Source organism: Podarcis cretensis (genome assembly GCF_951804945.1).
Source record: "Podarcis cretensis genome assembly, chromosome: 3".
NCBI lineage: Eukaryota > Metazoa > Chordata > Lepidosauria > Squamata > Lacertidae > Podarcis > Podarcis cretensis.
In genome coordinates this window covers 32,727,868-32,799,696 of record NC_137172.1, presented here as the reverse complement: position 1 = coordinate 32,799,696, position 71,829 = coordinate 32,727,868, and the positions used below count along the sequence as shown (strand labels likewise).

At 41.1% G+C, this 71,829-nt stretch overlaps 2 protein-coding genes across 5 annotated transcripts; one reads left to right on the top strand and one right to left on the bottom strand.

Annotated features, from left to right (window-relative positions):
- Positions 1-12,550: 12,550 nt before the first annotated feature.
- Positions 12,551-21,521, bottom strand: LOC307213339 (left-right determination factor 2-like). Its single transcript, XM_079971173.1, has 5 exons — positions 21,465-21,521; positions 19,567-19,788; positions 17,630-17,873; positions 16,500-16,739; positions 12,551-14,969 (listed from the first exon to the last, which is right to left on the bottom strand). Exons 1-5 carry the CDS (start codon positions 21,517-21,519, stop codon positions 14,630-14,632), a joined length of 1,101 nt encoding a protein of 366 aa, XP_079827299.1. The 5' UTR covers positions 21,520-21,521; the 3' UTR covers positions 12,551-14,629.
- A 5,187-nt stretch (positions 21,522-26,708) lies between these two features.
- On the top strand, positions 26,709-69,524 carry TMEM63A (transmembrane protein 63A). Of its 4 annotated transcripts, XM_079969221.1 has the most exons (24): positions 32,999-33,123; positions 34,096-34,164; positions 35,646-35,831; positions 36,996-37,075; positions 39,299-39,353; positions 39,777-39,814; positions 41,357-41,499; positions 43,331-43,382; positions 43,986-44,094; positions 44,460-44,530; positions 46,364-46,444; positions 48,424-48,547; positions 48,739-48,872; positions 49,481-49,618; positions 49,941-50,094; positions 50,608-50,714; positions 58,712-58,798; positions 60,140-60,199; positions 61,881-62,043; positions 62,589-62,694; positions 64,695-64,862; positions 65,710-65,825; positions 67,914-67,976; positions 68,487-69,524. In XM_079969221.1, exons 3-24 carry the CDS (start codon positions 35,655-35,657, stop codon positions 68,646-68,648), a joined length of 2,388 nt encoding a protein of 795 aa, XP_079825347.1. In that variant the 5' UTR covers positions 32,999-33,123; positions 34,096-34,164; positions 35,646-35,654; the 3' UTR covers positions 68,649-69,524. The 4 variants fall into 4 exon arrangements, with proteins under 4 accessions (XP_079825350.1, XP_079825347.1, XP_079825349.1 ...); XM_079969224.1 differs by lacking the exons at positions 32,999-33,123; positions 34,096-34,164 and adding an exon at positions 26,709-26,840; XM_079969223.1 differs by lacking the exon at positions 34,096-34,164 and having other exon boundaries at positions 33,006-33,123.
- Positions 69,525-71,829: the final 2,305 nt, after the last annotated feature.

Sequence of the window (71,829 nt, the reverse complement as noted above, 5' to 3'; positions counted from 1 at the left end):
GGGCACGATAATCTAAATTTCATATATATGGTCACAGGGTCTGAACTGGTGGTGACTGACCAGGGACGAGACTTGGGGGCATAGGAGCCAACTCCTAGAGGCAGGGGTAACTTAACCCCGACAATAAAATATTTGAGGGGGTTAGCCCCCCCCAAAAAGTTGATGGGCATTGCCACTCAGATGCTATGTGTGTATCGTGTCATGTGATAGATTGGCCCCTTGGCCTGATCCAACAGGGCTGTTTAAGTTTTTCTCCTTATCATCCTGTGACTTCAGCCCATTAGGTCTAATCCTGCTCTCTGAAAGTGCCCTCTTCTACATGATAACCTTCTGGTATTTAAAGAGAGCTACAATGTCCAATCCTTCAGTCTTTTCCAATGGCGAAGAGGAGGGGAGGAGGTTGTATGCTGAAAACTTACATAGTGGGAAAATGTAGAAATAATATTTCACTGTCAAACAACCGGATGATCTGAGCTCATGTATCAGCAGTTCATTGTCGTGAAGAATGATACCAAACAGACTGATCAACCATGCTTGATTTTGTTTTTAATCTCTGCCAATATCCATAATTCTTCATTGACTTTCAAATATGATGGCAACATTCCGCCACCAGGTGTCGCTGGCCACCAACTAAATCGATGAAAAACTCTTTACACTGCACAACTGTTGAGCTAGATTGCTAGAAGATCCTTTACAATGGTTTGATCATATGTTTTATATGTTTTTTGTCTTGTATGAATAGATTATTTGTTAGTTATTCAAAAGTGCTTCCTCTTAAAAATGGCATCAACATTCTATTCGCTCAGCATCTCCCTACCAGAATCCTTACCCGATTCACTTTAATGCATGCTCTAGAGTGCATAGGGGCAATTCCTATTGTCAGAGCCACCCTGGGTCCCAGCTCACAAGAGACCAAAGTCCAGTCCAAGTTATATATAAAAGGTTTTATTGAAGATCATTGTCGTCATTACATCCAAACTCCGTGGCTCCACATCTGTTACCCTTAGATGTTAGAAGTCCCCTCTGAGTCCGTCCCTCCCCTGCACCAATTTAAGAGGCTTGTGCTGCTCCACCTTTTCCTCTCCTTCCTTTTCCGCAGGGTCTTCCTGCCCCCCTGTGTTCCCTCTTTCCGGGACTCCCCAGAGGCTGAGTCTTCTCCTGCCTGCTGCCCCCTCCTTCGTGCTTTAGCACCAGGCTCCTCCCCAGAGCTCTCCCCACTTCCGCGCGCCTCCACATTTGAACTTGGCGCGCGTACGTTGCTCCTGACCTTCCTTTCAACAGCCACACTGCTCCCGGTACTGCTTTCCGCCCCTTCCGGCAGGACGTCTTGCCCCGATCTCCTTCCCCCCTCTGCTCCTTGTTCTGTTCCTCCCGACACACTGGTAACTCCACCCTCTTCACTCCGTTCCGGTGGAGAAGCAGGTCTCGATCTCCAACTCCCACTGGCGGTTCCCCCTACGTTTCCCTGCTCCTGACTGCTTCCCCCTTGGGCTCCCCTTGGCTTGACCAGGGGGGCTCCCTCTTGGGAATCCTCCGATTCACTGGACGGACTCATGGACCATCTCGGGTCATTGTCGTCCTCTTCCTCGTCAGGCTGGAATCCTTCTCCCTCACTCTCGGTCTCCTCCCTCCTCTGCGCCTCTCTCCCTGAACCCCTGACATCCATCCCCCCCTCGAAGCCCCCCCTTCCCCCCTCCCCCCCATCGGGTGCGGGTTGTGGGAACTGCAGCTCCTCGGAGGTAGATGCAGGATACAGTTCGGCTACGTCCATGACCTCTGCTGGCAGCTCGGTGTACGTGTGTTCGAATTCGGGTTCTTCACCCAAAATGTTCGCAGTTCCCTCTTCCATTGCTACTTCGTCTGGTGCTGCCGGCCAAGGCCCCTTCAGCCATTTCTTGCGCCAGGCTTCCTCTGGTTGCTCATCCCACCAATAAGAGGGCTCTGTGTCCACCCCCGAACACGATCCCCTGGGCGAGTTTGAGTTCGGCGTTCTTTCCTCGGCTGAAGAAAAGCCGTGGAAAGTGCTGCCTGAACATGTGGGGGTAAAGAGCCAGTCATCGAAGTACTCGGCTGGCATGGGTTTATGTGGGAAAAGGGCATGGAACTCGTCCTTTAAAAGAGGTTCGTCTAAAGCGTAGTCCGGCACCCACCCACTGGCGGTTCCCCCTACGTTTCCCTGCTCCTGACTGCTTCCCCCTTGGGCTCCCCTTGGCTTGACCAGGGGGGCTCCCTCTTGGGAATCCTCCGATTCACTGGACGGACTCATGGACCATCTCGGGTCATTGTCGTCCTCTTCCTCGTCAGGCTGGAATCCTTCTCCCTCACTCTCGGTCTCCTCCCTCCTCTGCGCCTCTCTCCCTGAACCCCTGACACCTATGGTCTTCAGTTTTATATTTAAGACTAGAGCATAACATATCTTACATAGATTGCAAATGAATTTAAGTCTCGACACTCCTGTCTAACTGGTTTAGGGATTAAGATGGCTGTCTGTTTTGCTGGAAGAACTGTGCATTTAACAGCTGCAGGAAGGTTCAGCTTATTGTCCCTCATCCAGACAGATGACAATGAGAAATAGAGCTGGGTCGGTGTCATCCACATGTTGATGGCTCCTTTCTCCAAATTCCAGCAGCTTCATATAGCTGTTGAACAGCATGGGAGATAAGATGGAATCTTGCAGGACTCCACGGCACAGATTCTATGGGACTGAGCAACAGTCCCCCAATGCTGCCTTCTGGAGCTGGTCTCGCAGGTAGGATCAGAACTACCAAATTGCCTCTCACACCCAGTCTACAAAACTAATCTAACAGACAGGGCCCACTCACCCATAAGGCAAGGTGAGCCGACTGCCTCAGGTGGCAGAATTCACCGGGGCAGCAGATCCCGATGTCAATCTTTATTCCTCCTTATTTCATGATGTAGATTTTCCCTCAGCCTTTCTTTCATGGCAAAGACGGGGGTGCGATTTGGGGGTCCGTCTCAGGTTCCACAATATCTTGGGCCAGCTGCCCACAGATACTATGGCCAATGGTCTTTAATACCTCTGAGAGATTAAGGAGAAATGATAGGATCATCCTTCCCCTGTCCCGTTCCCCATAAAGGACATCATGCATGGTGACCAAGGCCACTTCAGTCCCAAACCCAGGTCTGAATCCAGAGTGGAGAAAGCCCAGCTATTACTGGACTACAGCATCTGAGCAACCACCATCCTCTTTAAGAATCTTCTCTAAGAAGGGGCTATTTACAGCTAAGCAGTAGTGCTTCCAAACAGTCAGGTCCAAGGAGGACTTCTTAAGCAGTGGTTGCACCACCAACTCTTTTGAGTGCAGCAGAAATCACTTCCTCAGGCAAAGACACTTTTGTCACACACCCCTAGCTGCCCCTTTCTGGCTACTCCTGGTCAGGCAAGAAGAGCAAAGGTCGAGGGAACACAGGGAAGGTCAAACCTCTTGGTCATATTCTTAAGCTGTAAAAGCTGGGAAGGATCCTATAGTACCTGACCAGGTTAAATGTAGTTAATAAATAAATTTAATCCCTGTACCTAGTAAAATTATTTTTGAAAACTGTTTATGCACGTCTCCAAAGCATTTTCCATTATATACGGAGTTGTTACAGCAATCCCCAGCACCAAAGTATAGATTCATAAACAGATTTTTGTGTTACCTAGTCCTATTAGGCTTCCATGGTAAACTTTCAGAAAGGCTGGGAAGTCTGCTGCTACAAAAACAACAAAGCGTCTTGACTGTGACACAACTGCTTGTGGAATAAAGTCCATTGCATCAGATCACAGGCAGTTCACCTGCAGGGGGCAGCAGAGACCATTGCTTGTTGACAGCTCCATTTCCCAAATAAAAAAGGTTGAGCGTTCATCCTGATTTCCCCACAGGGAGGTTATATGATGTCAGCTCTTTACTGAGCACTTGTTTTGATTTGTTTGTGAGGAGCTAGCTATCCCACACTTTTTAGGCCAAATATTCTGTTATTAGGGGTTTTTTTGTTTTTGTTTTTGTTTTTAAAGTGGATTTGTTGCACCAGAGCTGCTTTAATTGCACAAACCTAAATTTATAGAAAGCTAGCATTTCTCAAGCAGTGGATGGCAACTGGGCAGTGTGTGGGCCTTGGACCACTTTCAGACTGGTTTCAGCAGCCTTCCAATTACCCAGCAGCTTGCTAGAGATCTTCAGAGAGACAGGGCAGATGTTTGTGTGGAATACCCTGAACTCTGGATTTCCTGTATTGAGCAGGGGTTGGACTAGATCGATTGCCTGTAAAGCCCCTCCCACACTTCACAAAACTCTCAGCACCCTTAACAAACTATAGTTCCCAGGATTCTCTGTGGGAAGCCATGGCTGTTAAAATGGCACAAGAGTGTTTCAAGTGTATGTTGATGCGGATGAGACATGAGGTGAAATAAAAGTAATAATAACTTGCTAGTCCGAATCCATACCACCAAAAGAGAGAAAATACATTGCTCCCAAAAAGAGAAGGCAAAAAGGCAATGGCCCATCCCAGTACAGTGGTACCTCAGGTTAAGAACTTAATTCGTTCCAGAGGTCCATTCTTAACCTGAAACTGTTCTTAACCTGAGGTACCACTTTAGCTAATGGGGTCTCCTGTTGCTGCCGTGCCGCCAAGGCATGATTTCTGTTCTCATCCTGAGGTAAAGTTCTTAACCCGAGGTACTATTTCTGGGTTAGCGGAATCTGTAACCTGAAGCGTATGTAACCTGAGGTACCACTGTATCCTGTTCTCACAGGGATCACCCAGATGCCTGGGGGAAACATGACAGCAGGATCTGAGCACAAGAGCTTTCTTCACTCTTGGGGTTTTCAGCAACTGATATTCAGAAGCATTGCTGCCTCCAACCACACAGGCACAGAGCACAGCCATTGTGGCTAATAGTCATCAACAGCCTTCTCTTTCCATGAATTTGTCCAGTCCTTTTTAAAAAGCCATCCAAGTTGGTGGCCATCAATGCCTCCTGTGAGAGAGCAAGTTATATGGTTTTGTAGCACCCTGCTTGTGGTTAACGCTTAGCTGGAATGAAATATTCAACGCAGCAATAGAGAAATTAAAATAGTAATTTATTTGTCAGACAAATAAATATGAGGCACAGTGGTATATGGTTACCAAGCTCTGGCCTGGCCTCTTGCCATTCTGGCCAGCACTTATATTTCCTTAATCCAGCCCCCTTGCTCCTCCTGTGGCTGCCTCTGTCCAATCAGCCTGGTTGAAATTCCTATTGGCTGTTTGCTAGAACCAATCACAAAAGATACACCCATTTCCTCTTGCCCTTTTATGGAAATCAAAAAGCTATATATTCTTCTATCTATAAATGACAAATAAGTAGTAATATATCTTACATGTGTCTCAACAAGGAATCTTAATTACCAGCTCACCTCTTGCCCTCCTTGCCCTACTGCCTTCCAAAACAGATGATTAATCTTGAATTTTTATCTTAAACATATGTCAAGGATTTTGAGTTCACATCAACATTGAGAGATCTCCTTCATTTGAAGGTTTCTAAACAAAAGGCCTGACAACCATATATCAGGAGTGCTCGATGGCGTCTCCTGTCTGGCAAGGGGGGGCTGGTGGCTGATGGCCCCTGTGATCTCTTCCAACTATATGAAATAAGAATCTAGCATTTCTTAAATCCTTTGCATAATTATATTTAAGCTAATATATTTAATACATAAATAACCTTTTAAAAGGAAAAGAAATCTTAAAAGGATCTTAGTTTAAGAAAGAAACAGCTTTAGAAAAGACTTCCCAAAAATGTTCTGTTTCTGCCAGCCAGACCAGTTGCTTTTTCACTGCTCTTGACCTTTTTAACCTTAGGAAGAAGATATGGCTCATTTTACTATTTATCCACCCTTAATTTGTAGGGTCAGTGTAACCTTGGCTCTCAGCCTGTAATTCCCTTTTTACGACTTTGAGAATTGTTTTCTGCTATAAATCAGGGGGGCCCCTTGTCTAGGAGAAAAACATCTTGCCAAGGTTTTTAGGCAGCTGGTCTTCTGCCTGGCATGAAAGATCTTTAAGCTCATTCTTAAAATACAAGCCCTGATTAAACATATAAGCTTTAATAAAAATGCAAGCTTATGATTAGATGCCTCAGTTTAACTATGTGCTGCATGAAGAAGTACTTTCTTTTATGTGTCCTGAATCTTTGAACACTCAGCTTCATCAAATGCCCACAAGTTACAGTGTTATTATAGGGAGAGAAAAAGTTTTCTTGACCCACTTCCTCTATGCCATGCATAGTGTTACAAAAACCTATCACGCTGGATTTTACTCACTTTTCCTCTCAACCAAAAAGTCCCAAATGCTGCAACTTTTCCTCAGGGAGGGGGGCGTTTTGCTCCATCCCCCTGATCATTTTCGTCGCCCTTTTCTGAACCTTTTCCAACTCTACAATATCCTTTTTGAGGTGAGGTGACCAGAAATGGTCCACAATATCACAAATGCAGTCACAACGTAGATTTGTATAATGGCGTTATGATATCAGAAGTTTAATTTTCAATTCCTTCCCACCTCCCAACGTAATCAGTGGGGCAAGTCACTCCCCAGGAATCTCTGAATGAGATGGCTTTTCCATTAGTCAACTCTTGTATTATTTTGCACTTCCAGAGCCGGAATGATCCTTCATCCATCTCTCGCTTCTAACCAAGTGAGTCTGTGAAAGGAGAAAGTGAGGGAATGTTAATCCAGAATCCTAATGGGCCAACCTTTCATCTGGGAAGCTCAATGTCCTTTTGCAAACATTCCCAGCAGCAGAGTGGGAAAGAGACATGCAGCAATTTCCACCAACCCTAATTATCCTTCACCAATTGCTCTTTTTGTCTGCTCACTGTGGCATTATGCATTGTTGGAACAATGACAGTTTCTAAGTGAAGGTTCCAGTGTCATAAAATTGTAGGCCTTTTCTTTTTTAAAAAAACAACCCACGCGTGCACACACAATTATGTATCTTTTTAAAAAATGTATTTATACCTACACATGTAGCCTAAATTAAAGGCATGTGGTGCTATGACCATAACATTACCATCCATTATCACACAAGGGAATGCTTTTATAGCACAGGAAGTAAGGAGAACAAAGTAATTGTTGGTGATTTAAGAGTTTTTATTTATGAAGGATAGGAGAGCACAAGCCGTTTATTACTGGGGGTATAATGAAAGCAAAACATTCAGGGCGGGCACGAGGCAACTTTCTCACAAGGCTGCATAATGTCCCTGGCAAATGCTTCAGTCCTATTTATGTGCTGTAAAAACTCCATGTTGGCAGTTGTAACATATGCAGAGGTGGTACCTGTCTGAAAACAAAGTAAATGGGTGGCTCAGTATCATTTAATTTTTTGTTTTCATTCAAGCGCTTTTTTGTGATTTGATCTCAAACTACCAGGATGTAGTGGATGGGTATTTTTTTTATATTATTTATCTGTTAAGATCATGATGTTCCCCTGTGTTATTTCTGTTAGAATTTTATATATATCAATAGTTATATAACATCAAGCATTCTGCTTAATACAGTGAAATATACACACAATCTTTAAAAAACAGTAGGAATTTTGTTATGGGGGGGCTTCCATAACTTTTTAAAATGACATCATAATTAGACTCTCCTGCTGTATGTGGGAGAATCAAATTAGTTTCAAGAAAAATCCACTTGGTTAGCACATTCTGCTGTGCAATGGGCCCTGAAATTGTACACACACACAAACACACACACCATCCTTTTTTTAAAATGTATTTTTATCAAAGATTTTCTTGATTTACAAAGGTATGTGCAATGTCTCTCTTTTGTACCCCCCCCCATGTAACATTTTTTACAAATCAGTTTCATTTGTTGAGACATTAGGAAGAAAAGGGGGAAAGAGGTGGAGGGGGGGAGATGAGTGCGGGTGGGGTGGGGTGGCGATGTTTCTATTTTACTTAATATATGTGTGGGGTTTTGTGTCAGCGTTGCTTGTGCAGGTTCTCTGCTGTTCACTTGTGTTCCTGTGGTGAGCTTTCTCTTCTCCCAGAGCTCCAGCTGGTTTGGGCAGCAGCTATGCAGAGCCACACTAATTTCCACCTTCCCTGGGATGTGGATTGGGCATTTGTCTTTCTGCTTAAACTACCAATTAGGGGCAGCCTTAGAAAGCAGAGGTGCCAGACATCACTTGCAGGGCCTTGTCAAAAGAAGAGGAGGAGGCAGAGATGGGAGGAGAGGGGTGTCAAGTCCTGGTTGCAGGAAGGTTATGGCTTTGTCACAGGGATGGGAAAACCAAGAAAGGAAAATAGCAACCAGTCAAAAACAGCAGCAGCAGCAACAACAACAACAACTGGGGAATCTAATCAATCAGAACAATATATTCCATTCCTTAATTACATAAGAGAAGATTGTGATTTTTTTAAAAAGACAGATGGTGCAAAGGCTAAAGTCAAGTAACCGTATCAGTGCTAGTAGAATGATGTTGCATGTAGTTAGAAAAATATTGCCATGGTGTTGTTAGAATCATAAGTCAGCTGTAGAATGGGAAGGGACCACAAGTGTCATCTAGTCCAATGAGCTATGTTGAGGTGCATGCCAATAATAATAATAATAATAATAATAATAATAATAATAATAATACTGTAATAATAATGTCACCCACCTGACTGGGTTGCCCCCAGCCACTCTGGGTGGCTTGCAAGAAATTAAACACATGAAACACAGTAAAAAAACCAAACATTACAAACTTCCCCATACAGGGCTGCCTTCATATGTCTTCTAAAAGTCAGATGGTTCTTTATTTCCTTGGCATCTGTTGAGAGGGCATTCCACAGGGCAGGCGCCACTACCAAGAAGGCCCTCTGCCTACCAAGAAGTACCAGTTCCTTAGAAGTTCTCCCTCACCCATCCCTTGGTAATGACATGTTAATAGTCATTAGATATAAAGTTCCATCAATTTGAAAAAAAATGTGAGGTCTGGACTAGACAAGAATGGGCCTTTTCTGTGGTGGTTCACCATTTGTGACATGCTTTCCCCAGGGAGGAAACCTGGCACCTTCATTAGGCATCCGGAAAAAAACATTTCTCTAGGAGCGGGCCTTTGGCTGATTAACATTCTGTGGCCCTTTAAATGTGTTCTTGGTTGGTTTTTGTTTTAATTTGTATTCTTATTTTGTATTTTTCTGTTGTGAACGGCCATGCAATCTCCAAATGAAGGGTAAAAGGTAAAGGTAAAGGGACCCCTGACCATTAGGTCCAGTCATGACCGACTCTGGGGTTGTGGCACTCATCTCGCTTTATTGGCCGAGGGAGCTGGTGTACAGCTTCCGGGTCATCGCCAGCATGACTAAGCCGCTTCTGGCGAACCAGAGCAGCGCACAGAAATGCCGTTTACCTTCCCGCCGGAGAGGTACCTATTTATCTACTTGCACTTTGACGTGCTTTCGAACTGCTAGGTTGGCAGGAGTCAAATGAAGGGTGGTGGTATACATATTTAAAACATCTATCTTATTCCGCAGTAACAATCTTAAATAAATGTTTGCTGTTAATTTTTTCTTTTCTTTAGTCATATCCTTGGGACAATTTTAAAGAAAACAATTACAACAGAGAGAAGTATGGTCCAAAAGTATGGTCCAGCCAAGTTTAAACACTTTTCAGCCATGTTGATTTCAGGAGGAGAGATTTATGTATGCACTTAACTCTCCCAATGAAATAAAGGAGGTTGAATGATATAAATGATACCTCAGCAAGATTTTTTTAAAAAATTCTTTCTATTCATGCTATGTTTAGAGTGGGGAAATTTTAATCCTTTGGGATTCTATTTTTAGTAGGGCCTAACTAGGGAGTCTAATGTAACCTGACAGTGCGTAGTGACAATGTTTTGTCTTCTCCTGGAAGAGTTCCTCATCACTCAAATAAAAAATGTCTAAGCGGCAAGACTGTTCACCTATAATTTAGGTAGATACTAAAAGACAGCAAGATGTCACAGGCAAAGACACAGAAAGAAATTAATTTTCTTTAAAGGGAGTGGAGGAGAAAGTGAGGTTGGGATAATTGCTGGAAGTAAAATGCATCCCCCAGGCTACATTTTTCAAGTGGCATTTACCATGCACTTGTGCAAATATTTATTTGAATACCACCCCCTATATAATCTTCTAGTCTTTCCTTCCTGTTCAACAGAAGGAAGGGTGAGCCTCTACATGAATGGTAAGGTCCCTTGCAGAATCCAACCTGATTTAAAGGTAAAGGGACCCCTGACCATTAGGTCCAGTTGTGACCGACTCTGGGGTTGTGGCACTCATCTCACTTTATTGGCCGAGGGAGCCAGCGTACAGCTTCCGGGTCATGTGGCCAGCATGACTAATCCGCTTCTGGCGAACCAGAGCAGCGCACAGAAACGCCGTTTACCTTCCCACCGGAGCGGTACCTATTTATCTACTTGCACTTTGACGTGCTTTTGAACTGTTAGGTTGGCAGGAGCAGGGACTGAGCAATGGGAGCTCACTCTGTCACGGGGATTCGAACCGCCGACCTTCTGATTGGCAAGTCCTAGGCTCTGTGGTTTAACCCACAGCGCCACCCGCGTCCCTGTTCCAACCTGATTTATGCTCTCTTTAAAGAAAATGCTTGACCAAGGTTCAAAATGCAGCATGTCAGCTGAATGGAATAAAGGTTCCTGAACAAAAAACAAAAAAACCAAAAAAATCAAAGTGTGAATGCAGTGAATAATCTAATCTCTACATTTTAAACCTAGATACTGTATAGAGTGTCCAGCTTTAAGGGTATGTGAAAACCAAACAGAACAGACCTCCCACCTTTGTGTTGCCTTTGTGATGTATGACTTGAGGATTATAACTGGCTACCTTGTCCTGGGTTGGTGTCCATTGTTAAGCTTTCTTTTTGTTACCCACAGCTTTCAGACCACTCCTGGAACTGAAGTTTCTAATGCTAATAAAGGCAGAATCCTACTCATTAATGACATATACTTTGGTCATAGGTCTGTAGGACAGCATCTGCTTTGGGATGCAAATCGCCCTAGTCAAATTCTCATGATCTCCAGGTAAGGCTGGGAAAATCCCCTACCTGCTAGTCAATACTGGATTTATTATCAGACAGCTTCCTGTGTTCTTCTGTTCATCCCACCCCCACCCCCCACTCATTGTTATCCAAAATACCAAATTGAATATATAGTGGGTCCTGGATCTGCTTAATATGACACATATCTAGTGTCAACAATTTCAGATCTTGGTACTTTGCATTCAAAGGATGCGGCACAGGCCTATTTTCACATGATTTGTTCTACTGAAGACTTGTGAAGTTGGCACCTGATACTGTTCTCTTTTAAAAAAAATATACATTTTTATTAGTTTTTACATATATTTTCCAAACAGAACATATCATCTCATCTCATCTTATACAACATTTTGGCTATTTTAACCTGAGACTTCCATCAGCCATGTCTAATGATTTTCAAACCTCATCTCTTAATCTTACATTTGTTATCCGACCTAACTATTACCTTTAATAATCCATAACTTAAAATCCATTCTCATAAATCTTTTCTGCAATATTTCATATACCTCTCCTTACAAAACTTCTTGCAGTCCTACAAGCGTAGACAATTGATTACAATTGTCTTTCAAATAACTTGCATATTTAGTCCAATCTTTCAAGAATTTCTGGTCCCGCTGGTTTGGAATTCTCCCTGTCATCTTATCCAATTCTGCGTAGTCCATTAGTTTCATCTGCCATTCCTCCTTCGTCAGTAGTTCTGCCTGGTTCCATTTCTGTGCCAGTAATACCCTTGCTGCAGTTGTCACATATAAAAACAGCCTGATATTGTTCTCTTGCCCAATTCGTTGCCAACTTCCAATTTATTTGCACGACACCAAATAGCATCATAGAAAACTTTGCTACAGTCACAATTAGGTTATAAGGAAATGTTTTGCGACTCCTTTGATCCCAGATTACAACAGGATGTGGAGATGGTGCAATGCATTCTGTAACTGCCTAAATGTAAGTGTGCTACTTGTGACAACAATATAGGGGCATGTCAAATTACTTTATGTTCTGGAGAGACAGTGTGGTGCAGTGCTTAAATGGCTAGGACCAGAGAGAACAAGGTTCAGATCTCCACTCAACCATCAAGCTCACTGGGTGACCTTGGGCCAGTAACTTTCTCAGCCTAACCTGCCTCACAGGGAGAGCCACCTTGAGCTTAATGGAGCAAAGACAAAATAAATAAATTTACTGCAGCCTCTCCACCACCACTTTTCTTACACTGCCATCTTAGGCATGTCTACTAAGAAGTAAGTTCCTCTGGGTTCAATAGAACTTACTCTCAGGTAAGTGAATTACAGCCAGTTCCACAGACTTATTCTGTTTGCACATATCCATCTGTTTTGCAGTCCCTTACAAAGATCAGATTTTATCTCCTTTCTTGTTTTTATTTTTTTGTTTTAAATAGGATATTTTAAAGCTTTGGAAGCCCCATTCAAAACAGACATTACCCAAATTATAAAACAGTAATTGTTTGTGTGCATATTTTTAAAGATTCAAATAAAATAATCCACTGTATTCATTGTATATTTTATTGTTTTTCCTAGTATGTCAATATGTATAAAATTCAGGGGAAGCTCATCAATCACATTGTTTTTATGTTACAAATGAAAAAGGACGAGATCTTGCAATCATATGCAGCAAGCATCTTTACACACAAGTCCCACTTATTACAAGGTTTCTGGCTCACTTTTTAACCCATAAGGTACATAGATCAGCCTTCTGATGGAGATAGCAAATAAGGACGGAGAATATATATGGATTCTATATTATTAATAGGTAAGTGCTTTTTATGATTCCTAAGATAGTTTGTGGTATAATAATATGGTCTGATTGTAATGGACAGAATGTTGGTCATGGTCTAGGAGCAAGTTCAACTGAATAGTCAAATCTGCCAACCTTAGTTCACTATCTATAGATGGCCACAATCCAGTCAAAGCTGACCACTTTTAAAGACCCATTGATTTCAGCTGGAGATATTTAACTACACACTGTACTCTCCCACTAAAATCAGTGCAGCTGGGAAATGAAAAACTTTCCATGGGTGTGATCCAGGAAAGGTGACACACTTCTAAAACTCTCTTGGTTTCAGTGGGCAAGTGGGCTAGCACAGCTGTTTATTGCAGCAGCCCCGGCTACAAGCTTCCCAGGGAAATGGTGCCTCTGGGGCTGGCCAGGGGGTGCTGGTTGCCAGGAGCGGAGGCGGCTCAGAGGCTGGGGTGGTTGCGGCAGCTGCCTGGAGGACTCCCAAGGAGAGGCGAGAGGAGAGGAGGCTGAGGGAACACTGCAAAAGGGTGAGAGGCTTTCAGCTTGGCTGGAAAGGGGTGACATAACTGGGCTCCTGAGTCCCACAGGGGTGCTGCAGAAAGAATGGTATTGGTCAAGGGAGCCGTGCACTCAAAAAGCTTGAAAACCTCTACCCTCATTACACCCCTTTACTTTTTCTCCACAAGAGTGAATTACAGCCATTCACTGCTATGGGAGAAAGTTACACTGCACTCTGGGACATTGTTGCAAGTGAAGGTAAACCTGTCCTCCATCCCTGATACCAAGGGCTTAGTCGTTACCCACAGGGATCCTGCAAGAGGTGCTGTAGGACTCTGCTTGGAGGCACATGCAATTCATCTCAAAGTGAACCTTGTAGGATGCTGTCCTCTCATCATACAGATGCCTATCCCTTGTTTTGATGGGTGTTTTGTTAGTAAGAACAGAAGAAGAAGAGGAATTTGGATTTGATAGCCCGCTTTATCACTACCCTAAGGAGTCTCAAAGCAGCTAACATTCTCCTTTCCCTTCCTCCCCCACAACAAACACTCTGTGAGGTGAGTGGGGCTGAGAGACTTCAAAGAAGCGTGACTAGCCCAAGGTCACCCAGCAGCTGCATGTGGAGGAGCGGGGACGCGAACCCAGTTCCCCAGATTACGAGACTACCGCTCTTAACCACTACACCACATGACAGAAGAACTGTCATGAAGGACCAGTGATAAATCCATCTATTCCAGCAATCTTTCTCTGGTGCTGACAGATTTCAACTATCATTAACAAACTGCTATCGCTCACTGAATTTGGGACTATATCCTACTTTGCTGCTCTGCCATAGAAAATGATAGCCCAGCAACAAACAAACAAATTCTCAGTAAATAGAATATAAGAACCCAGTAAGACTAAAGGCCAATTTAGTCCCACATCCTGTTCTCACAGTGGTCAACCAGACACCTAAGAGAAGCCCACAAACAGGACCTAAGTGCAACAGCACTCTTCCTACTTGAGATTCCCAGCAACCTCTTGTACAAAGGCATCCTATCTGCAACAGTGGAGGTAGAGCACAGCCATCATGGCCATGAAAGGCAGACATACAAGTTATACACTGCCAAATTCCATCCAGATCGGAACAACCTGCATTTGAGACTGCAAAATTGTATACCTATGACAGGAGAGGAACCAAACTATTGTTCAAATGTATGAAGAAGACCAGCAACTGAATTCAGTGTGCCACGGGTGATATGTGGTTAGAATTAGGAGGACTAAACGAGGAAAAGAGCACCCTGCAACAGGCTACCTCTTGCCTTTCTGCCATTCTGTGTTTGGTGTGTGGCTAGACTGCTGCTATATGGTCCATGATGCAGCCACATTTTTCTACAATCATATTAGGGAACTCTGCCACCTCAATTTCAGTGTAGTTTCCCTTCTTGACAAGATACATCATGGGGAGCGGAGAGCTCTCCACCACAGCACAGGTTCTTTCTCCGTAGCCAAAATGGTGCAGCAAGTTCTTGGGTTGCCGGCAGGCACCCACACAGTGGTAAGCCTGGTAGCCGGCCGGCTCGATAATCCAATACTGTGTCCAGGTCAGCTCTCGGAAATTGATGTAATGTTCCTGGCGGCAGCAGGCAGTCTTCTCAGTCAGGGTTCCGCCTTCACAATCTCCAGGTCCCCTGCCAAAGAAAAGCAGATAGTTTTATGTCTGAGATGTGGAAAGACCTGAGCTAGAGACAATCTGGAGCTTACAAATGTTAGAACTGGCGCAAACATGCTTATTCTTCTAGTGTTTAAGTGTTGGTATGTATTTGATTGTCTACTACCCTTTTGAGGCACACATGATAGCTTCCCACATGGCTTCATACATATGTATCTTCACAACAACTATGTGAAGTGGGTTAGAAGGGCAGAGAAATCCAATCACCTCTCCTTATACCAAACTTGAGGAAGAAGGGTTGGGTTAGGTGGAGGTAACTTTTCTTCCAACTAAACCGACCTCCCACCGACCAGTGCTGATGTTGTCAACTTTCCCCTTCTGTCCTCCAAATGTGTGGGTGGGCAGTAGGCCTAACCAGAGTGAGCCAATGGAAAGCCATGAAATGGAGTGTTCTGAAGGCAGAGAGGAGGCAGGGCTGAGCTGTGAACTGGACTCACTGCTGTCACATAACAACATTAGACCCCACCATCCTGACCCTCACCTGCACGCCTTGGTTGCCCTGAGCAGCAGGGATGTGAATGTCCTGCTACTCCACAAAGCCCTGATGCTGACGGTTTGGTTTGTACCCTAAGATGGGGGTGGGGAACCTGTGGCCTTCTAGATGTAGCCGGACTGCAACTCCCATCTTCCTTAACCATACTAGCTGGGTCTGATGGGAGTTGGAGTCCAACAACAACTTGAGGGCGCCAGGTACCTCAACCCTGGACTAAAAGATGGTAACTGATCCAGACTCAACCAGTGGTCTCCAGGTGAGCAGGGATTTGAACCCTGGACTCCCTGGTCCACTCTATCCACTGCATCACACAGTTTAGCAATGATAAAATCTGTATTTCTCCCTAATAAAACATTGGGCACTGTTTTAATGAAACAAACATAATTTGTTTCACCTATTCTTTGTGTGTGTGTGTGTGTGTGTGTGTGAGAGAGAGAGAGAGAGAGAGAGAGAGAGATTCACCTGCAACACAATCCTAACCATGTCTACTCCAATGTAAGTCCTATTGAATTCAACATAGCTTACTCCCAAATGGGTTAGGATTGCAGCCTAACCTTTTCCCTCGCTCTCTCATAATGGTTTGTGTGATTGTTTGTCTCCAGTATACTGCAAGTATGTAGCAATAATCAGCAGCTTTTGGAAGAAATTAGTTGATTGCTGGGATTTCTGTGTACCACGGTATAGATAGCTGTATATCCAGTGCAACCATTGCATCTTTTAAAAGCAATGCGAGGTGGATGAGTATCTCAAGATCAGTTCCAAAAGTACACATTGTAAAACTCAATTCTCCCAGGAAACACAGCAAGGAAAGGAAAGATGCCTATTGTCATGCAGTAGGATTGCAATACTGAGCAAAATCAACTGAGCTTACTTTTGAGAAAACATGGTTTGGATTGGGTTTAAGGGCTATCTAAACTGTGCCTGAGTTTGTCTTCAGTATTAAAGGGCAGAAATAAAACTCCCCGGTAACCAATATGATTAAAGTTTGAAACTTACCCATAGTCTTCCAGGTTAAGGGTATAAAGCACCAACTCAGGCTTGCCCAGTGCTTTGTCCGAAAGATCCTGAGAAGTAAAGCGCACACTTTTGGCCATTTCAGAGGCATAGCTGCCTAATCTTTCTCCTTCAATCCAGATCTCCAGGAGCATCGGCCCCTGCCTCTTGGTCTTTAGCCAAAAATGCACTGCCTGGGTGACATCGAAATTCCTCCAGCCAGACTCCATAAGTGGAACTAACCTAAATGGACAAAAAAATGGGTTAATAGTGGAGAGAGAACCTAGAATAAAAATACATACAGGGGGAGATATCTACTAGCTTCTTTATACCAGAATAACAGACTGGAATTGAAAGAAAAACATTGGAATGAGTGAGAATACAATATTTGTTTTCAAAAAGGAACTGAACTAATAGGACTTTTACCTGATCTCCAAGCCTATTCACATATTGCATTTTGAACTTGGGTGGAAAAGGCACCTCAATTTAAAAGGCAAAATAAAATTCACTTAGATTAGAAATGCTGTAAAAGCCTAGACTGATCTCAACTTCTGCATAAAGGCTTCCCTTATAAGTAACAATTCTTTATACAGTGGTACCTCGGGTTACATACGCTTCAGGTTACATATGCTTCGGCTTACAGACTCCGCTAACCCAGAAATAGTACCTCGGGTTAAGAACTTTGCTTCAGGATGAGAACAGAAATCGTGCTCCAGCAGCGCAGCAGCAGCAGGAGGCCCTATTAGCTAAAGTGGTGCTTCAGGTTAAGAACAGTTTCAGATTAAGAACAGACCTCCGGAACAAATTAAGTACTTAACCCGAGGTACCACTATACAACCCCCAGGGTACATTAAGATGTATGCCTGACAATGAGGTAAACAGGTAAACCCTGCTTTTGTAATTGCAGAGCAATAGTTTAGGCAGACAAGCTCTTCAAGAAAATAACAATTATGATGATCATCTTAATAAATGATCTGATCTGGGAAACACTGTAAGGAAATGAAGACATTTTGAAAACCATGCACATATCTGAGAGAAGGCTTGCCCCCTCTGCCCTTGAAACAGGACTGCTGAGTGTGGTTCTATTCAATTGCACCTCTCCTGAGCCATTAGATCAGACCCCTCCTTCATACCTGGAATCAATCAAAGATGTCCGGTTGGTGTCATTCTCTTGGGGCTGCACCCAGTACACGCTCACCCTGGCATTCATGACTGGCCGATGAGATGGCTTGATGGGCAGGTGTTTCCTCTCCAGGGGCTTTTTGAAAAGCTTCAGCTCAGCCATGGTGACTTCGCTGTTTGCTGGTATCCTGCCTTCCATGTCGAAGATAAGTTTTTGACGGGTGGTGTCCGAATAGAGAATGTCTCCAGGAATATCTGTTATGCATTTCGAAACAACCAAAATACTTATATTCATCATTGTTTTCATCTGTCACTTAAAAAAAAGACTTTCCTTTTATGTTACATCAGAATAGGGAGAGGAATCATCTGACCCGCTGGATATTATTGGACACCAACTCCTTTCAGCCCCAGCCAGCTGGTCCGGTGGTCAGTCCAACAACATCTGGCTGGTCACAAGTTCCTCATTCCTCTTCATGTGCAACCCAGTGAATAAAGACAGTTTAATAGGTTGTTTTTTCCAGTTTGGGACATTTTGTATTTTGGTTCTGTATAAATGCAGGCTGTTATTTTAAAATAACAGAAAAAAGGGTTTTAAGTTATGCATCGGGAAAATCTTTTTAAGGAAAGCTTAGCACTGGAAGGAGTTGTCTACAAAAGATATGAAGTCACGTTGCAGTTACATTATTTATTGGACACCAGTTCTGAAGATATGGCAGATTGGTACTCAGTGCGAATCCACTCTCTACTGTTCCTCTGCAGCTTCATCCCACACTGTTCACCCTCCTGGTGATGGAAATATGTGCTAGTATGGACTGTGTCAACGACACAGCAGGAATCAGTGGGAAAGGCAACTGTTTACCCCCCCTTTTTTTTTTACTCCGATTGCAATACTTTCTGTATTGCAAGCTTAGTACATAAAACACAAACAGAGATCATATAAAGGTCCCTCTGGTGAATTCTTCATTACAAAAGAGAGATAATTGTGCTAGATAATACACTAAGTAACCATGTGCTACATAGTCACTAGCACAGTGAGTTGAATTGTGTCACACACTCCTCACACACTCCCTTGGTTGTTGAGAAATAGTACAACTCACCGTGTGGATGGAACCCATAAATAAGAGGTTCCCTATGTGCTTAGAGCCACCGTGCGTTAATGGTTAAACCAGCTACCACACAGTATATAGTCATTTTTTCCACCTAATGCCTATTTTAAACCTTCACACACACACCCGCCCCCAGAATGTACATTGCTGAAGCAAGCATGTCTGGTCTGGTCAATGCCTGGATGGGTGTCATGTAGCTTGAAAGCTACATGTACAGTGCCTTCGGTTCCATCATGGAAGAAAGATGGAATATACATGTAAGAAAATAGATAAAGGATACAGTAAGCAGGCTAAGGAGTGGCCAATCCTGCACCCACTTCCCTTGCAAGCCTCATTTGAACTTGAGCTTATTTCTTCGTAGGTATGGATAGGATTGCATTGTTACTTGAGAATATGCCCTTTTGACATATGGAGTAAGCACACTTAAGACTGTGCTGCCCTTCAGGAAAGGGATGGAAATTAATCCAGTGAATTTCTAATAGCAGATTACCTGTATGAATACCACTTGCAATATAATACATAATAACATGAAGCATGAGAAACTTATTCAAGAGGTATACATTCCCTGAAATCAATCCTGCCCCGCTTTAATTGTTAAACAAGTCTATTGCACCACCTTATCATCACATTTAGGACAAATGTATTGTATATACAGAGAGACTTAAGCTGAAAAATTAATCTTTGGGTATAAATTTAGGTCTGCATTTCTCAGAGATACTGTTACAGTGATTTGCATAATAGTTATTACACAGCCTAAATCTATAAAATTCTAGACCAGATGCAGATTTCAGTTTAGGACTGACTTGCTTTTAGTTACTTGTGACGATAACAGCAAAGTTTACCTGCATTGCCGGGAATTCCTCTCAGGATACCAGCTAGACTGGGCATTGCTCTCCGCTTCTCTCGGCGGCGCTTCAGCATAGACATGTATTTATTCCTTGTATTTTCCGGAATGACCAGATTTTCCATGTCTGTCCTCTGAAGAGCAGGGACCTCAGGAAGCCCTAATTTATCCAGCAATATCTGTTTGAGTCCTTTCTGGGTAAATCCATTCGCGGTGGCAGCTATGATGAGAGCACAGGTTACCAAGCATCTGAGATTCACAGCCATCCTTTGCCTAGCTATCAGTGGGGAGAAGAGCCCCTAAATCTCTCTCTCTCTTTCTCTCTCCTCAGCACAAGCTGTTCTTGGCGAAGAAGAGACAGCTCTGCAAGGTTTCAAGCTGCCTGAATGGGAAAGGGATCTAATGTGGTGGGTTTATATAGCAAGTCTGATCCCACTGGCATTACAAATTCCACAAGCAGAAGTGAGGCAGGGGGCTTGGAAGTGTTACATCCCCTTTGATACATCCAAGCTATAGTAACACCTTCCAGTGCATTTGAACTTAAAACAGAAATATTTAGAAGACTCTCTACACGTTCCCAAAGCTCTCTGTGGCCCGAAACAACTCAGGTTTCCTCCAGTCATTCTGTTGTTGTCTGCCGAATCTCCATGAAGGAAAAGACATGGCAACGTTATGAAGTGCGCTGTGACACCTTTTTTGTGCAGTAAATACATAAACTGGGCAGGGTGGGAGGTTTGAGAATAATTCTTGGACCAGTTAGCATTTGTAAATCACATCAATTGCTGTTATTCATAAGATTAATATCAGGTCCTGCTTCATAATCCAGAAAACCTCATGCAAAGTCTTGTGGATATCAGTGGAGATATATACCAGTGTAGAGAGCAACTAAACTGCCTTTCTACCGGGTGCAGATATATGGTGTTCACATAGATAGCCAACGTGCTCAATGCTACATGGATCACACAGAATTCCTTAAATTTGATCATAAAGATGGAACACACTATAACTTGTAACATATTAATTCTCCTAACAATAGCTACATTTAAAAAAATTGTCCAGAATAATCTCTCTAGTTCAAGTACTTTCTTTTGCCAAGTTAATGAATTACTACAGTTACACTGTTGTTGCTGCTGCTGCTGTTGTTTAATAGTCATTAATCATAACACTTCAGTAGTTTATATCCTTAAACCAGGCAAGGTTGAATGTTAGATTTCTGAAACATACAGGTTGGGCATTGAAGGCAGTATTCAACTACCACATCGTTTTTCAGGAGAAAAACCTGGTAAAATCCCATTACTGTAGTAACACCACTTATTACAGAAGACAACCATCTTTGAGAGGGAACAAAGCAACAATGAACTCCTTTCCTCGGGCGTTATTATGCTTTTACTATGGGGAACGTTTGCCTTGTTAATCTCTGTGACATTTCCATTCACAGCAAAAAAAGCATAGTTACTGAAAAATTAAGAACATATGGAGAGCCCTGCTTGATCATACTGCATATACACTATCATGCATGGGTGTTGCCAAGGGGGGGGGGCAGGGAGGGGCAGCTGCCCCCCAATCAATAAAAATAAATAAAAATACACAGCAAACTGAGGTTCAGCCCCCACAACAAAATGCCTGCCCCCCTCCCCAGAAAAATCCGGGCTATGCCCATGCTATCATGTCCAACATCCTGTTCCCCACAATATTCAGCCAGTTGCTTATAGGAAGCCCACAAACAGAGCATAAGAGCAACTGTTCTTCCTTCCTTAATAGTAATACTTTTATTATTTATATGCTGCCCATCTGACTGGGTTGCCCCAGCCACTCTGCGCTCCACAGCAACTGGTATTCAGGGCCATGGTCCTCTCATCCTGCAGATAGCAATACAGGATCACAGCATAGCTTTACCTTCCATTAATTTGTCTAATCCCTTTTTGGAATCACTTGGTGGCCATACCGACATCTTGGAAAGCAAATTCCAAAACTATGCTCTGTACAGTGGTACCTCAGGTTAAGAACTTAATTCATTCTGGAGGTCATTCTTAACCTGAAAATGTTCTTAACCTGAGGTACCACTTTAGCTAATGGGGCCTCCCGCTGCTGCAGTGCCGCTGCTGCACGATTTCTGTTCTCATCCTGAAGCAAAGTTCTTAACCCGAGGTACTATTTCTGGGTTAGCGGAGTCTGTAACCTGAAGCATCTGTAACCTGAAGCATCTATAACCCAAGGTACCACTGTATGTAGAAGTGCTTCAGTTTGTCCTGAATCTTCCACTGCTCCGATTCATTGGAAGATCCTAGTATTACGAAAGAGGAAGACAAACCTATGTACTTTTCCCACACCAACCATGGTTTTGAAAAACCTCTATCATGTTTCCTCCTTATTTCACTTGTTGCTAAACTGAAAACCTTTCCTCATAGTTGCTTCAGCTTCCTGCTTGTTATTATTATTATATTGTTCTCTCTTTCCTTATTATATCCTTACATTATATAAGGTTACCACATTTTTTTCAATGAATCAGGGTACACTTTTCAACTTCAATGGGAAACGGGGACATCTAGTAACCTTACCTTACAACCCTGTGAACTAGGTTAGGCTGGACCACAACAGTGTATATGTGGTTAGGTTCACTCCCTTCCCCAATGTGCATTACTTTACACTTGTTTACACTGAACTGAATTTGCCGTTTTGATGCCCTTTCATCTAGTTTGGAAAGATCCTTTCAGAGCTCTTTTCAATATCTTTTATCACTCTAAATAATATGGTGTTTTCTATAGTTTTGGCTACTTCACTCTTCTCCCCAAACTCCAGGTCATTTATGAACAAGTTAGAAAGTTTCAGTCCAAATAAGGATCCTTGGAGGGACTTCACTTCTTACATCCTTTCAATATGAGAACTGTCAATTTATTACTACTCTCTGCTTCCTGCTCGTTAGTCAGTTACTGACCCAAAAGAATCTGTACTCTTATCCCATTATGTTTACTCAGGAGCATTTGAGCATCCAAGTGTACACTGTCAACCTGATCACCCCTATCCACACATGCTTGTTGACACGCTAAAAAGCTTTAGAGAGGCAGGACTTGCTTTTGCAGGCCATGCTGATTTTCCTTCACCAACACTTGTTCTTCCACACTCTCATTTACTCTGCATCAAGTGTGCTCCCAACACTGGTTTGAGAAGCTGTGTACACACACTAGCCACAATCCTGTTGTTTCTTATGCAATACTCTGTCTTGATACATTTATCCCAAAACCAGTTTCAAACCAAAATGAGAAAAGGACAATATACCTGAGTTTTAATTTGTAGTGTATTGTAATGTGTAATGTGTTCACAGCTTTGTAATGTGTAATGTGTTTGATGCTTTTATATTCAGCAATTCTTTCTATGAAAAATAAATTTGTGTTAATTGGAATGGTAGGTTTTTGATGAGGTTTTAATAAAAAGGAATGTACAATTCCAAACAAATGTAGTATTTTTTTTAAAAAAAATACACCATAATTGTAAAACATCATTGGTCATGACCTACTGTAGTCCTAGAGAGATCCTTTACATGGCAATTGTGTACTCACAAGAATCCCCACCACCACCTGACCATAATTATCACCTGTTTGCAGGAACTTTGCTAGAGTCTTAAAGAACACAGACTCACAAAATACATTTGCATAAATGTAGAGCGTGCCTCTGGGCAAAATAAGATGGCAGGTGGCATCAGTCACACCAGCACTGCACTTTGTAGCATGCCCAGCTGCCCTGTAAGCAAATAATTTAAGTTTTAAAAAGGGAGGGAAGGTGTCTTCCATGAGAGAATTTTGTACTGTGTGAAAGTAGCAGGACTTATTTGGATAGCCCAAACAGCATGATTGAAATGCAAACTTGCAATCTTGAACTGCACCTGTATTAGATGTCTCAAACCCTGTGAAATAAACCCCCTGAATATTATTTTCTTTTAACCAATCTAATGCAGGATGAAATACCCAATCCTTAAGCATGGATACAAAAAGACCTTCATAGCCCATTTTCCAGGGAAGAGATCATAAAGCATTTTTGTGTATTCTGAAGGAATAGAAACAGTTATCTAATACAGCTAACTACTTTTAGAATCAGGAATTACAAAGCAAGCATGAACTTTGACTATTGCTGTCACCACAGAAGTACTCTACCCAAAAGTGTGAATGTAGTTCTGAATCACCTGCTCACTATTTTCATGGATTTAAGCGGTATGTGTTAAGGTCTGTTAAGCATTAATGATAAATACAATCTTCTGGTGGTGCACTGCAGTGAGGGCCCCTAGATTAGAAAGTGCTTTCTTTCATGTCTGATGTCCAGTCTAATAGAAAGAAAACCCTTTAATGCTAAATGTGTATTGGAAGCAGATTTATGAGCTCAACAGGTAACGTAAAATTATTAGGCAAACAGTTGAAGCTCAGTTAGAAAGAAAAAAATGTGGATTGAACTCTTTTTCACACAGTGGTGATTATCTCCTCCAATTGCTGGATTTACTATTCCCTTTTTGTCATGCAAACAAGAAAAGGCAGGCATTTTGTAGGAGCTCCTTCTGTGTGATGTGTATTGGAATCTACATGGTGGATTTAAAATGTCAGACAAGGGATTTAAAGTGTCTGCAAAGAATGAAATATAAGAGACCAGCCAAAGACTACATGTAAAGTTTATAGTGGTCATTTCAGCAAATGTAAAACTAGTTTTTGCTATCTAACCATACCATAAGGATCACCTGCTTTCTTGCAGGTGTGTATTTGCATAATGACCACATTCTCTTTCATCAATAAATCCTATGTGTTAAGTGGGAAGTGTGATAGGCTCAAACCTAATTGTAAAGATAAGCATTTCAAATACATCTGCAATAGAAAGTATGACAGCATATTTGCTAGAGGTGGCTAGTGCCTCAGTTTATTTAATCTGATGTTTAATCTTATGCTTTTCATAGTTGTCAATAGGCCATGTACAGGCTATACCAAAGTTTACTGCATTTGCAGGAATGAGATGCAACCAAGCCAGACTTACAGCAAAATGAATAATCCTTCAATACTGGAAAGCCCAGACCACACCAAGCGAATAAAACTGGATACAGGAACTCCTGCAACTACTGTACAAGATTATATTCTTAAAAATACATAAAATCAAGCTTCTGGGAGATTGGAAGTGCATTTTTGGACCTCTTCACTGAATAATACCCACAACTAGAAACAGTGGGAGGCACAGGGCAGTGAGGGAAACCTGCCCGACTTAATGGATGTTAATCTAGGACTAAGACAGAGCACTGATGACATTCATTCATCCTAACCTTTATCTAGGCATGAAAACCTGAATACTGTATAGCAGGCATAGGCAAACTCGGCCCTCCAGATGTTTTGGGACTACAACTCCCATTATCCCTAGCTAACAGGACCAGTGGTCAGGGATGGTGGGAATTGTAGTCCCAAAACATCTGGAGGGCCGAGCTTGCCTATGCCTGCTATATTGCATGCTAGATAACTGAATGTCAGAGATTAAAATGCTGTATCATTATCGTCATCATTAAATTTATTGTTTGCTTTTTTGCTCCAGGCAATGCAAAGTGACATAGAAAAGAAAATGAAAGGCGGAAGCAAGAACGAGGTCACGTGGAGGGAGATTAAGGGACTGTACTGTTACATTACAGTGGTACCTCGGGTTAAGAACTTAATTCGTTCTGGAGGTCCGTTCTTAACCAGAAACTGTTCTTAACATGAGGTACCACTTTAGATAATGGGACCTCCTGCTGCCACTGCCACACGATTTCTGTTCTCATCCTGAAGCAAAGTTCTTAATCCAAGGTACTATTTCTGGGTTAGCGGAGTCTGTAACCTGAAGCATCTGTAACCTGAAGTGTCTGTAACGCAAGGTACCACTGTATATGAATGTGAAAAATTTAATAAACCATGGACTAAAAACAAACACTAACTATAATATTTAAACTTTCAAGCTTCAAAAACCACTGTTTGAAGTTGGTTTATTTTAAATGAGCCACAGGTTGTCACGCATGACAAAGCAAACCGCAGTAAGTATGTAAAAACGGAAGAGAAAGTTTTTGAACTCTTCCTCACACCATGTAGGAGGAAGAGTGAGGAGGAAGGAGCACAAGGCTCATTGTGGCTCAGTCCTGCTTGTGCATATCACATAGCAAATTTGCCTGGCCTGAGTCTCAATGTGGTCTATGAGGCTGTTTTCCCCAAACCATGTCCACCTGTGCAGCACCTGACATCATTAGGGTAGGTAGAGATGTGGCTGGATCAGTGGCCTGACTGAGCTCCCTGCAGGGAACTTGATCATGCCGACTTCCCAAACACCCAATACTCAACTCTGAATACTGGAAAGGGCTGCTTTCCCCCATAGAAATTACTCTGATTGTCAAGATTTGCTTCTGAAACCCTTCTCAGAGTGTTCTTGCTTGCAGAGGTTAGATGATGATTGGGGAGGTGGCTTTTTCACAGGAGGCATCATGTGTTTAGAATATCCTCCCTAGGCAGATCTGCAAGATAACATTATCATCTTATGGACAACAGGTTAAGATACTTTTTCTCTCTAATGGACGATCAGCAGTGGTTCTGCTCTTTTCATCCGATTTTTATTTTTATATTTTAAAATTGCTCTGCTCACCCTGGCAGCAACTTCTTTGATGGTCTTAGGTGTATGTAGGTTTGATTCAACTGTATAATTTTTATTGTAAGCCACTTTGTTTTTATTTAAAATATTTATATGCTGCTTTTCTATTTTAAAAATCCAAACATTTTCATAGAAAATCAAGGGAGAGTATTATTTGCTACAACCCTCCTCCTGTGTAAATTTAAGAAGAATTTGCATTATTTGTCCTCAAGGATTATATTTCTCCAACATGGAAACCATGTGTTCAATACATAAAATGTGGCACATTTCAAGTCACTGTTACTGCAGTCCGAGTTTTTTCTTCAAGTAGGTTATATGAAATAGTGTATGTTATTGTACCAGTTAGTGGACATTACCTATACCCCATCCGACTGCACTCTGCAGCAGAAAATCGTGGGTCAGATGTTTCAAATTATTTGCATTTAATTATGCAATTAATTAAATTAATTGAATTATATTGCAGTGTGCCAGGGTTTTCTGCAGAAAAGACCTTTCTACGGCACTTTTTAGAATAGGGAACAAGAAGCACAACAGCTTAATTACTTTCCTTCAGCTAGCTATTGCTCAATTCCTCTTTCCTCAGGAGTTGCATTTTGTTTTGCTGGTTGGAGACAAGACGCAAGTTCAGCATACCAAGACCTGGTAAGCATTGCCTGCCTGACTTATGTATATAAACATATTTTACCAGAGCAACGAGAAACAGCCAGATTATTGCATGTATATTGTTGGGCTGCTTTTTATTATTGCTATTTTATTATTGTTTATTATTGATTGTTAAATTACATCTTGTTCTATCAGTGATATATGCTTCCAAAGGTTGCATTCCTTTAACAGGGATCTATGTTATATGTCATTTTAAAACAGCATATAACATAGCTGAAGATCTATACAATTAGAAAATGATGTAGAATGGTGCAATGAGAGAGGCTTGCTATGGATTTCAGCAGGTGGTGGATTACACCTATAATTCATTGGCATGCAAGTAGGTTTTCTGAATGCGACTAATTTGACTAAGCTCTTGGTTTCCTCTTACATCTTGTGGCTTCAATTTGCACAGGTTAATTATGCATTGCATAAGAAAAGTTCTTCCTATAATTAGAATTCTGTTGACTTTTAATTTCTCCATGTGTCACTTGTTCCAATAAAGGAAAAAGTAAATGCTGCTCTATTCATTCCCACCCCCTTTAAAGGTCCTTCTGCAAATAACAGCAACTTCTACTAGGTGTTATTTGGATACATTAATAAAGACCTTCAAAGGCAGAGCCTGTCACAAACCTCATGCAAATAAAATACAAGGTGATTTGCATTTCTAAATTTCCTAGAAGGTGCTGGCTCCATCACCTCAGCCAAAATACATATTAAAGACCAATCTAAATAAGAATTGTGGAGAAAGTCTCCTGCTAAAGACCTGCAAGATGGTTAGTGCAAAGAGCTTTAATTCTCCAGCTGTAAATTAGGAAAGAGGTGGCACTTTGCTAGATCTTGGCCAAAAAATTGCAGAGACTGCTGTAACATTTCCAACAAATATATGGTATGAATAGTACATACGCTGACCGTTACACATTATTAACAATAATATCATTTGAGATTCTGGAACAGTTGCTTGAGTTAAGTGACAAAACCTTCCATACTCAAGAGGATTTTAAAAAACATTTACTCAAAGTATGTAGTACTTTGGTGTTCACAGAAAGTATAACTTCTCTTTCTCTCTCTTAGCATTTGTGTGGCAGGGCCTAAATATATACACAACTATCTTTCCTTTTACACTGGCTCAGTTCCTACATGAACTCTAGAACTCAAGATCCAGCAATAGTATGAAACTTCTGTGTATGACATAATGAAAAAGTCTTGAAGGCTTTAAAAATGTCCAGGGGTCACAAAAAAGCTCTTTGAGAAATTAACATATATTAACTTCCCATTTATTAAAGCTGGGGCTCACTTAGTGGGAATTGCTTTACTCAGGATTGCCCTGTAAATGTTTGTTGGGTTTATGACACAGCTAGGTTTACCTTCCATTATTCTTTAAAAAATGTATTTCCTATATTTAAAAAAAGTCACATTTAATACATAGAATTAAATCAGCTGTGATAAAATTATAATAATTAAAAAGAAGGCAAAACTAAGTACAGGTGTGTGTATGCAAGTGGTAGCTTGAGGGTCATTATTTCTAGGAACCATCTCTTCAAGCCATTTAGGGCCAAACTATGTGAGATTACGGAGCTCTCACATGTTCAAAGGGATTTAACCTCTTTTACCTCGTTACTAAGATCTTACAATATGGAGATTACACATGCTCAAAGGGACTTTAGCCCTCAGGCTCATATATACTCTTTTTAACCTGGGATGGGGAAGCTGTGCTTGACTACAACTCCCATAATATCTGAGCATTAGCCTAGCTGGCTGGGACTGATGGGACATGGAATCCAAAGACATCTGAAGGGCCACAGCCAGTTCCCCATCTGTCTTAAACAGACAATCTGAATTAAACACATTTTGAGCAATGACAATTTCCATTACCAGTTCCCAATAAAAAAATGACCTTGCAACACACTGTAAATGCATCCAAGAAAGCCATGCAGACCTATCCTGTTGTTGCTTGTGCTTTCCCCGTGCCGCGTTAATTTACAAAATACTAGTCATATGCTTAGTTGCAAGACAGAAGATTGATGAGACGTGACTGCTGTTTGATACCCATGTGCTAGGAGAATGCACACACTCTGTATGTGATAAAGGCGGTGGCAAGGCCTGGGAGCATTGCAGAGAAAGAAAGAACTTCTAAGAATGCAGGACTGCTTGGTGGAAGCAGCAGCAGTAGCAGCAGCAGCAGCAGCAGCAGCAACCACCCTATAGAAATGAAGTATAAAGCAAGTTCAGGGAGGCGAAGTAACCAACACGAACATGCAACAATGAAATAAACTAAAATTGTGCAGAGTCGGGTAAGAATACGGGGTGGGGAAAGAGGGGATTCATGGGTGAGAATTTTTGTGCCAGCTCTTTCATTTTGTGCTTTCAATTACTACAAATCTGGAATGATTTTATCATACTATTCTGAACTATAGCCAGCGCCATTAGGAACATGCCTGAATGAAGAGAATCCAAGAGACATTTTCTGCAAAGTATATAGGATTACAGTGGAATTCTTCTGTGGTCTGGTTTGGTTCTGTTTTACTAATGTAGGGGTGTGGGGACTTGTGGGCCCCCAGATGTCGCTGAATTACATCTACCATCACATTTCCCAATCAGCCATTCTAGATGAAGCCGACGGGAGTTGGAAGTTAAACCCCATCTGGTGGGCCAGATTCCCCACTCCTGTGCTAAAGTCATTCCTTTTGGGGGGAGATGGGAGCAGGCACCTCCCCATCTTATTAAAATAATGTAATCATACATTTCACTTTCACATCCCTTTGCTGCCTCTAGCTACACTGCATATGTCACACCAACAAGAGCTCCCTGCCTACCTCAAAGAGCAGCACTATCCTGTGTTCACCGCATTGGGTATGTTCTGTGATTATCAGTAGGAACTCATGCTGCCTTCCTAAAGTGCAAAGGAGGTGTGAATTAAATTACTGTCACTGCAGAGCTGTTAACAACACGAGCATCTGTACTATTAAAATTAGAACTGTACAAATGGAAGCTCACAACAAAATGCTCCCATTCAAAGTTCTAAGCAGCTTGAAGAAGAAAAGAGTATTGTAGTGTTGTGTGCGAATCAGGTAGCTGGGGTCGGATAGCAGCGGAGGTTTCAGAATAGAGAGCAAGGAAAACAGACAGATTTTTTTCCCTGTCGTGCACGAATGAAACCTTTTAATATTGCCATGTGATTAAAGAATTTGCATACAGGGTTGGCTTCCAGGCCTGAGCTGTTGTTGTTGGCGTCCGTCTGTCTTAGGAGACAATGAAGTGCACCTTGGGAGTAGAGTGAAACCCTTTGAGAGTTACAGCACCTGCTGTGGTTGTAGAGACTGATAAGGGAGAAGCTGCTGGGGCAGATGAAGGCATCCAATTGTGCTGATGCAGGTGTACCATGGCGTTTCTTCTTTCTGCGCTCCTCCCAGCAGCGGTCATTCCTCCTCTGGTCATTGCTGTGGATGCATGACGAAACTGTCTCAGGCACTGCAAGGGATTCCTACACAGTGGGGTTAATGTCGCCAGTCACGTTTGCAGATGTCTTTATAAGAGAGTTGGTCTGCCAACAGGCCTTGTGCCTGAAGCCAGCTCCCCATAGAGCACGTCCTGGGGGATCCTGCCATCTTCTGCTCTGTAAATATGAGCAAGCCAGTGCAGGCGTCGCTGAGACAGGAGTGCAAATATGCTGGGAATGTGGGCTTGATCATATTCACATATTTGTTTGAGACTCTGTCCTGCCCTGCAATGCCCAAAATTTTCCTGATGTAGCGCATGTGGAAGGCATTGAGATGTTGCTCCTGGTGAGTGTAATTTGCCCATGACTTACTACCATAAAGCAGTGTGCTCAACATGCAAGCCTGGTAGACCTTTGTCTTGGTATTGGTAGATCTGGGCTAAAACATTTTGTACAACATGTTTTGAATGTCAGGTTAATTCAAATTCTAAATAATAATAGCAAAATCCAATAGATAATTATACAGGTGCCTTCTGAGCTGGCTCAGACTGGTCTGGGCTTCAGCCTAATGTTCATGTAACAGGAAAGACTGGCTTGCATTTGCTCAGTATTACAGATGAGTGCAAAAATCTGATTTGTATGGTACTTGTGTAATATTATCAATTTATGTTATGAAGGTACATGTAAAGCATCAATGGTTTACATCTAAGAAGCATATTGTGTGACGAAAACTTCAAAAGGATCTGGAAGTAAAGTGTCAAGAAAATGAATTGGATCTATTAATTAGGGTTTCAACAAGAAAGCATTTAACAGCTAATCTGGCCAGAGTTCAACATTCACCACTCAGAAAAAACAAAATGCCTGTGTAGTGGAAATGTTGTGACCACGGGGAGCAGTTATGTAAGTGGTAACTCCTCGTACCACCTGGTGCCCAAAATGTTGAGGATATGTACACCCTACAGGGGCACTGACCCACAGAGGAAAATCCTGCTGGGAAGGATAAATGGAAAGGTGAGGTTTATCTGAAATTTGTATGTCCTGGTGTCCAGTAATCTAAGCCACATATGAAGAAAGTCACACAAATGCACTTGCACATTTAGTTTCCTGGGGTGTTAAAGAGCTGTTCGGGGGGTATGTGGTATCTTCAAAATAAAATGGTTAGAAGGATTTAAGAGAGTCTTGACCCATGTCACAGACACTATGTTTTCATTTATTCCCAGAAATGAAAAGTGCTTGCTAACTAGTGAGCAAATGCTGCTTTTGCCACCAGAAAAACAATGCCAAACAAAAGCAATTCTGTTCACAAACTGAGGAACAGATGGGCTTACAGTGATTAGTTGTAACCTTGTGTTTGTGCTGTGGGGTGCAGCAGGGCGCTATTATGTCTCCAATGCTATTTAACATCTATGTGATGCTGTTGGGAGCTGTCATTAGGGGATTTGGAGTGAGGTGTCATCACTATGCTGATGACATTCAGCTCTATTTCTCTATAACATCTGAATCAGGAGAGGATGTGCAAGACCTGGATCAGTGCATAGGTGGGCTGGATGCAGACCCATAAACTAAGCTTGAAACTTGGCAAGACTCAGACAGAGAACATTTCCCAGGTCTCAGAGACCAACCAGTTATTTGCTCTGAATCAACTTGTACTCCCTCTAAAGGAGCAAGTTTGTATTCAGGAGGTGCTCCTAGATCCTATCACTGGAGGCTAGAAGCACCTTTTACTAGCATTAGCTGGTAAGAAAGACAGCTGATGAGACAATTTTTTAGTTTGTCTTGAACCTTCCAGCATTCAGCTTCCTTGAATGGTCCTGAGTTTTAGGATCATGGGAGAGGAAGGAAACTTCCCCTTATACAATTATGCATGTTGTGGAGAAAATGGATATCTCTCTCCCCATCTTAATCAAAATACACCACAATCCTAACCATGTTTACTCAGAAGGAAGCCATACTGAATTAAGTGGGGATTATGTCCAGATAAATGAAATTAGGAGTACTTTTGAGCATGTGTAGGTTGTTTTCCCCACACCACTAGGTAGAACCACCAAATCCAGTTCCAATGAATTTGAAGGGATGTGACCTTAAATAAGGTCACAGAGCTTCTCCTTTCAGGTAGGTAGCCGTTTTGGTCTGACGCAGTCGAAATATATATACATACATACATACATACATATATATATATATTTATATATATTAGTCCAGGAGCACCTTGGAAACCAGCTAAGTTTGTTCTTGGTATAAGGTTTTGTGCACATGCACATTTAGGTATCTGAAGAAGTGTGCAAGCACACGAAAGCTTATACCAAGAACAAACTTAGTTGGTCTCGAAGGTGCTACTGGACAATTCATTTTATTTTTTTTATATATTTCGAGAGCTTCTCCTGTTAGAATACAAAACCTGTGAAGGAGCCACGAAACACTCGCATCTTCGCACAGCCTGCAAACGGCAGCAGGTAGACCTATACTTGAAAACGAGCCTTGCGTGTGTGTTATCAGTCACCAGCGAAGCAGCAGCTGCCTTGTTTCCTCCCGCCTCACAAACGCAACGACCACGGCCTCGTTGTCACCTTACAGAAAGCGGGCGGAAGCACGTCGGCGCGCGGCCTGCCTGTGGTGCCCAAGGGCGTGTCCGCCAGGGAAGGCCGTTCTCCTGAGGCCGCAACAAGGCTCGTCGCAGGTGGAGGGAGAAGACTCACACCGAGGAGCGGTGGGCAGGGCAGGGCCTGGTCCACATAACGGGGGCGCATGCGCGGCTCGGGCAAGTCATCTGTTGCATTCGCGACGGGGGCGGGGCGGGGTCACCTGCGCCCTCGTCGTTCCCACTTAGCAGAGCTGGTGGCTCAGGTAACGGAGGACGGGGCCATTTCTGGCCAAGGGGTTGTGCGCGGCGGTCACCGGGCGGGCTTTCCTCCTCGAAAGAGGAATTAAAGCAGAGGCGCCACCCGTGGCCAGGAGGTGGGAAGGTGGGGGTGGGGTCCTTTGCCCCTGCCCAGCAGGGAGAGCAGCAGCTCCACTTCGGCTGCTTCCCAGCCGCTTCCTGCTCTCTTAAAGTGTTTGTGAGTTGTGGCCAAGGCGTGTGTTTTGTGTGTGTGTCTCCCCGGCACCCACCTAAGCCTCCCTCCCGGCTCCTCTTCCCGGCCCCTCCGTCCTCTCTTCACCTGGCTTCCATTTTCTCTTTATTATCAAGTGGAGGCGACTTCCCTGGTGAATTGTGCGACTCTGAAACAACTTACTTGCACTCTTTCGCCACCTGTAGTTGTAATCTCGAATGGGCCCGTTATTTTATGGCCACGTTTTGTTTTACAGCTGTTTTTTTAATGGCTTCAGAGGCACCGAGTCTATAACAGCTGTACGAGTTGGCAGAAATCCAGCCGCTTTCCTGGTGCGGGTGGGGGGGGGGGAGAAGCTGCCCAGTTAAATTTCAGCAGGTTCTGTGTGTGCTAAAGCACAGGCCCCCTGCCAGGGGGAAGGGGAGGGTGGCAACCCTAAACTTCTGGGGGCGAGGGAGGAGCAATTTTAGACCCTTCATCCCTACCTATCGTACGGTAGACGCCCACATTTTCTTAATATATCAGAAGTTAAGTTGGGCTGTGATCTAATTTCTGAGCCTCTCCCAAGCACCTGCACTGGGCAGGCTATTGCTGGTTAACATTTGTTAGTAAATAAAATACCTTATTCTTCTGTTGAGGGAAGTTTGGGCAGGCTTGATAATTGCGGAGATGATGTGTAATTTTTAACCGCCTAGTGATAGATCTGGGATGGCTCTCTTCTGCCCTCTGCAGGTTGTAGATTACCCTGAAATTATTTTTGTTGCAGGCTAATCAGAATTTCAGAAACAAGGGCAATCATTGTCCTGTGTTACCTCTCTTGTGGAGCTGTGATTTGGTGGGTAAAATAAGCACTGCTTTCTGGTTCATTCCCTTGAAATTAAATTAGTGTGTGGGATGACAGGACACAAACAAGCTTCATCTCTAAACCAGTGTTTCCCAAACTTGGAGTTTCCAGCTGGTTTTGGACTACAACTCCCATCATCCCTAGCTGCCAGGACAATGGTCAGGGATGATGGGTACTGTAGCCCAAAAACAGCTGGAGACCCAAGTTTGGGAGACATTGATCTAAATAGATAATCCACCCACGAACTGCATCTGTTTTGGAATGAGGCCTAACGTCATAGAACTTTGTAAAGAACATATTGGATGTCTTCATTTGGATGGTTTCTTGCGTACACTGTAAAATTACAGCTGTGAAAACTTAAAAGTTCCTTCATAAGAATGTAAAATCTGATTTTACATCAGATTTTGCTTTGCCACTTGCTGTGAGCTCTTAAATAATTTTCTCTTTGCATTCATCTTTAGATGATTTGCCTGTACATGCACAACTTCATGATGGCTGGTTGTCACCTACAATTTAAAAGACTATTCAGTTGTTTATAGCAGCTGGATGGGGCTGAACCAGTTTCCTTCATGCTTAAAGCGTGAAATTATGAATATGTCTAAAACAGTTTAAGGTAATGGATAGCTTTGATACTTGGCTTTGCCCTGCAAAACCTCTGGAACAGGTCTTCCCTTTTGGGGCTGATTGGCAGTTTTGAGAGTGTGCCATGGGCACCACCCCACCTGCTTGTCACAGTCCTCTAGGTCACTGCTTCACCCCAGCAATTGAAGCATAAACACTGGGATGCTTTGCTTTCCCATGTGGTTTGGATCAAGGTTGGATCCGGTTGAATTAAAACTTACTCTCTTGAAATTACAAGATCATGCGGTCCTCCAGAACTACTATAAAATTAATACTTGTGTTGATCGACTACATTCCACAGTAAAAATCACAAATCTGGTGCTTGCTAGTGCCAACCACAAAAGCATTCTTGAGGACCTTTATTATTTTTATATCGTATGTGGACACAGAGGTGGCCTATTATTTGGCAGTGGTGAATTTCAGTCTCTGTTTCTCTCCACCCCTCTGTGATATATATGAATGAGAGAGAATGATAGGGGAGATTCTATGGGGGCATTTTTTGTGTCATAGCTGAGCTAGAAAATGACATATCTGTGGTGTTTACAGTTCCATCCTGCTGCAGGCTTTTCCCAATTCAGGCCTTTCATACTAATACCTTCATGACTTGGGCCTTGATGGTATAGAACATAGAGGTGGGACTATAGTGACAAAGTACACACTGGCAATAAAAGCTTATGTTTTGATTGTTCCATTGAACTGTTCCAAAGCTATTTAAGTAATGGGGAATAGTTGTTGTTATTAATATAGATTTTGCTTCAGCCATTCTTTTCTGACTTTGTGCTCTATATATTATCTATATACATAGTGCTTTCTTGCCTGTTGTAACTTGCCCTATGATTTTGTTTTCTAAGTGAAACAACATGATTCCATTCTTTGGAGATTTGTGGCTGGCTCACTCATGGAATGGGACTAAAACAGATTACCGTGGTGGCAATGGATCCTACTGCTACAGCAGAGCACGGGGAAGTACTGTGCTTCAAGGTGTAAGCTTTGGTGGAGTCCCTATTGTCCTTCTGCTCGATGTTACTTGCTTTTTGGTAAGTTAATTTTAGGAGTCTCAGTTTTTGCAGATAACTGCCTCTTATAAAATCTCCAAGTTCCCAAAGCAAGGTCTGAGGAAGGGCCTGGTGGGGCAATGGTGAGGCTCAAAAAGTATGGTCATTGTGCCACATCAATTGAGCATGTGTGTTAAGACAAGTCCCAGAATCCTTTGCAAAAAAGAGAAGCTCTATGGCGGATATGTAGAAAGTGTTCCCTGTAAATAAGCTGGACTTATTGTCCAATCCAATAGAGTTTGTGTCCTTTAAGGGTGAATCATCATGTAATTTAAAGGTAAAGGGACCCCTGACCATTAGGTCCAGTTGCGGATGACTCTGGGGTTGCGGCATTCATCTTGCTTTACTGGCCGAGGGAGGTCATGTACAGCTTCCAGGTCATGTGGCCAGCATGACTAAGCTGCTGGCGAACCAGAGCAGCGCACGGAAACGCCGTTTACCTTCCCGCCGGAGTGGTACCTATTTATCTACTTGCACTTTGATGTGCTGCTAGGTTGGCAGGAACAGGGACCGAGCAACGGGAGCTCACCCCTTGCAGGGATTCGAACCACCAACCTTCTGATTGGCAAGCCCTAGGCTCTGTGGTTTAACCCACAGCACCACCCACGTCATGTAATTTACCCTGCTGAAATAGATGCATCCTTTGTCTTGCATAAATGTTTTCCTTCCCTTCAGACAGACTGTGCTGCAAGGTCTGGCTTGTCCTGACCAGAGAAATATATATGAAGGCGATGCAGAATAAGTGTGTGGTCATCTTTGGATAATAGGATTTGCAGCATTTTCCTTTTTTTTTTTTTTTTTTGTCTCTTTAAGATGGGAGCATATGGTAGTTGCCAAACTATATTTCAGAGTACCATGTCAGAATTACCATAACGTGAATTTGTCTGAATTCTTTCTCGTCAAGCTTAAGACAGGTATTTCCCACCCTTCACAGCACATGTTTTATTCTTTTTGCTCTAAAAGAGGCCCTGTCCAATACTAGCCATAAGCTACTTTCTGGTGTTACAACAATAAAAATCCAAAGTTTTTGTCAAGTATGAAAAATTTGGTCCTGGTGCTCTTATGGCACTGTCATATCTGAAGCCAGCTTAACATGAAGTAACGAAACCTTATGCCTTTGAATGAATGTTACTTCTTTTCTTTTAGATTTCATTGTTGGTATTTTCTTTTATAAGAAAAAGATTCTGGGATTATGGTCGTATTGCCCTGGTATCGGAAGCATTGAGGTAAATCTTCATTTATACAATGCATTTGCTTATTGCATTTATATTCTTCTCCAAGGAACTCGAGGTGGTGTACATACCTCTCCTCCCCTCCCCCACTTTATCCTTGCAGCAACCCTGTGAGGTAGGCTAGGCTGAGAGGCGGTGACTGGCCCAAGGTCACCCAGTGAACTTCATGGCCAGGTGGGGATTTGAACCCCAGCCTCTCAGGTCCTAGTCCCAACACTCTAACCGCTACAGCACACTGGCTCTCAAGATGTAGAAAACATGAGTGTCAAAATGTTACAGTGGCCCCCACAGAACATTGGTAGATACAGAGGGCATAGTGCCATGCTGTTGGTGACCAAGAGTGGTATCCAACAAAAATGTAGCTACGTTAGTGCAATGACTTCTGGCTGTGTGATGCAACATATCATTTCCCTTCTCTCGCCATGTGCCCCTGCCCCCCAGAGCAGACTTGTAGGGAGTGTGTGAGCAGACAAACTTACTGCCCCATGTAACACTTTGATATACAGTGGTACCTCGGGTTAAGTACTTAGGTCCGTTCTTAACATGAAACTGTTCTTAACCTGAAGCACCACTTTAGCTAATGGGGCCTGCTGCTGCCGCTGTGCCGCCAGAGCACGATTTCTGTTCTCATCCTGAAGCAAAGTTTGTAATCCAAGGTACTATTTCTGGGTTAGCAGAGTCTGTAACCTGAAGCGTATGTAACCTGAAGCGTATGTAACCCGAGGTACCACTGTAATAGGCATTGTCATAGACCACAAACACCAACAGTTCTATGGATTACAAAGAGGAGGAGCTGTGACACTACGTACACTGTTAGGAATTGCTTCAGTAGTGGGTTTTTTTTTTAATAATAAAAAAGTGCAGCATGTGTGTGTGGCGTGTGTGTGTGTGTGTGCGTGTTTGTGATACCCATGAAAATTACCTGGTCATGCATGCTGTTGTATAAAAAAGAAAAGCCCATTGTCAACGATGAGTTTAGAACATTACACCTAGTTTAGCCCTGGAATACATTTTTTTTTTTAAATTTGTGAAACCGCTGTTTCGTTCAAAACTTCTCTTGAGCAAAACAGCTGTATAAGACTAGATCTTTAGGAAGAAATCGGCAAGTGCAGGGCATGTTTTTTCTTGCAGTGGCTGAAACTATGCTTACTTCCATTTCCAGTTGCTGCATGCTGAGGTCAGGGTTTGCAGAAAATAAAACAGCACTTTAATTTTAATATGAAGGTTTTGCAAAGACTGTTCTTGCTCAAAACCTCTGTAGAAAAACTGAGGGGGAACAAACAGCTACAATGTGTAAACATGAATTGGGAGTGAAGGAAGAGAGAAATGTCAAGAGAGGTGGTGAAGAGTTAACCTAAGGACACGGAAGAAGGAAAGAATAATACTTCCTGAAACTTACCAGAATGTTGTCAGTTTCATATTTGAAGGGCGAGGGGAGAAGTCTTTGTGTAGCTTCCCCTAAGGTTGGGTTGCATCATGGGTTATTTTGAAAGCTATGCCCTCTGCTGAAACAGGGGACCATGCCAGCAAGGGAAAGAAGAACAGCAAGCAGACTTCCTTGACCAGCTTTCTGGTGACAGATCCAAAAGGGATATTCATGTTGCCCATTGTGGAATCTCACAACATTTGCTGTGGTGCACTTCCATGGTTGTTTTTATTAAGGGTGCACACATTGGTAAAGAAATACCTGCATGAATTCCCAGGTGGGAAAAATGGAAATGGAGGGTAGGTATGTAATTTCTGAGCGGTGGGGACATGCACACACCACATGAATACTTCTCACGGACCTCTCACTAGTTTGGATGGGATCCATTGGTTTTGTAGTTAAGAGGCAGGAAATGTAAACATCCTTGCACCAATGGGCTTGTGGAAATACTGGATCTGAGCTATGTATTGTGTCACAGTGTCTTAGTCATAGAATGAGATCTAGAAAAATATTGCTTTGCAGTCTTTTTTCGGGAGCAAAACATTATACTGATATGAGAGTTAATAATTTCTACAGAACAGATTCTACAGAAACCCCCCCCCCCCAGTTGTCTAAAATGTTATTCATGTTTTCACTATAGTATGCTTTCCTCCTAACTATTTGTTTCTTTTCCCTTTGGAGTATTTCTGTTAGCTGCTTTATTTGAACTTCCTTTAAATATGCTTTTGAATTTTAGCAACTGTTGTTAAGTCTAGTATTCTAATTTTGAGGTCTTCCTTTGTGTATTCTAGTGATACCACTGTATCTGGTGATCTAGCCAATCCTGATGATTTGGACCCCGATGAAGTCAGTAGTATTTTGCATTATTTTGCATTTTCTTATTTCCCCACCCCATCCCCCAAAAAGCCTTCCAATTACTTTGGGTATTCTCTGAAACATTGTGTCCTGATATTATTAGGAGGCTTAGGACCAACCCAAAGTGTTTTCCCCCTGTAAAATAAATTACAAATATAAATTTATAATTCGATCATTCTGCCTCCTACCCAAGCAGAAGAATGCCTCCTACCCAAGCACTTTTGGGTGCAGGAGCTGTTTCTGCTCATGCAAAGGGGATAGCTTCTAATTACTCCCAGTTTCCTGTTCCAATTTACATCCTCTTGCACAGCAACACATGCCATTTTGGATAGCCCCACAACCCCAAGAGCAGCTTTTCAGGGAACATGTGGATCCCACTCGGTGTTCAAAAAAGAATATTTCTGTTTCTTCTAGGGTTTTTGTTCTTGGATGATATCTGCCTTTCGAATGAGGTGAGTACGCAAAGTAGCAGAGATCTGAGTGCTCTTTATGCTATACATTGCTTAATAACAGTTTCTTAGCAATTTTGAAAACAGAGGGCTGTACATTTTTAACGTTCTATGCTTTATCATTGCAGCAATTGGATTTTGGTTAGCCACCTTGGGAATTATTAATTATAAGGCGGAATAGAAAGCTTTTATATTAAATGCAAGAAGGGACAGCACTATGGTTAAAATGGTTAGAAACACAGTTAGTAAGCCCACAGCTTTGAAATAAGACTTGAATTGTGTTATATAAAGGCATTTATAAATTTAATGTGTTTTTTAAAAAAATCTCTAATTCGTATCCCAGTATGTGTGATTTCTTTTTTTCTTTTTCTTTTTAAAAAAGGCTAATCCATTATTATATGAAGCAAGCCTACACACTTCTTTGATCTTTTACCATCTTAACAGCTGGATAGATTGGCTGTGATGACACAAGTCCCCTTATAAAAATTCACTAGGGAAGGATCATTAGATCTTGCTGTTGACTCATTTATATGAGCTTGCCAAGAAAATCATGATTCTAAATTTGAGTTTTTAAGATGTTCTCAAAAGTAGGAAGTGCAAGCTTCCTTAGGGACTCCACTTTCGGTTTCCCACCTCTGCAATTTATCTCATTTCAGGAAACTTTTTTCCAGTTATAATGAATAGTAGTGTACTTCTGCTTCTCACTAAAATGGTTTTCAGGATCACGCATCTTACCTAGAGCTCTGTGCTTTGCAGTAAATACTGTCATGCTTAAGGGTTAGATTTAATGTTGATACAGAACTGCCAACGTTATGATGACAATTAAGAAAATACCCTTCTACAATAGTTAGTTGATTTCTGATTTTAACATTTTATATGGTTTTTATGTATATTGTAAACCTCTTTGTTTTCTAAAAAATAAATAAACAAATGAAATTATGTATCTCTGAAATAAGAGGAAATAATTTTCAGGTTGGTATATTGAAATTGTGTAATGCTGTCCAGCTCAATAGTTTTTCATGTCAGTATTGCTGGGTTCTACAGTAAGGAAAGCTGTCCTGCCCCATTACAAAAACATTGAATTTATTTATTTTTATTGTGTTTACTGTGTCTTTCTGCATCTGCAGGATATTGTCTTTAGTGTGATAATTCTGTTCAAAGGTTTAGCTGTATTTCAAATTGGCATCTGCTTTTAGTTGTGCAAATAATGCCTCCATAATCCAATTTTTAAAAAGTTTTTCATTTTGTATAAAATTGAATTGAGAGAGAGCACTCACATTCTATAAATTGGAGTAGAGAGTGGGCTAAATGCCAATTGTTCTTTCCATGTGGATGTGCTTTTGTTTGAACCCATTCAGCATCTTTTTACTGCCTAGTCTCTTTTGCTTCTGTATCCATGTGACCTTTTATGATACCACCATATTGTACAACACAGAGTATTTTCAGTCTGCAGCTGCAATGCAATCCTTAGTCAGCCTTCTTCTTAAGCATACGCCCACCTTTGTAAAACTTGGCAACTGACCTGTTCTGTTATTTGTGGTGCAGCGATGAAGAGATTCGTGTAAAATGTGGGGAGGATGCCATTACCTATCTCGCCTTTCAGCGCCATCTCATCTGCCTGCTGATTGTAGTCAGCATGCTGTCTTTGTGCATCATACTTCCTGTCAATTTATCAGGCGACTTACTTGGTGAGAACCTTTTATGACTTGGTGTTTCATGTCACTCTTAATGCTTTGATGAGCAGGGCTCGCTTATTCTTACGGGGCTTGGTTAGAAAATCTCTCTGTAGTGGGTCCAGTGATTAAAGTACTCTTATGTAGGTGGGATATATCATAGTTATTTCATTTTCTCCAGAAAACCTTTGGGCATCTGGTAAAACCTCTATTGTGGCCTTGACAATAAATTAGTGCTTCTATATTGGAGTAGCACATCCGTGTTGATGATAGCCTATTATTACTCCATGGAGAGTATAAACATATGCACTGGTATTCAGTAACTAGACTTTTTTGCCAAGTATATTAGATTCTCACAGTGTGTCTAGATTAGCTTGGTATAGGTAGTTTTCCTTCTGAACCAACAGCTCCAGCTTGGAATACATCCTAGGCTGTTTTAGCCATTCTGTTCACAGTTGTGGCCACTGAAAAAATAAGAATTCCATGTCTCAGCATACCAAAGATAATTGCTATGAACAGAGCTAAACAGTCTTTTACCCCAGGATGACACAAAAAGTGAGTCAACAACTCCTAATAATCCCGAGGCCTCTTTCCATCACTTTTTAAACTAGCCTGTGTTTTACATGACCAAGGGGGTTTGAAAAGTTAAGGGGTGATTAAGTTGGCAAGAAGACTACATAAGAAGAGGATTGTATAATGCGTAATACATTCAATGGAACTGAAAGTGGTACGCTCAAAATCTGTCTCTTTTTACATGCGATGCTTAAGGCGCTGGAGCTTGTAGGTAAGAAATCAATAAAACTAACAAGGCATGTTTTTTAAAAAGTATATATAAATATATATATTATAATAATCAATATCTCTAGCCAGAGTTTGTGCTTTCTCTGTCTTTTAAAGGAACCCAGAAGCTCATTTTTAGAATGTATTCTTTCTGAGATAATATCATAGGAATCAGGATGTTTATACCAAATGGTTAAAAATAATATCCAAGTGGTGGGCCTATGCTATTCCATACTGGCAAAGAAATTAGAACCCCCTACCTACTCCTCAAACAGCAGAAGGGAGTGGTGGCGGCTTGCTCCTTCTGCCTCTTTCCTTTATATTTCCGGGCGGGGGGGGGGGGAGTCTTTTCTTCCTTCCTATGTGATTTTTAGGCTCCAAAAGGTGCTACATAACTGTTGCTAACCTAATGGGCCTGGGATAGGCTCCTCTGTGGAATCTGGCAGAGGGACCCAACTGGTACAAGCATGCTTGTTTGGAGTTTGTCTGGGGTGGGAAGGTATTAGCAGTGGGAGAATGGCCGTGTGTCCAGCCCTTCCAAGGGAAGGGTGAGCACAGAGATGGAGGATACATAATGACATCAATGAGTTTTAAGGTGGAGGAGGGTGAGTAACAGGTTATCTACCTTCCTCGCTAACTCAATGAGTCCTTCAACTTGGCCTGACTTGTTGTAGTGCATGCGTGCTGATATTGCATGCCAGATTCCCAGTGACTTGATCTTTGAGCACATGTGATAGCTACTGCAATGCTTTAGGATATGAGGCTCGGGGTCATTTCTGCCCCATTCCTCCATTATTTTGTACATCTGGATGGTAAAAAACTCTAGTCTTGCTTACTTGCCCTTGTCTGTAGCATCCCTGGTGCGTATACTGATGACATGTTCTATACTAACAATGGTTTTTATGTGTATTGCAAACTACTTTGAGATTTATAAATTAAAGCAGTATATAAGAGTAGAACTGTTATATTAAATCAGTGGTAATATTATAGTGATGCAAGAGCATTTTGTTCTTTTTAAAAGAATTAATTCAAAGTGTGTATACTGCACTGTTGTCCTGTTTTTCAGATAAAGACCCTTACAGCTTTGGCAGAACTACTATTGCAAACCTAAGAGCAGGGTATGTAACTATTGAGATGTTAACGTCATATATGTATATTGTGTATGTACTGTAGTATTTACCTGAGTCTCACATTCCTTGATTTTACCACTTGGGGACTTCCCCCCTGCCATATAAGTAAAAAGCAAGTATTGTATGTAAAGCAGGCATGGCAGAACAAGATATACAGAAAGTGTACTGCATTTTACTTATCCCTGGTTTGATTTGGAATAGACTTGGGTTGCTATTGGAAGTATTGTGGGGTCTAAATGCTTCTTCCTTTGCCCTCAAAGTTAAGGGCCCTTCAGGTTGACCTGTTTATTGCGCTTTCATCCTGAACCATGCTTGCACAAAGCTTACATGGATTTTGGGTTGTAGGTAATCTTTCTTGAGCATTCTCAATATACATTTTAAATATATTTAATCTACATACAAAATATACATTTTTAAAAAGACACGTGTCCTGTATGGTTTAAGGGGAGGTTGTAAAAGGTAACATAGTCAGTCTTATGATTGCTATCCTGCCTTGCTGACCACTAAACAGTCATAAATTGAATAGTAGCTTAGGCAAATGTTATACTCCAGTCATTTCACTTCTAATACATCAAAACTTGTGTTCCACAGCAACAGTCTTTTCTGGCTGCACACTATTTTTGCTGTTGTGTACATGATTTTGACCGTTGTCTTTATGAGACATCACACTCAAGCCATCAAATATGAAGAAGAAAGCATAGTAAGTTTCTATATTCTTAAAAATGTGTATTGCTACTTCTCCTAGTGTAAGCTAACCTAAAACCAGAAAAACTACCCCTTGACAAATCATGTATGCACATTTCTGATTTGCTGGGTTGTGGGACAAATCTGCAAAACAGAACACACACAAAAGCAAGAAATTTGGTGGAGCTTGTATTCCGTTCTGTTACAGCTGGGGGCGGAAAGTGTTTTTTTGTGAACGGGGGGAGGTCAGACTTGTAATCCTTGTTTTTTCCTCCTCTTCAAATACACACTGTCCAACTTGAAATATATAATAATGTGTCTCATTTCTGGCTTCTTCCCTAGTTCAGAGTCTCTGAGAAACTAATAATTTCTGTTTTGTAGGTAAAACGCACATTGTTCATAACTCATCTTCCCAAAAATGCCAAAGCAACAACCATAGAAAATCACTTTAAGTAAGTAAAAAAGAGAGAGGGGGAGAGGGAGGCTGAATTTCTATTTGAGCTTATTTTTCTTTGTTTAAAGGGTCCTTGTAGTTTTAAGCTCCCTTAACGAAATACATAACTAAGTTATTCATAGAATCATAGAATCATAGAGTTGGAAGAGACCACAAGGGCCATCGAGTCCAACCCCCTGCCAAGCAGGAAACACCATCAGAGCACTCCTGACATATGGTTGTCAAGCCTCTGCTTAAAGACCTCCAAAGAAGGAGACTCCACCACACTCCTTGGCAGCAAATTCCACTGTCGAACAGCTCTTACTGTCAGGAAGTTCTTCCTAATGTTTAGGTGGAATCTTTTTTCTTGTAGTTTGGAACCATTGCTCCGTGTCCGCTTCTCTGGAGCAGCAGAAAACAACCTTTCTCCCTCCTCTATGTGACATCCTTTTATATATTTGAACATGGCTATCATATCACCCCTTAACCTCCTCTTCTCCAGGCTAAACATGCCCAGCTCCCTTAGCCGTTCCTCATAAGGCATCGTTTCCAGGTCTTTGACCATTTTGGTTGCCCTTCTCTGGACACGTTCCAGTTTGTCAGTGTCCTTCTTGAACTGTGGTGCCCAGAACTGGACACAGTACTCCAGGTGAGGTCTGACCAGAGCAGAATACAGTGGCACTATTACTTCCCTTGATCTAGATGCAATACTCCTATTGATGCAGCCCAGAATTGCATTGGCTTTTTTAGCTGCCGCATCACACTGTTGGCTCATGTTTAATTTTACCTACAGACTATTATTAAAAATTGATTTGCAAAGCCTGTCTAGTTCTTGAATTAAGTGTCTAACCTAGCTGTGTTGTGTATAGTGACAGCCAAGGATTTATAAGCTTCTAGAACTCTTTCTTAAGAAGAGACCTTGCCATATTAACTGGCACCAGGGGTTAGTCCTATCTACCCACCCACTACAGGAAAAACTGTAAAAAAAGCTAGCTGGAATGGTACAGAAGAGCAAGGGGCACTGTATCTTGACAACTTTGTAAACTTGTGCCAGCAATTAATTTTAAATTGGCATAAGAGAGGGTCAGTAGAGCAGTCAGAGGAGAACTTTCCAGCACTCGGCTAACTGCTTTGTATGGAATGTCACTACAACCTATGGAGCCAATGGAGTATAATTTTTTGTTGCCTGGCACCATGCTTTGACCTGTGCGGTGGCAATTTTCCTGATTATCCAATGCCTGGAGCAATATTATTTGGGTATGATAAACCGGCTCCTAGGAAGCATTTCCTGATAAATTTCTTTGTTCTCAAGATTTAACTTTGTGAATTAATATTTGGGTTTCAGTGGTGGGGTGAAATCTCTGTTCAGCTTCAAGTAGATTCAAGTAAAACAGCTTTTTGGGGGGAGGGGGGAACCTCACACACCCAGAAAAACATTAGATTCTATTCTGAGGTTTAGCTCTATTTCACCCCCAGTGACATAACCAGGAGCACAATGGGGGCTGAGCCAGACTACAATTTCCCAAGTTTTAGTTTGCAAGGCTGCAGTATCATGACCAGGGAATTTGGTAGGCCATTTATGGCACCTGGCAGTAGCTATTGCAACAGTGTTCTAGGGGTCCTGTACCTTCTAGGCTGTGATAGAAGTGTCCTCCTTCTGGCACTTGCCACCAAATCAGTTTTTAAAGAGTGTTGAGGACAGCAAGTCTGTGCTTCAGATGACTTTGAGCCCCAATCACAATAGGCTTGTGTTAAAATGTCTAAATTTATATTCTGAGCCTACTTATTTTTAAATGCAGTGTTTGTCACCATCTTATTACAGTTTGTAATTATCTGTTTCATCCTTTTGCAGTGAAGCGTATCCAACCTGCGCTGTACAAGAGGTCCAGCTATGTTATAATGTGGCCAAACTCACCTCTCTCTACACAGAAAGGTACCTGCATGAAAAATGTCCTGGTGAAACAGCATTCACTTCGTTTTAAAATACGTTAATAGCAAAATGATCTGGTGCTAGAGATGATCACCATTACCAGGCTGCTGGTATTATCTTTGCTGTTGTTAAGAATATTTCAGCCTTGCAGAATCAATCATGAGATACTATTAAGTTTTGCATACAGAAACAATATTTTAGCAAGAGAAAGTTATAGTTTTCTATACAGATGTACAGAGTGACTTTTACCATATGTAGCCATAATGTCCCTACAGTGTGAAACAGCCCTGTAGCTGTTCTTAACTCCAGTTCAGTTTGTGGTTCCTGAAATTGCAAAGCAGTATGTTGGGGTTTGGTGATTGAGGATATCCAGGTTCAAATCTCTTATGAGGCGAAGAAACTCAGCGTATGATCTTGGGCCAATTGCTGTCTCTCAGCTTTAGTCTATCCTAGAGGAATATCGTGAGGGTAAAATAAGAGAGCCTCATGGATGACTCCTTGGGGAAGAGTAGGACAAAAACATAATGTATACAGAAATATAGAGCATGATACTTCCACAGTATAGGAACACCATTGGTCTACATAGTGCATACCGTATTTTTCCCTCTATAACACGCAGGTTTTTTCTCCTAAAAAGTAAGGGGAAATGTCTGTGCGTGTTATTGAGCGAATGTGTGGTCCCTGGACTGGCGGGAGTGAATGCAAAAATCAGGCAAATATCAAATCGTCCGGAGAAGGGAAGCCTTGAAAAGAGGAAGCTGCTGCTTTCCTGCATTCTGCCTCAGGGTCTTACTGCCCACCCACTTCTGTTTCGTTACTGTGTTTGCTCAAACGGAACAAAGAGCAGAGAAAACCCCTCCCCTCCAGGCAAGCAGAGGGGAAAGCAGAGCGTCCTTCCTTCTAATTCCTCTCCGTGCTCCGGTGCTGCTGCTGCTGCGTCTAGGGACTCGCAGGCAACATGCGGGGGGGGGGGGGGGGAGAGAGAGAGCTGGCTGGCTGGCTTGGGTGGGTGGGTGGGTGGGGGGAACTTTTGCCTTCCTTTCCTCCCTTCGGTAAAACCCCTCTCCTGCATTCTTAGCCAGCTGCTTCTCCGCACACCCCTCTCGGTGCTCCTTGTCCCTTCTATGTTTTTCCTTCCCTCCCCACTTAAAACGTGGTTACAAAGCACGGATCCACATGGATCCTCAGGATCTTTGCATTGGGTCACCCCAAATTCACCATCAGATCACATAGCAATGATCTGATGCAAAAACAGGGCTGCAATGGTGCAAAAACGTGGTTACAAAGCACGGATCCACATGGATCCTCAGGATCTTTGCATTGGGTCACCCCAAATTTACCATCAGATCACATAGCATGCTCATGGCTACAGCCTGCACCATAAAAATCACGCACCCACTGTTGCCTGGGGCTGCAGTGGTACAAAAACGTGGTTACAAAGCATGGATCCACATGGATCCTTAGGATTTTTGCATTGGGTCACCCCAAATTTACCATCAGATCACATAGCATATCCATGGCTACAGCCTGCACCAAAAAAATTACGCACCCACTGTTGCCTGGGGCTGCAATGGTGCAAAAACATGGTTACAAAGCACAGATCCACATGGATTCTCAGGATTTTTGCATTGGGCTACCCCAAACTCACCATCAAATCACATGTCTGTGGCCACAGCATGAAGCACAAAAATGATACATCCACTGTTTCATTCAGAATTTTTTTTTCTTGTTTTCCTCCTCTAAAAACTATGTGCGTGTTATGGTCAGGTGCATGTTATTGAGCGAAAAATACGGGTATCTGCAAGATTTGGCATTCATAAGCTGATACAAGTTTTAGATCTTTAGTACACATGTTGCATTATATGTATGTATTTGGGCTGTTCTGTAACTCTTACTTATAAAAATGTATTTCTAAGATGGGCACATAGTTTTGGAGAATTAATCTGTTTTTGCATCATGAAACCTTATGTGTTTGTGCCCAGAAAAAAGGCAGAGAAACACGTGGCTTATTATACACAAGCGTTTCAGAAGAGTGGTAAACGATGTCTCATTAACACAAAATGGTTTGGCCAGTTCTGCTGTTGTGATGTCAGAGGTTGCAAAAAGGTAAAGAGCCTGTTTTATTACTTGTTTTAAAACTGTGTGGAAGATAAAATGCTTTGTAGTTTTTGTATATGATGACTCTGTTTAAAATAGGAAGAGCTTAATATATGAAAAGTGAAAACAGTACTATTTCAAGATCTGAACTGTAAGAACTATTCAACACTGTTTTTGTAACAGAATCTTCTTTTCAACAGGAGGATGCTATAGATTACTACACCAAGGTTAGCAATAAATATTTGAGCGAATATTTGAAAGAGGAAAAGCTAATTTATGAGAAGCCACTGGGAATGGCTTTTGTAACATTTGAGGAGAAAGGCATGGCAACACAGTAAGTGTTTTGTTCTTTTAATTCAATATGGTCATCAAAGCTGAATTATTTACACTAAATGAAACACAAACCAATCCCACTTCACACCACTCCCTGCCCAAACCAATCATGCATCTGTTTAAATACCACAGGAAGTCAGCAGATGGAACTCAGAGTACATTGCCTTTTCAGCTCATCTGAGGTTTTTCACCCATTCCTCCCCTCACATTTAACTAATTTTAGCCATTGACTTTTGTCTTAATCAAACAATGAACCTCTTCTGTTTGAACTGCATTTATCTGAAAGACCTACGGATCCAAATTCCAGAAGAGTTTCTGTATTAGTTTTTTGGCAGTGAAAACCACAACAAGGTTGTGAATGATATTTAAAGTACTTGCAGCCTGAATGGCCTACTCAGAGTTAGATTACTTTTATATGTTATAATTTGTGTCTGCATACACAGTTTTAATCTAAGAAACAATATTGATTGTTACCCTCTGGTGGCTGTGTGACATTGAAAGGTTACGCAGGGGTTGCTTTGATCATGCATAGTAACTTTCCTATCAGTTTCTCTGTACATTATCAAGTAATTCCAAGTATGAATGCTGAAATACTTTATTTTATTGCAGTATTCTTAAAGATTTCAATGCCTGTAAATGTCAAGGCTTTAGGTGTGTTGCAGAACCTCAGCCGTCAGCCTACAGCAAGGAACTCTCTGTTTCAAAGTGGAATGTTGCATATGCTACTTATCCAGAGGATATCTGTTGGTAACTTTATTATTTTTATTTTTATCATTTATTAGATTTATATACTGCCCTTCATCATAAGATCTCAGGGCAAATCACAGAATAAAATACAGGATAAAAACAAGTAAATAATTTAACAAAACAGCAAAACAATAACTGCCCTTCTCACAGTCATGTTTAAAAGGGATAAGGCATCACCCTGCCTGTTAGTTCCTACTTCAAAACATGCCTCTTTCTTCCCTGCCCCATGCTTTGTACTTGTTTAAGCAACAGGTACATCTGTTACTACCATTATTGCAAAGTATAGAATACTTGCTGATCTGCTGTGTCTTCTCTCTTGCAGGGAAAAGCTCTCAGTTCAAGGGGCGAAGTGGTGGTTTCTTTGGCTTAGCATCAACTTGTTCCTGTTTATTGTGCTCTTTTTCTTGACAACCCCTTCCATCATTATCTCGACAATGGACAAGTTTAACGTAACCAAGCCTATTCACTATCTTAATGTGAGTAGCCCATTACATTCCAGTTTCATTCTCTGTTAATGCCCTCATGGGAAAACTCGGAAAGTGTAGATGAGCTGGAAATGGTACAACCCTATGCAACACCTCCCACAAATATTTTTTTAGAGGGTTTTGCCCAGAAATTGTAATTATGCAAACACTCTCTTTCATCTTAATCTTTTGTCAAAGTCTGTGTAACTCAGGCTTCCTCAACCTTGGCCTCCAGATGTTTTTGGCCAACAACTCCCATGATCCCTAGCTAGCAGTACCAGTGGTCAGGGATTCTGGGAATTGTAGTCTCAAAACATCTGGAGAGCCGAGGTTGAGGAAGCCCGGTGTAACTGGCCAAATCCTAGTCACCACCTCTGTATTCTTCCCACAGACTAAGCCACATTCGGTGAGTTGTATACCTTTCTTAAAAGCTAATATAAGAGATATGCTTTCAGCTCAGTTGTTTTCAATGTGACTATACAGAAATGGGCTTCATTGCTTTCTCTTTCCTCTCCATCCTCACAGAACCCTGTTGTGAGCCAGTTCTTCCCAACACTCATTCTGTGGTCCTTTTCAGCTTTGCTGCCAACAATAGTATTGTACTCAACGTTTCTTGAATCGCACTGGACAACGTAAGAATATATGTTCCTTTTTTGTTAGTTAAAGACCTCAAAATTCTGTGGAAGGAAGGATATACATACTTTATAGAAAGCAGAACCGCAAAAACTAGCAGCTTCCATTCCTCCCAAGTAAACACTGATTTTTAATGTAAACATGCCATAAGGCGAAGGTGAAGTTAGATATTAATCATAGAGTTGGAAGTGACCATGAGGGTCATGCCATGTTATAACAAGAGCCACTCTCTTTTCCCTAGGTGAGTTAACTAATACAATCTATCATGTTGTTTTTATTTGTTTTGCTAAAGTTTCTAATCAGGTGTAGTGTTTGACTTATGGGAGTGTGCACTGAAAGACTGAATGTTTTTAAGGCAGACCTGTTGTGACTATGGATTGCTTATGACAAGGATAGGGAACATCCAGATTTTGTTGGACTCCAATCAGGTCGATGGTTAGGAATGATGACAGTTGTCACCCAACAACATCTGGAGGACCACAGGTTCTCAATCCCTAGCCTATGGCATTTATTACGTGTCTGTCTTCCATTTTTTAAAAATAGTTAAAGCATTACATTTCCAGGGAGCTGAAAACACAGCACTGAACTTCAGTAATTAAAAACACCCATAGAGCCTCTCTTGGCTATCAGTTGCTGGGCAGCTATAATCCCATACACGCATGGGCAAACAGATAAACGTTTGGGGCCAAAATGCCACCAGCTTTATCTCTAGAAGAACATTCCACAATCAAGGCACCACCCCCAAGAAGGCCCTATGTTGTGTCGCTATGCACTGTATTTCTCCTGGTAGTAAGACAATGAGAAAGCCTACCATGTAGTTTGAAGGGCCAAAGCAGGCCGATTCAGAGGTGGTTTTTCCTTCAGATACCTCTACATATAAGACAATACAAGCACCAGAATACCCAGCCCAGTAGAATATAGGCAACCAATGTAGATCTTTCATGTTTTGCATTATATTATCTTGGTAGACACTTCAGTCAGTGTTCTTGTCAGCTGCATTCTGCACTAATTGTAGCTTAATTAAAGGAATAACATAAAAAATAGGGTCCCCCCAAGACACATTTAATTTTTTTTTTTTTTTAATTTTTTAGAAAAGTTTTCTTTTACAAATTTAAATAAGACATTCACATCAACCATCATGTCAAATTCTTTTGGACTTCCCCCTGCTTCCTCCACAATCCTCATGATTTTATATCTGTTTCACATTTCCTTTATAATTGTATTGCCAGTTAATTAAACTTTACAACTCTTATCCCTCCCACAATACCCTTTCTCATCACAAAGCCTCTTTAAAACCAACTAGCGTTGTCTGTTCATCACAAATATTTTCCAGATAAATCGTAAACTTTCTCCAGTCCTGTGTGAACTTGTGATCTTTCTGGTATCTAATTTTTCCTGTCAGTTTGTCTAGTTCCGCAAAATCCATCAATTTCCGTCTCCATTCTTCCAATGTTGGTAATTCTTCTTGTTTCCATTTTTGAGCCATTAAAATTCTTGCCGCAGTCACTGCATATTGAAAAAGTTTATGATCAATTCTATTAATTTCTCTTCCTGTGATTCCTAACAAGAAAGCTTCTGGTTTCTTCACAAATGTATATTTAAACATTCTTTTCAACTCATTATATATCATTTCCCAGAAGCCTTTTACTTTCTTACACTCCCACCACATATGATAAAATGTCCCTTCCCTCTCTTTACACTTCCAACATTTGTTACATGTCTTATACATTTTTGCTAGTTTTACGGGAGTGATATACCATCTATATACCATTTTCATAATATTTTCCTTTATCGTCATGCATGCAGTGAATTTCATATTTTCATTCCACACCTTCTCCCAATCCGCTAGCTGTATATTATAACCAAAGTCCCTGGCCCAATGTATCATGACTGACTTAACTTCTTCATCCTTTGTTTGCCATTCCAATAACATTTTGTACATTTTTGACAATACCTTATAATCATTATTAATTATTTCCTTCTGAAATCTAGACTCTCCTTCAATATATTTCCTCTCTCTACAATCCTTCTTAAACATATCATTTGTTTGGAAGTAGTGCAACCAATCATATACATATTTTTTAACTTGTTCATATGGCTTCAGTTTCCATTTCCCCCCTTCGTTAATTACAATATCTCCATAAGTCATCCAGTCCTCTCTCATATTTATCTTTTTAACACTCATGACCTCTAGTGGGGATAGCCAATGTGGTACATTTGGTTCCAAAATATTTTGGTACCTGTCCCATATTTCTATAAGGGCACCTCTAAAAATGTGGTTGGCAAAACTTTTATGAGCTTTCTTCTTTCCTGCCCATAAATAGGCATGCCAGCCAAACCTATTATCAAACCCTTCCAAGTCCAGTAGCTTATTGTCTTTTAGTGTTATCCACTCCTTTATCCAACAGAGACAAGATGCTTCATAATAAAGTTTCAGATCCGGCAGGGCGAAGCCACCTCTTTCTTTCGCATCAGTTAATAGTTTAAATTGTATTCGTGGCTTCTTGCCCTGCCAGATATATTTTGAAATCGTTCTTTGCCAATCTTTGAAGATCTTTGTCCCCTTAATTATTGGGATCATTTGAAATAGAAACAACATCCTTGGAAGCACACTCATCTTGATTGAAGAAATTCTGCCCCAAAAGGATAACTTCATCCTACTCCACACTTCGAGGTCTCTCTTAATATTGTTCCAAATTGTCATGTAATTGTTTTGGTATAAGTCAATATTTTTTTGGGTTAACCATATTCCTAAATATTTAACCTTCTTTGCCACTTCCATCTCTGTTTCTCTTTGCACTTCTTCAATCGTGCTTTGATCCAAATTCTTCACCATAAGTTTAGTTTTCCTTTTATTTAATACAAATCCGGCCACTCTTCCAAATTGGTCAATTTCTTTTATAACTTCTTTTAAACTATTTGTTGGATCCTCCATCGTAATTACCAGATCATCGGCAAAGGCTTTAACTTTATATTGGTTTTGACCTACTGTTACCCCCTTTATTAGTTCATTTTGTCTGATAGAACTCAATAGGACCTCCAGAACCATGATGAATAACAGTGGTGATAGAGGGCATCCCTGTCTTGTACCCTTCTTTATTTTCAGTTCCTCTGTAATTACATTATTTACTATCAATTTAGCACTTTGCTCTGAATATATCGCCTTTATACCATTATAAAAATCTTCTCCCACTTCCATCATTTCCAGATTTTTCAGCATAAATTCCCATGAAACATTATCAAACGCTTTCTCTGCATCCACAAACATTAAAACAGCTTGTCTCTCATTGCTGGCAGTCAAATATTCCAAAATATTTATTATATTTCTTACATTATCCTTCATATGTCTGCCAGGTAAGAAACCTGCTTGATCTTTATGGATATGCTGTAGCAGTATCTTCTTAAATCTTGATGCTAAAATGCCCGAAAAAATCTTATAATCTGTGTTTAGCAGAGATATCGGTCTATAATTTTTCACTTGTGTGAGATCCGAGTCTTGTTTTGGTATGAGTGTTATGAAGGCTTCTTTCCATGTTCCTGGTATGTCCTGTTGTTTCAAGATGTTGTTCATAACTTCTTTAAGTGGTACAATCAAGGAGTCCCTCATTTCTTTATAATATGTTGCTGTAAATCCATCTGGCCCTGGTGCCTTTCCTTTTTTCATCTGTTTTATAATTTCTACTATCTCCTCATTCTCTATTGGGGCATTCAGTCTGTCTTTCATTTCTGTCGGGATCTTTTGCACCTTTTTTCTTTTCAAAAAGTTCTCTATCTTCTTAGTGTTGTTTTTCTCTCGCTTTGCATATAGATGTTTGTAGAAATCCAAAAATCCTTTTCTGATACCTTTTGGGTTCTCTATTTCCTCGCCATCCACAATAATTCTGTTAATTGTACCTTGCTCTTTCCTTTTTTTAATTTGCCATGCAAGCCATTTTCCAGGTTTGTTTGCGAATTCAAAATTCCTTTGTCTCAGCCTTTTAATGTTCCATTCGACTTCTTTGTTTATAATCATGGCGAATTGTGTCTGCAGAATTTTGATGTTTTGTTTTATCTTGATGTTATTTGGCTTCTTAATTAACTTTTGTTCATTGTCCATTATTTGTTTTAGGATTTCCTTCTTCCCTTTCTCTCTGTTCTTATTTTTGATCGCGTTCTGCTGGATGAAGAATCCCCTCATTACTGCTTTGCTTGCATCCCAAACTGTACTGATCTTTGTGCCTTTATTCATATTATCTGCAAAGTACTCCATCAATTTTTCCCGGGCGTCTTGAATGATTCTTTCATCTTCCAAAAGATAGTCTTTCAATCTCCATCTAAATGTTCTTTCTTCATACATCTTTATCTCCATTTTTATTGGATTATGATCCGAAATTACTCTAGGTTGGATTTCTATTTGTTGAATTCTAGTAGTTAGTTCATTCGAGATCCAGATTTGGTCTATTCTTGACATGGACTGATTTGGTTCTGAATAAAAAGTGAACTCTTTTTCTAATGGGTGTCTGAGTCTCCAGATGTCAATTAAATTGAGGTTTTTCACCAGTGTAAAAAAGGTCTTCGGTAGTTTCCCCTCTTTGCTGTCACTTTTTTCTCTTAATCTGTCCATTTCCGTTGAAACCACTCCATTCATATCTCCCATTATTATGATTTTTTGATCCATATATTCAAACAATCTTTCTTCCAATTTCTTATAAAAATCAGTCTTATTTCCATTAGGTGCATAGATCCCGACAATTATTAATTTTTCGCCCTGCCAGTTGATCTGTATTGCAATTATTCTTCCTTCTTCATCTTTGAAGATCTGTTGAGCTTCTATATTTTTCCTAACATAAAGGACTATGCCTCTCTTCTTTTCTTTGTCTGAGGATATAAATTCGTTGCCCAATCTGTTATTGATCAAAATTTTTTTGTGCTTTTTTGCGACATGTGTTTCTTGTAGACAGATGATATCCAAATTTTTCCTTTTTAAATATTGTTCAATACTATTTCTTTTCTTTTTATCGTTCATCCCATTAATATTCCAATTCCATAATTTCAACGCCATGTCTTCCGATAATTAAAATATACAATTTTATCAAATTTTCTCTTTATGATTCCTCTTTCTCCTCTTCTTCCTCTTCCTCTTCTTCTTCTTCATCCTTCTCCTCCTCCTCTTCATCTGTCTCTCTGTTCTTTTTAGATTTTCCCTTTAAGAATTTCCCTCCCATTGGGTCAGCTCCTCCTACTGCACCTTCTTCCTCATCCTCTTCTACCATCAATTCTTTATAACGTCTCTGAAACTTGCTTGTCTCTTCGGGGCTTGTCAGTCTGTGTCTCTTGGCTTTGTATATAAAGGAAATCCCCTGAGGGAATTCCCACTTAAATTCAATCTTGTTTTTCTTCAAAATTTGGACCAATGGTTTGTAAGGGTCTCTCCGTTTCAACAATCTAACCGGTATATCTTTGAAAATAATTATGTAACTCCCATCAATATTCAATCGTTTCTCTCTATTTTTTTGGAGTATTAAGTTCCTCATGTCTTTATCTTTAAAAGTAATCAGGCAATCTCCTGTAACTTTCCTTGCCTTGGTTGTCCTTACTCTCATCCTGAATGCGTTTTGAACTCTCTTCTCTACGTCTTCTTTTTGTAATTCCAGCCATTGAGCAATTTCAGTTATTAATTTATCCTTTATATCTTCTCCTTGAACCTCTGGAACTGCCCTCAATCTTAAGTTCACCTCCCGTTGTCTCAATTCATTCATGGAGATTGCATCCCATAACTCCTCCTGTGTTTTAGTCATTTCTGAAATTCCCATTTTCATCTTCTCCTCTTCTTTTTTAACTTCTTTTATCTCCACTTTTGTCTTTTTTAATCCTTCCTCAACCGATTGTGTTCTCTTACTAACTTCTTTAATTTGACCTTTCAACTCTTTTACTGTATCATCAATCTTTTGGTCCATTTTACCTATTTTATTATCCACCTGTTCGATTCTAGTATTTACATGTTCTAATTTGTCCTCCAAATTCTTTTCACTTTGTCTAATTTCTGCAAACATTTTTAAAATTTCTGATTTGAAATCTGCCTCAGGTTTTGAACCCCTTCTCTCTCCCGGTGTTCCTCCTTCCCCAGCTTTCTTCTGAGACATTTTCTCCCTCTCCTTACTTTCTTAATTCCGTTGGATCTGAACCTTAAATTATACTGTGTCCCCCTCCAAACAGTTCTATATCTCAAATATATAAATGACACTTTTTTCCAAAATTCAGATCAAGAAAAAAACAAAAATCATCAGCCCAGTCCCAAGTCTCAATACAATCGAAATAATCAAATACAGTTTCAATTTAAACTCCCCAAATTCAAATTGTCTATAAACGTCTTCTTGCCACCAATTTGGCTATTCCATCAATGCTGGTATTTGTTTAGATATGACCCAACTTTAACCAATTTGCTGGAGTTCGAGGGAACCCAAAGAAGGAAGGTATCCGAAACGAAGCAAAAACAATCTTCTGCCACCAATTAGGCTAATCCTTAAAGTCGATATAAATGAGAAATCTTCTGCCACCAAATAGGCTAATCCAAATTTATATATATTGGTAATCCCAGAGCCAAGAGGTTTATCAGAAAAAAAAAAACAAGAAAAAAAACCGAAAAAATCCCGAAGAGAACCAAGCAAGTAAAAAACAAATTGTTATATATCTTCTGACCACTAGGGGCAAAATCTCCAAACCGTATTAAATTGCTCAAAATATTTAATTATTCAATAAAAAGAAATTGCCGTCCAAAAAAAAAGAAAAAAGGAAAAAAAAAGATAAGTCTTCAAAAGAGTGAGCCGAATTATGTTTAGTCCTAAGCGCCAGTCCAGATCAGTTTAAAACGAACCTTCTTTTCTCGGCAAACATCAGACAATCCTGTATAACTTTAACAATGGAGTCTGGAAATCCCCTTTTGTTGCGCAGTTTTTATTTCACCACCGCACCAAAGTCTAAATTGCAATAAGTCAGTTTCACAAGCCCCCCAAAGGACTTGAACAACTCCGTCTTGTTCCTCTGTCCCCCCTTTTCCTTTAAATCTTCTTTAATAACAGGTAGCTTCCCAAAAAGGGTTCTTTTTGTTCAGTTGAAAGGGGGGAAGAAACAGTAGCCGCGAGCGGTAACTTACTTTCACTTTTAAGCGCTTTGTTGTTTCTATGCGTCTAAGCTGATTGCGGACGGAAAGCTGGTCTCGTAGCTTCCAATTTTTCCTCCGGTTACTTTCCTTGATTTTCAATGATCTTCTTAATATCCAATTAAGTCCGAATTCCTTCCAAATCGAGAATTGAGAGCTCTCCTTGCAAGCTCGGGGCTTCGTTTCTCGGAGGTAGCTATGGCCTCCCTGCAACCCGCTCTCCCCCCCGCCGTTCTCGTCACTCTTAATAAGAGCTACCTGACGGCCGGGAGGTTCGCGTTTCGGCTGCCTGCGGGAACCTGAGTGTCAGGACACCCTCCTGACACTACTTCAGGGGGTCACTGCGCCCTGTGACGCCCCCAATCCTCCGAAAAACTCGGGATTCCCCAGGAGGGAAAATCCCCGCTTGCGCTCGGATCGCTGTCAACCGGAAGCTGCCCCCCCAAGACACATTTAAAAGGCCATAGATTGTTTAATCAGCCAAAGGCACCGAAAGCTATGTAATGAGGGCGTCAGGCGAGCCTCCTTGGGAGAGCATTCCACAAATGGGAGGCCACCACAGAAAAGACCCATTCTTGTGGAAGGGACAGGTCAAGAAGGGCATAAGATGATTATCCCAAAGTCTGGGTCAGTTTATATGGGGAGAAGTGGTAATTAAGGCATTGTAGTTCTGAGCCGTTTAAAGCTTTATAGGTCAAAACCAGCTCTTTGAATTGAGCCCGCATCCTAATTGGCAGTCGGGCCAAATAGTAAAATTTCATTTTTTGTTACCTGTAAGAACTGGAAAGGTAGAAGGAAGACAAACGCCCATGTTTTATAACATAAGTATGTATCATGTGATATTTTCTTTTTTTATAGGTCTGGTGAAAACAGAATAATGATGCATAAGGTCTACACTTTTTTAATCTTCATGGTGCTAATTTTGCCTTCACTTGGTTTGACCAGGTAAAAACCCAGGGCCGTAGCTGGGGGTGGCGAGGAAGGCCCCTGCCAGGGGCACAGGCGGGGGACAGGACCCACAAAATTGACTTAAAAATATGTCCATAAATATGTCTATAAATTAAAATATTGATTATTGCCTCATAAGAAAATGTGAAAGTGAAGTGCGTGAGGAATGGAATGGGTGGGGGTTGGAGGAGAGGGGGGAAAAGAGCTAATTTGTCCATCGCTAGAGGGCGCAATCTGGATGGTTCCCCCAGGAGTGCAAGATCACTCTAGCTATGGTTCTGTAAAAACCACATTAGAATCCCAGCTTTCTAGCTAAGACACTGGATTTTTTTTTGTGCTGAAATTTTTGGCTTACTAATTACATAAAAAAGGCGCTTTCATGGAAAGCTAACTTCTTAAACTACTTACTTTGGCTTCTTTTATTTCATATTAGCCAGTGTACATGTTGAGGCACTACAGCAGGCATAGGCAAGCTCGGCCCTCTGGATCGTTTGGGACTACAACTCCCACCATCCCTGACCACTGGTCCTCTTAGCTAGGGATGATGGGAGTTGTAGTCCCAAAGCATCTGAAGGGCTAAGTTTGCCTATGCCTGCACTACAGTGATGTTTGTGTAAGCAGGGACAGTTGAATCCATATCATCCCACATCTGTGCTCAAGCCACAGAACATTTCCAGCTTCTTGTTGCTTTCTTAAACCATATTTTGTTTTGGTGTAGTGTGCAATGACACCGAAATCCCATTAAAATAAAAGGGATGTAAGGACACAGTTCATTACTTTTTTCCTCATTGATTTCAGTGGGACTTAAAGGCCAAAGCAGAGGTGGCACAGAAAGTCTTGGATTGTTCTTTTTATTTTCTAACTTAAAAAGCAGCTGTGAGGAGAGGTGATGGTCTTTTATGTGCTGCTGGGATGTGTTAACCATTTCCCCAAAGTTTCCCCACCTTTCTTCCTAACAATATTCAGGGATCTGTTCTCCCCCTCCCTCAAATGAGGCAATTTCAAGGGTTTCAGGGAAATGGTATCTGCAGAAAGAGCTGAACACCCCTTTCCTGAGCATCCATACCCCAATCAAAATTGGAGGCCCTACAGCACTGCTTTTAAGTTTGGTTTATGGTGTTTTATTTCAAAAGTTGGGGTAGATCCTTACACAGATCTCCCAAGTCACATCCGTTTTGACCTTTAGCCATGTATAACTTCCTCTGTTTTGTAGGCAAATGTTCAAAACAAAAGTGTAACTAAAACTCTTAAATAACAATGATGTGCTTAGAAAGACCCTTTTGCTCATGTGTTGGCTGTAGTGAATTATGGAGTCTAATGCTAGCATATTTCTTCCAGTCTCGATGTCTTCTTTCGTTGGGTGTTCGACCGCGCATCTGAATCTAGATTTAGATTAGAGTAAGTAGTTAAGATCCTTTTTCTACCTGCCCAGGGGCTTGTATGTCTTCTAGATACTGTGAACAACCCTATTCTGTCTAGAATATTCAACCATTTGCTTAACGTGCAAAAATAAATTACTCTGGGAGCCCAGAAAACATTATTGCATTTTGTCTTAACAACATTGTCCATAAAGGAGTGACTACAGAATATACTGGTTGATGCTTACCTTTTCCTTAAAACAAATTTTGAACTTTGACCTAATAGATTCAACTTAACAACATCTAGAATCTAGGTGAAGCATGCAGCATTGGTACCTTCAGTGTCTCTTTTGCTTCCTGTACAGTTACATCCAATATTTTACAATAAATGCAATGCATATAATATTGAGACATGGAAAGACAAACAGTTGTTTCATTTGAAAGAATTTTATAGAAGTGGTAAATCTGCTTTCTGGAGAAGAGATTAAAGAGAGTCTAGATGATGCTTCCCTAGCTTGGCTGTTATGGAGCCAATTATCGTTATTTATGTGTATTATCACTGAAAGACACAGGAAGGTTCATATTTAAATATATGGAAGTTAAATCTTTTATTTTCTGTTGAAGTAATCATTGTATACAGAATATAAATTATTACTCATTGCTATTATACAAGCCACAATCTAGAATATGCTATGGCAGGAGGACAAGCATGCATTCAATAAAATTAAACCAAATTTAACTATTTTCAATTAAGCAATTATTTTCAAAATAAGCAAATTATCAAGGCAATGCAAAATGCAAAATGCAAGAAAATGCAAAATGCAAAATGCAAAAAAGGCAGCTAGAACAATTTGAAAGGATGGTGCTTAGAAGCTGAATGCTTGCCATATATAAATTTCTAGTAGACAAAGATTACAGGTGTATTCCTGATTTCAAAAATGTGTGGGAATAGAAATGTGATACTCAAATAGAAGTCACAGCCTTGGATTAAACACACATTCTTACATCAGCACAAACTGGAGAGCTGGGGTTTTTTAAAAAAAATATATCATGTTATCTCTCTTATAAATTCTGAAGCGTTTCCTTTGGGATGGAGGGGTGCCAGGTGGTTGGCAACTACTGCCATGTGCACTGTAAATCCCCTAAGTAAAAGCCAAGTTGCTTAATTACTAAACAACAGGTTACTCCGTCACCACATTTGGCCCTCTGAGTTTGCTGCATCACAAATAATTATTAGTTCATCATCCAGTTGCTACTAGAACTGCTATTGCAATTTAAAATGGACAATCTGGAATTCTGGTTTCAGAAACTTTGGCAAACAGCATTGTTGGAAAAATTAATGCAGAAATTGAAAATAGTTCAATGTGGTTTAATTTTATTGAATACGCAAGCAATTGTGAGCATGCTGCCATAGCATATTCTAGATAGAAGCAGTACCTCCTCTATTACTCCTGCATTTCTTCAATATTGGCTAAGTCTTTTCCTTTCTTTTATTCAAGCACAATTTTGCCTTGTTATTTGCCTTTCTTTCCATTTAGCTACTTTTTCCAACTTAGTTTACCTCCCAGAGTTCGGGCATACTGGGGCATATAATGAGATCTAGTAGAGTTCTCCCCAGAGCAGGCAGGCGTAGGGGGTGTTAAGTGGTGACCAGGTGAGGTTTTTCACCTTCTTCTTCATCATCACTCACTTGTTTCTTCTTCTTCTAAAACTACCTGCAGGTGTGTCTTTTTGCCTGACCAAGGAGCTTTCTTTGTGAACTATGTGATTGCATCGGCTTTCATTGGAACTGGAATGGAGCTGTTGCGTTTGCCAGGACTCCTGGTGTACACTGCTCGCATGTTTATGGCCAAATCCAGTTCTGAGAGAAAACATGTTAAGCAGGTATGAAACCTAGACCTATTGCACAAAGAATTTTATATTCCTGTCAACCGTACGCAGCAATATTTTGCATCTCTGTTCATATGGGCTTCCGGCATTCATCCCTGGACTTTGGTCGTCCTGATAATTTCAATCTTGTTGGTGATTCCCCAGCTTTCTGGTGGCCTTCTGTTGGATCACAGTTTATCTCTGTAGCACAACATTCACTCAAACACAGCAGCTTCACTCCCCCCCCCCTCATTTTTATTTTAGAAAGCATAGAAAAACTTTCCATCTAAGGACCCGAACATCTGAAAGTATTTACAGATCTGGCTTTTTGTTTAACTTCGTAACATGATTCAGTTCTCCTGAGTAAAGTGGCACTCTCTCAATTGTCGCAACAAATTTCTGGCAATACAACTGATATGTACTCATGCCCCCAAAGGTTGCTGACGCATGTCTGCTAAAGTGTGGCATGCACCACTTTTAAAATAACTGGTGTATGAAGAGAATAAGAGGCAGAATATTGTCCCTGCAACACTTAATGCAAATGTTTTATTTCCTTGTAGCACCAAGCATTTCAGTTTGCGTTTGGAGCAATGTATGCGTGGACACTCTGTGTGTTCACCGTCATCATGGCCTACAGCATCACCTGCCCCCTTATTGTCCCATTTGGTAAGTTGGCCAGTGTGCTGGAATTGTAATAGGACAAACAGGAGAGCTTGGTGGCTTTAATATAGTATTGAGACTGAGAAATGTATGTGTTATACAGTGGTATCTCTGGTTACATACTTAATTCGTTCTGGAGGTCCGTTCTTAACCTTAAACTGTTATTGACCTGAGGTACCACTTTAGCTAATGGGGCCTCCTGCTGCTGCCGCGCCACCACCACACGATTTCTGTTCTCATCCTGAAGGAAAGTTCTTAACCCGAGGTACTATTTCTGGGTTAGCGGAGTCTGTAACCTGAAGTGTATGTAACCTGAAGTGTATGTAACCCGAGGTACCACTGTACTAGTTTCTGTGCCGGCGGACTTGTTACACAGGGTAAGAAAAGAGCACGATAACTTAAATCATTTTGCTGCTCTCAATGGGAACTTAGTGTAGTGCTGGTTAATCTAAATACATGTTCCTCATGCTTTTTAGGTTTGCCTCTATATTATTCTTAGTTTTCATTTGTATACTTTTTGTTGTATTCATTAGTATAGCATAGTATTTTTTGATCTGAAAGGGGTTACGCATTGTAGGAAGTGCAACACGAGAAACATTAAAAGGTCAACGTAGACCAGTAAGAAGACTAGGCTATGGATTTTGCGGTTTTGAGGATGAAAAAGGGAGTTGCAAGCTCATGAAACAACCTATGAGAACATACCTCTCAGGTGTAGATCACACTTCCCATATATTGCAAATGTCCTAAAACATAAGATACTTTAAAACAGCACAGAATAATCACAAGAATACCTGGGTCATCTAAAAAGGAAAGTAAACAGCTGAATAGGCCTGTCAGCATAAAGTCTTCAAGATACATCCAGAGCTTAACAGCATAGATGCCTGGTGGACAAATATTCCATAGCACAGGGCTGGCAAATTATGATACACCTGGTATAAAAATGTTTAACATTCTTATTTATGGTAGTGCCTAGTTTTATTACCTTTGTTTTCTAGAATGTATTTTTTTATTCCTACAAAAATCATTCTAGATACTAAACAAAATATGGATTCTACTAAATGTGATCTTTCATGCCAGGGATCCCAAATAATACATAAGTGGGTTTTTTAAAGCAGAAGACAAACAAACAACACCAGTTGAATATAGCAACATACATGGAAAGATGTATCTGATCTTTGTTTCAGTTTGATACAGCAAACAGGTACCATTTTTGCCAACTGAATTTTGGTTAGAAATTGTGTGCTTTGTTTTTCTGTAAAATCTGGTTTCCCAGAAACAAGCATTGGTTTTTATGTTTCAATTATAACATATTTAACACCCTTATATAAGCTATGTGTTTGTCTTCTAATAACAGTTAGGTTACAGTCCTGCTTATCTGGAAGTCAAGTCTCATTGAACTTCTGAGGAGACAAGCATGGCATTTCTCCTCTTCTGAATGGAGATCCTGTTCTTTATACCACCAAAAGTGTGTTGGTTGTGTTTTTCCTTTGCAATTATTAAACAAATAAAATTATTAACTAAACAAAACCACAGTGAATTCCTCAAACACATAACAGAATGCTGATAGTTCTTCACAGCTGAACAAACACGTTACTAGTGTGCATCACAAAATAAACACGAAAAAAACAGAATGTTGGATGGGATTTAAAACAACAGAACTTTGCTAGTTCACACAATTTAAAGCAGAGATGCCTCGGTGGAAAGAGCACATGCTAGAGCCTTTCTTCATACCATATAATGGTACCCCACAAGAGGAAATGAAGCATTTGTATAACCTTATAAAACTGAAGCTGCTAATTTATTCAAAGTCAGTAGCAAGAGTCTGGTATTTTATATGCTGTTTATCTTTTCATTCTTGGCAATCACTGAGTCTACAGGCACAAGAACATTTGGGTGCCTTGGCTTGTATAGAACAAAGGGGACAGTTAACATCTTTATGGTTCTGTGGTGAGAAATGGCAGCAGAAAAAACTTTTTTGTAACTCTGACATTATTTCCTATTTTCAGGATTAATTTATTTGCTCCTAAAGCATACGGTTGACCGCCACAATCTCTACTTTGCATACCTTCCTGCAAAGTTAGAGAAACGAATCCATTCTGCGGCTGTGACTCAAGCCCTTGCAGCTCCAATTCTCTGCCTGTTTTGGCTGTATTTTTTCTCCTTTTTGAGGCTAGGTAAGTATGAGTGGCGTGCAAATGGTCAGACTTCTGAGACGCTTATGTAGCAGGCAAGTAGTAATTTTTGTTGTTGAGCATGGATATCTCTGTGCTGTGTGAGTGGGAGCAAAGGGCAAAGATACAGCTGAAGTGTAGGGCTGCCAATTCTGGGAACAGCTAATGGTGTAGTCCCAAACACTGAGACCCAAGGACATAGGCAGATCTTCTAGTGCAGGGGTAGCCAGCAAGGTGCCCTCCCTATGATGCTGGACTATTAACTCTCAGCATCCCTGGCCAAGTTGCCTGGGAGTGTTGGAAGTCAGTCCATCGAGCAAGGCCGGCCTGCCCATGAGGCAGACTGAGGCGGGTGCCTCAGGCAGCATAATCCCAAGGGGTGGCACCCCCTCAGGTGCCTCATCCACCCCTTGCCATCGCTGCCGGAGAACCCAAGAAGTGGCAGCGACTTCTGACGAGATCTCCTGGAGATCTTGCTGCTACTACTGCTTATAATGGGGGGCGGGGCATACAGTGTCAGGGAGAAGTGACTGCAGCTTCTGGGTTTCAGCGAGATATGGCTGGACACCATAGCCATGTCAGCCTGTTAAGCAAGGCTTCAGCATGGCAGGGGGCCAGCTCCTTGGTATTTCAACTCAAGCGGTGAAACAGGACAGTCGCCCTCGCCATCCGGCAGAACCCTGTTCTGATTTAAAAGGCAGAAGAATAGTTTTCAAATGATACGGTACATTCCCATATTTCAAGATTTGTGTGTGTTACCTGCTTGCTTGTGTGTGCAGCTGCTGAGATTTCCCCACCCTCTTATCTCATTCCCTATTTTATTTCGTATTTTGTAACTGTTTCTCCTTAGGTTTTAGAGCACCTACAACTTTATTTACATTCCTAGTTGTAGCCATAGCAATTTGTGTTTGCATAGGCTATACCTGCTTCGGCTGCTTCAAGTACCTCAGCCCTCTGAATTATAAGGTAAATCACTCTTCTTGTATCTGGGAGTTGCTAATCATTTCTGCTTCACTTAATTTGGCACTTAACACTAAATCCAAAGCCAGTTGAGCTACTTTATTCATTTATTTGGTGGTTTTTGTATGTCACACACTGTCAAATATGATTACAGGGTGGGTTACAATAAAATATAACGCATTTTAAACAATAAACCGTTAAAGAAATTACATCAGTAGGACTTCCGGGTTGGCGCCATCGCCGAATGGCGGACTCCCTCCGAGCTCCGGAGGGAGCCTGCCCGGCAGGGGCTGGGTTCTACCGCGCCGGCAACGCGGGGACCCTCAAAAACCATGGGCGCTGAAACCCATGGGCATGGTGACTCGGCGGGCACCGTTTGCGTCCCCCCCGACCCGCGAAGGAGCCTTTTTAAAGGCTGCGGAGTGGGTGACAGGGGGGGTTGGTGCTGTGAGTCCTCCGCTTCCCCTGCCGAGCGAAGCCGCATGCCATTCAACGGAGAGCGCTGACTTCTTCTTCCATTGAAAATTTGGACTTTAAAAGAATAACCCGTGAGCAATTGGAACTTGGATTAAAAAAGGGGAAAAATTCTTTTTAAATTCGGAGCGAGCGGGGGAGGTGCAAAAAGGAAGTCAGCCTCCCCCCTGTTGTAGAGGAGCTAAAGCAAAGGATTTGACAACTAAGATCGAGTGCAACCTTTTTTTGATAAAATTATTAACTTCGCGATGGAAAATTATAAGACTGGGCTGGAGGAGAAAAGTGGAATGTGAATTAAAAGGCAACCCCCCCCCCCCGGAAACCCCGGGAGCGATCCGTAAGAGCGCCTGGAGAGGAGAAATAGAGGTTTTGACAGCTGTCAAAGGAGCTGTCAAAGCAGAAGAACAAAAAGAGAACTTTGTTACGAGGACTTTGCTGGTCACATTTGTTACAAATTGGATATAAATTGTTTAAAACAAGGAATAATAAGTTACTTTGACTGTTGGGTGTGATCGGGAAGGAAACTGAGTTACTATAATCCCTCTAGAGGAGCTGTGGGACACTACAAGTATTGTTGGCATCGAATTTGAATAGGACTTTTTATCTCCTGGGAAACTGCAGAAATGGAACACTATTTTGTCTACAGAGGTCTACACACTAAAGGAGACAATAGATTTATCTATTGAAGAATGGAAGGGACTTGACGTAATGTTTTGTTCCTGAATAACAACGCCTCTGCAGAGGAATTAGAAGCTTTTTGGAATTAGAACATTTGTGCAGGAGAGCAGAAAAAAAAAAAAGAGGAGGAGAGAGAACAACAAGAACAACAAGAATAACAAGAACTGGACAAAGTTGGAAGATAGACTCCTTCCAAGATTGGACATGTGAAATCAAAGATGACCAAAAGACGGCAAAGACTAATAAAAAGACGGCAAAGCGGACTGGTGAAGGACTGTGGTTTAGATGTGGGAGCTCCAGGATGACAGTAGATATTGACGGACATTGGGAACGCAACCGGGAAAGGGGGGAGGGAAATTTGGAATCCAAAGGGTGTTAAATTACATTTTATTCTTTTTTCTATTTTTCTGTTTATTTTAACCTGTATTGCATATTAAAGAGGGGAACTCGTGGAAGGGAACAGGTCGATTTTAGGGGATGGGAAAATATTTTTTAAATTGGGTCAATGATAAATAATTTTAAAATTTGGGGTAAGAATTTGTTGAATCTATTTGAAAGAATTGGAATACAAGAGGGGGAGGGGAGGGGAAGTCCTGGAAGGATGCCAATGAAAATTAGGTTTTAAATTTGGATGTTTTTCTTTTTTTGTTATATTTGAAAATCTTTAATAAATATTATTAAAAAAAAAAAAAGAAATTACATCAGTAAAGCTAAGTTCTGACTAATTAATAGCTTACCCTAGCTGTAAATATTTAAGTGTTATGTTAAAAAAGGAGGGAGTTCTTCCTGTATAGCTATGTACTTGCTTCTTCGTGTTAAATGATAGAACTGGGAGTACTGGCAAACAGGAGCAATACAGTTAAATATTATGTTTTACACAAGACTGGGCATATTTTCACAAATTTTAATATTTGTTTGTCTCTTCTCTATTGATACTTGCAGACAGAGAAAAAAGATGAAACGGGGACTGATGCTATTTCAGTAACAACAACTCGAAAATCTGCTGTAAGCATTTATCAGAAAACAATTATTAATTCTTCACGGGAAAGCAAGTTTCTTGCCAGGAAAGGATTTGTTTGTATCAGCAAGTTCTGTGGTGACAAAACACTCGCTTTGGTTGCCTTCAGGGCTAGCTGACCTAAAGTTCTTCAGTTGACAAAATATATTATTGCATAGGTTTTAGGTGCAACAAAGACATATTTAGAAAACACATTCTCTACATAGTAATAGTGTTCAGATATTGCAGTCTTATTTAGTTTGAACCAAATATTCCAAGTTTTGTCCTTAATCATGGGGGGAAAGATTTCTGTAGAATCATGAAATGCTGTTTCTCCTACTAAACACTCATTTCTGGTTTAAGAGTCCAGGGAGGAACAAAACAACATTCAGTCTCCATGCAGAAGATAGGTGGGAGAAAGAAAAATAGGGGATGAGATAAAAATATTTGATCCATTTTGAAATTATCATATCTTGCCTCTTTAAATTATTCAAGATTCTAATTTTCTGCCGTTCCAGATGTTTGTACCCCATGTTCTACTGCGTTCTCCTAATGAAAGGTCAGTTATGGATAATTTGGATCACCAGAACTATGGCACCATGGGGAAAACGTCTGTAAAAAGGGACGCTGTCATTCATGTCTCTTACCCTGAGGAACCCACATTCTTTGGAGAGATATAAACATGTGTGTCTCCTCATCAGGGACTAACATAAGGTGGCGCCCTTGGACCTCCGGATTTCACAAAATATTCTGTGTCACACAGTCTGTTTCTTCCAAAGGGAGCACTAATCTGGGTTTCATTTGCAGTGCTGATTTTACAAAGTTGCCACTTTGGGTTTGGTCATTTTTCTAGGTCGTTGCACAGATTGTGGTACATTTATACTGAACAACAATGCTCAGAGGAATTATTTAGGGTTTACTTGTTTGCCTTTATGGAAAGATGTGACTGTATGGACAAATGCTAGATCACTGGGACCAAAAGAGTTGTCAAACGTGGCACCTACCTTTTGGGGTTTGGGTTTCATTTTTTGGTTTTTAAAATTATGCCGCCTGAATTTTAACCATTCTGTTAAACACTTTTGGCTTATGTCCAAAGGGCACTCCTGTTTTGATACAAAAAAAAGCCAAGCAAATGTGATCTGGGGAGCCCTCTGGTCTTCTTCTAATGCTCCAGTTGGCTGAGGTGCTGCTTCTCTTTTAAAAAGACAGACTATTTTTCTGCAAATACAGTACAGAGATATGATGTTCCAAAACTATAGGAGATGACAGATTGTATTTATATGAGAACTTTTAAGTAGGGGCTAAATTTGTTATTATCTGGTCACTATTTTAAGGGCTTCTTACAAGGGAAGTTTATGAGCCAAACAATAAAGGATATGAACATTTTATCACTTTTAATCTCTCTGCTTTATCAAACAAAGATCTGCTTTAAGTGTCAAGATTACCATAAGTATGTAAGACATCTTTTTAAATTATGAAGTAGGTATAAATGTTTACCAAAAGCTATGTTAAAGGATAATTAAGCAATCACATTCAATAAAACACAAATTCAGATACATTTTGGTGACTTAAGTGTATTGATTATCAAAAACTTTATGAAATTTTCAGACCTACAGTGTTGGCATAAGAATGCCCACATTTTGTGCCCTAAAATTATGCAAATTGAGCATGTTTTCTTTGCTAGCCTGCCAATATATTTTACTTTTGCTAGCCATGGGGAGGGATATAGGGCTATGCAGTACACAGAAACCCATTCCCTAGCTAGTGAAAAATCTGCTAACTCTTGTGTCCTGTTTATGGGCTTCCAAAGACATTTGTGGTTCAAAACTAGGTGCTGGATGATAGGCCTCTGAAGAACTGACACGTAAGCAGAATAAATAAAAAGTAGTAAAATGAATTGGATTAGTAAGTCCATTACATGAATGTAAGCAGCTATTTGGTTCCCAGAGTTCACATTATAGTCTCCATTTGCATTTAATTCTTATATTTTATTGCTTGCTCAGAAGCATGTGTGATTATTATTCTTTGCCAGTTCTTATCCACAATAGAATAATTTTATATTACTTGAGGTCTTCAAAGTATTGTTGTGTTTGTGCTTTCAACACAGAACTACCAGCAACCTACTCCCATTTTCCTACGTTGATACTAACTTTTCAAAAAGGTACCATATTCTTGCTGTATCCTGGATCTTGTCCAGAACCTCATATTCAACATAATTGACTCTTTGTACTCAGGAAGGACTTTCTCAGTTTTGACTTGCTTCAACTGTTTTACAAGTCGTGATCTTGTTCTGAATTTTAAAACTATATGGCCTGCAACAGTTGCAGTTGTTAGTTTTGGAAATTACTTACCCAGAGTCTGCATTTCGTAGAGTTTGTAACAGCTGCAAGAGACTGCTTTGGATAGTTTGTGGCCAGCTGAGCAGGAGCAGTATTTCAACTCTAAATGCAGCTGTTCAGTAGGACACCAATAGCGAATAAGCAGAGAAAGGCAACTGCGCTGAAAGCTGCCGCCTACGGTTGTTGATACATAAAAGTCTTCACCCTTGCACATTTATTCTTAAGTTATTGCAACTATGTCTCCTAGCAGTTGCATGGTGCGATATCACGCCAGTCTGCATATAGTGCAAAGTGCTAGGATGGCAGCTGGAGCAAATGTGCTGTTCCCCTCTTCCTGACTGCTGAGCCTGGCATTCTGGCATATTTGGTCATCTTTCTCCTTGCAGCCTGCAAGCAGCTGTCCCTTGGGTAGCACTTAAATCAGAGCCAGCTGTCTGTCTTCTGCCTACATCAATGTTTTAATTTTGAACCCTTACGAAGGAATGTGGTAGGGATGGGAAGCCGGAGTTGTATTGAAACGTGCCAGATTTTCCCCTATTCCACTAATCTTCATCCCTAACCTGTTCTAATATATAATGGACTCTGGGAATTTTGGGCATTGCAGTTCTGTACGACTAGTGCTCTCTCTAACAGAATTCTCCACACCTGCACCAGACTACAATTGCTAGGATATTTTGAGGGAGACTTTAAGAGGAGCCTGCTAGATCAGACTAAAGGCCCATCTTAGCCCAGCTTCCTGCTCTCACAGTGGCCAACCAGCAGCCTACGAGAAGCCTGCAGGTAGCTGAGCAAAACAGCACTCTCTCCCCACTGTTACTCAGAGGCATACTGATTTAGAGGGTGGAGGTAGAATGTAATCATGACAGGTGTGTGTCAACATATATTGTAGCGCAGGGGTGGGCAACCTGCAGATCAGGGGGTGTCTGTGACCCTCTTAATTTCTTGCAGACGGAAAAGAGGTAGCATAACGAATGAAGGGTCTCTCTGTATGTGTGTGCGCCTAACCACTTTTGGGTCATCTTCATCAATGTGCAGTCCTCCAACAGATTACCCCTACAAAATGTGGACATCAACCCACCCATGATGTAGATTGTATGCATGGAATGGATGTGTAACTTTTCTGTAAGGTCTGTTTTGGAGCATATAATGTCGCCCTCCTCTATTTACATTATAGGGTATGGATTACAGTATACATGCCTGTTGACAGCTGGCAATGCTCATCTTGAACCACTGCTTTGGGATATGGCACAAAGTATTATCTGGATCAAACTTCTAACCCTTCCTCCTTGGAAAAGCAGACCCTTGGAGGGTTTTGGGGGTTTGTTTGTTTTTCTACAATCAAGCGGTATATAAATGTTGTGAAATAAATAAATAGCCACATGTTGATCTGAAATCCCCCATCAGTTTCAATCATATAATTGGTCTTAAAGTGATAAATCGGAACCCTCTCACAGCCTGATCTAAGATGGGTCACAACAGCATCAGCACCATGGTAAATATGCAATTAAAAAAAGGGGGCCCC

What these genes read in the sequence shown, in the direction of transcription:
- LOC307213339 (XM_079971173.1), bottom strand. Translation starts at nt 21,519, where the DNA reads ATGTCGGTATGGCCACCAAGTGATTCCAAAAAGGGATTAGACAAATTA. An exon ending in AGGAATTCCCGGCAATGCAG is followed by an intron (nt 17,874 to 19,566) that starts GTAAACTTTGCT and finishes AATGCATAACAG; the next exon opens with ATATTCCTGGAGACATTCTC. An exon ending in CTTAACCTGGAAGACTATGG is followed by an intron (nt 14,970 to 16,499) that starts GTAAGTTTCAAA and finishes TTTCTTTGGCAG; the next exon opens with GGGACCTGGAGATTGTGAAG.
- TMEM63A (XM_079969224.1), top strand. Translation starts at nt 35,655, where the DNA reads ATGATTCCATTCTTTGGAGATTTGTGGCTGGCTCACTCATGGAATGGG. An exon ending in ATGTCAGAGGTTGCAAAAAG is followed by an intron (nt 48,548 to 48,738) that starts GTAAAGAGCCTG and finishes TCTTTTCAACAG; the next exon opens with GAGGATGCTATAGATTACTA. An exon ending in AGAGAAAACATGTTAAGCAG is followed by an intron (nt 62,044 to 62,588) that starts GTATGAAACCTA and finishes ATTTCCTTGTAG; the next exon opens with CACCAAGCATTTCAGTTTGC.